The sequence below is a fragment of the Phyllostomus discolor genome, chromosome 3 (assembly GCF_004126475.2).
Source record: "Phyllostomus discolor isolate MPI-MPIP mPhyDis1 chromosome 3, mPhyDis1.pri.v3, whole genome shotgun sequence".
NCBI lineage: Eukaryota > Metazoa > Chordata > Mammalia > Chiroptera > Phyllostomidae > Phyllostomus > Phyllostomus discolor.
In genome coordinates, this window is record NC_040905.2 from 178,916,670 (window position 1) to 178,982,808 (window position 66,139).

Here is a 66,139-nt window from a genome sequence, read left to right on the forward strand (position 1 = left end):
AAAGAAAGAAGGAAAGGAATAAAAATGGGAGCAGAAATCAATGCAATTGAAAACAAGAAATCAACAGGAAAAATTAACAAAATCAAAAGCTGGTTCTCTGAAAATATTAATAAAATTGATAACCTTTAGTCCAGATAATTATGGAAAAAAGGGTGAGGACACAGATTACTAATATCAGAAGTGAAAAAGGGGACATCACTATGAGTTCCATAGACATAAAAAAAGATAATAAAGAATGCTATAAACAACCTTATGCCCACAAATTCAATAATGCAGATGAAGTGGATCAATTTCTTGAAAGACACAATCTGCCAAAACATACAAGAAGAAATAGAAAATAAGAATAGGTCTATATCTATTTAAAAAATTGCATCAGTGACTAATAACTTTTTCAAAACAGAAAGCACCAGGCCCAAATGGATTTGTTGGTGAATTCCATCATATACTTAAGGAGGAAATGATACCAATTCTCTACAATCTTGTCCAGAAGATAGAAGCCAAAGGAATACTTCCCAACTCATTCTATGAGGCCAGCCTTACCCTACTACCAGAGCCAGGCAAAGACATTACAAGAAAAAAAAACAAACAAACAAACTACTGACCAATAATTCTCATGAAGTTAGATGCAAATGTCCTCTGTAAAATATTAGCAAGTTGAATTAAACGATGTATAAAAAGAATTACATATACATTATGACTAAATAAGATTTATCCCAAGTATGCAATGCTAGTTCAATATTCAAAAAATTTTAAATCAATCAACAGGCTGAAAAAGAAAAATTACATGATCATATCAATAGATACTGAAAAAACTTTTGACAAAATCCAATGCCTACTCATGATAAAAACTCTAAGAAAACTAAGAATAGGGAGGAACTTAGTCAACTTCCTCAAGTTGATAAAAAAAAAAAAAAGCCCTACAGCTAACATATTTAATGGGGGGAAACTCAAAGCTTTTTAACTAAGATTAGAAACAAGGCAAGCATGTCCCTCGCTCACCACTCCTTTTCAAGGTCATACTGGAAGTTCTAGATAATGCAATAAAACACAAAAGGAAATAGGAAATATACATATGGGGAAAGGAGATATATAATGTTTGTTTGCAGATAACATGATTGTCTGTGTAGACATCTGAGAGTCAGCAAAATACCTCCTGGAGGTAATAAGCGATTATTTTGTAGGCAAGGTTGTAGGACACAAAGTCAATATAAACAGGTCAATCACTTTCTTACATGCTAACTATGAACAAGTGGAATTTGAAATTGTAAACATGATACCACTTGCATGAGCACCCCAAAGATGAAATACTTAGGTATAAATATAACAAAATAGTTATAAGATCTATATAAAGAAAACTACCAGACTCTGTAAAGGAAATGAAAGAAAAACTGAATAAATGGAATGATATCCATATATATAGATAAGAAGACTCAATATTGTACCACATGTCAGTTCTTCCCAACTTTATCTGTAGATTCAATGTAATCTTGATTAAAATCCCAGCAAATTATTTTGTGCATATAGACAAACCAATTCTAAAATTTGTATGGAGGAAGCAAAAGACCCAGAATAACCAAGTCAATATTGAGGGACAAGAACAAAGTCAAGGTCTGACACCACCCAACTTCAAGGATTCCTGTAAAGCTACAGTAATCAAGACAGTATAGTGTTGACAAACAGATCAATGGGACAGGATGGGGAGCCCAGAAATAGACCCACATAAGTATAGTCAACTGGACTTTTATTTTTTGACCCTTACCTGAGGACAGTTTTTCATTGCTTTTTTAGAGTGAGAGGAAGAGAGTAAGGGGGGGGGGGGGGAGAGAGAAACATCTATTGGTTGCCTTCTTTCTTGTGCTCCAACTGGGGGTCAAACCCACAACCTGGGTAAACGCCCTGACTGGGAATTGAGCCTGCTACCTTTTGGTGTACTGGATGGTGCTCCAACTAGCTGAGCCACTCTGGCCAGGGCTCAGTTGATCTTTCACATGGAAGTGAAGGCAATACTGTGGAGTGAATTTTTTTAATAAATGATACTGAAATAACTAGATATCCAATAGACACAAACATGACACCCCTCATAAAAATTAACTCAAAATTGATCATAAATCTAAATGCAAAATGCAAGACTATAAAACTCCTAGAAGATGACACCAGGAAAAAATCTAGATGACCTATGATGACGACTTTTTAAATACAAAATCAGAAACAAGATCCATGAAAGAAATAATCAATAAATTAGATTTCATTAAAATTAAAAACTTCTGTGAAAGACACTGTGAGAAGAATGAGAAGACAAGTACAGAATGGGAGAAAATATTTGCAAAGACATATTTGATAGACTATTATCCAAAATATACAAATAACTTAGAATTCAAAAATAAGAAAAAGAACAACCCAATTAAAAAATAAGCAAACAACCTGAGCAGAAACCCACCACAGAAGTAGTACAGATGGAAAATAAACATATGAAAAGATGCTCAACTTGATATGTCATTAGGCAACTGAGAAGTAAAACAACAACGGATACAATGCCCCCCTCATTTTTAACCTCCATAGTGCAATTTTCCTTTTCCAAGGGATGAAGTCTTAAATGTACCTTCCAAGTGGTCTGTCTCAACAGTTTGGAAGAACCACCACAATAGGTCTTTAGTCAGGAAGCAAGAAACCCTGCTTTGTCCTTGTGGAAGATAGGAATACTAGGAATTGGCTGGAAGGCTGGGGTTCTGAAGCTGAGTGGCCTGGTGGGCAATGGTCATGGCATGGGTGTTTTAACATGCTGCTCTGCAGATATGCTTGCTTTTGAGGGTGCTGGTGTCAGGAAGCATTGCTTTCCTTTGTAAAAATTTCAACAACTCTATACTTCTTTCCTGTTTGGGGGCGGTACATGTATGAACACTGAAGCTGCAGCTTCAGAGAGTTGGGAGCTGAGAAAGTTGGAAGGGGGTTCACTCTGGAGGAGATGCTGAGAAGAGGAACCGCACTGGGTTTGGTCACCCCAAACCTGGACCTCACAACCATATTTTAGAAAACTGAATAGAATTCTCTGGAAATATATTGTCTTGTTGAAGGCCAGAGGGAGTAGGGTGCAGGGCAGGGTTTCCTCCCTGTGAGACTGGACATGGCAATTGTCAACCACCCTTGTAAGGAAGCAGGACTTGGGGGCAGTAAAGGGGCTCAGGAGGCAAGTCTTAGGCTGGAATGAGGCGAGGAGAGGAGTTCTCCCCTTTTGGGCGCTGTGGACGTTGATGCATTTGACTCTAAAAGAAAGGGTATTTGAGGGTGCTTCTCATGGGGCAAGGTAAGCTAGTACTATCTACTTGATGTATGTGAAGAGTCAGGCACACCAGAGACCCCGTGGAAGACTATCAGGGGACTATGGAGAACCATATCTACTGCCCAGCTTTGGGTTCCTTTTTTGTTATAGTCCCTCTCTGTTAACTCCAAGCCCCCATGAAACCTCCCACCCAACCGCCCTTAAACACTGTGGCTTGATTTCTGCCTTCACTGAGAGAAACTCAGAATGGGACAGCAGAGAACAACAGTAGCTGGAAGGAAGCAGGTCCAGGGACTACGGGGTAGCCTCCAGCTGCAGCAAGAGGCTAGGCTGCAATCGGCCATGAAAACAGCATCATGGTGAATGAAATGATTCCACAGGAATCCCAGAAGTGCTGGTGAGCAGGAAGCTGGTAGAGGAACTGACCTCCCTAGGGCCAGGTGGATAGGACCCTGAGGTGCCATCATTTTTACATAGTAGATGTAATGTTATTGTGTTATTTAAAACTAGTGAAGCCTGCAAATTTGGGCTACCTAATGGAAGGAGCTGAGACTTGGTGACTGTGGTTTATTCTTGCTCACTATCTTATCTAAGGAATGGGAACAAGGCTGCACTCTGCTTGAAAACTGGGAGTAAACCCTGACGGAGAGGAACATTCTGCATTCCTTCTCTAAAATTAGAAGACACAATGTAACACCCTCCTTCTAATTAGCTACAAAACACTGACATCAGTGTTCACGCTCTGAATCTCAATACAGGTCGCTCCATTTGTGCATGCACACCCTCTTCTTGATTACCAAATACCTTCGCAAATAGGACAGCAGATGTTCCCTCTCACAGCCTCAGCGAGGCATCTGCTCAAATCGTTTGTCTCCTCTAACCCATTCAATCGCTAAGCCCCAATATTTGTCCTGGCATCCGGGGGCTGGCTCGAGCCCATCCAACAAAATTGAGTAACATCGAGTAATTTCCTGGGCTAAGTTGGTATTCAAAGGGTGAAGGAGGGGAGAGCTGAAAATTGTCAGAATTCTTCCTAACGAGATAAATATTCAATATTAATTTTGCCCATAATCGAAGTAGGAGTGATTTTTCCCCTCTGGGTGACAGGAGTGATTCATTTTTATTTACCCATTTTGATTCACTAATTTGAAAAACAGATATTATTCCTAGAACAAGAGTTGAAAAATTTTCAATGATCCATTTAGGAAACTCTAGTCTAACCCAACTTTCTCAGTCCTTCATTCCGTCTGAACAATGTTGAAAGTGGTGGGTGGGCAATATGGTGGCTTATCTCAAGATTGCTGTCTTCCTCCCTACATATACAAACCATTCTCCATTGAGAGGTAGCCCCTGTTTCTCCACCTTGTTGAATGAAAGCTGGCTTGTGATTTGCTCTTGACCAACAGAATGTGGTGCAAGTGACACTGTTTAACATTCAAATGAAAAGATTTGCAGCTTCTGCTGGGTCTCCTTGAACACTCCCTCTCGGGACTTCAGCCACCATGCCAACAGTCTGTCTTGACACCACCATGCAGTAATGAAGCCCAGTCCAGCCATGTGGAGAGGACACTGCTCAAGCAGTGTCCAGCTTTTCCAGCCCACCTCCTACACACAGGAAGGAAGAAGCCTTCCAATGACACTGCGGTCCAACTACCACCAAATGAAGGATCTCAAACAGGAACCACTCCGCTGAGTCTGTCAACCACAGGAAGCAATAAACAATACCTGGTTGTTTTGCTTCACTAGGTTTTGCAGGGGTGGTTTGTTTTGTGGCAATAGCAAACTGGAACAGTGTCACTAAGAAACAAACTTAAGGACTTATAGTTGTATTTTTAGTTAAAATTCTCAGTCTTCTGTTAGTTTTTATGCTAGATGAGGATGGCTTGAAGAAATGCCAAGATTTATGTTTTGGAATGGCATTTTACTGGAGAGCACTAAACTTACTGATTTTATGCTTGAAGAAAATTCAGATTTGGGCAAGTGTGTGTGTGTGTATAATAAATTGAAGAAACTAGGATCGGTCTCATGTTCATGAGCTGCTGTTGGTGCAATGTCATTTGAAGGATGTAAAAAGCTGCCCTAAAGTTTCTCCTTCCACAAGCCTGAAATACTCCCTTGCCCATTAATCCACCTTCATTTCCTCTTATTTAGGAGGGACAGGGAGTAATTTCCTGGGGACCCCACAACACCTGGGTTAGTCAGTCAGTGAAATCAGCTGAGCTCTGGAGGGGACTCCTAAAAGGGTGAATCAAGGAGCTGTTGTGTTTTCAGGAAAGTTTAAAGAGTCTGCAAACACGTTAGAAGTTAGTGCGAAGGAGTCTGGGTGAGCTTCAGGCATTGGGTTGAGGCTGAGGGTTGGGAAAACTCTGAAACAAACCTTTTTCACTTCCAAATTTCATGAAGAGCTAGTCTTGCTTAAAGCTTTTGGCATCTTTTGGAGTGGGGAGGGCGTCACTCTTTATATTCTAGGCCCGGTGGTTAGCACTTTGCATGGATTATAATCTCCTTAACCCTACCATGGCCCTATAAATAGGACAATTTTGAGAGTGAAGGGTACACTGTTAGTAATTATACTTAAATCATTCTAATCGTTACGAAAATACCCTATAGTTTGGGACTGACTCAGGCCAATCTGGACATCTGGTTACCCTGCTTATGAGACAAGCACAGTTTTTACCCTGATTATACAGATGAGGAAACTGAGGCTTCGGTGGGTTAAGACGCTTGCCCAAGGACACAAAACTAGGAGCAGGATTTGAATCCAAATAGTTCGGCTCCTGAGTCTATAGTCTTTGCCACTACAGATGTGGCACTTTATTGACGTAACTATTCTCTAAAGCATCATTCAGAAACTGGCAGTCCGTAGGCAAATTGGCTCGTAGATCTGTTTTGTTTGGCATTCATTTACTTTTTTAAAATTGAAGTTGAATCAATGGCTTTGGGTGAGGCCTGCCTGTACCAGGGCACCTTATAGTTTCCCTGCCCAACGCTTGTTCCATTGGACTCTTTCACAAGTGCCATCTCTGGCCAGGTCCCGAAGTAATGCATTTCCCAGCATTCTCTATGTTCCACTTCCTCTCCTACTGCTTTCTGCCCATGGGCCAACTCTCTCTCACCCACTTACCTTTTTAGTCTCTCTTGTACAGCATCATCAATCCCTTATCTTTCTTTTATTTACTCCTTTTTTACTTTTGTGGGAGAGCCTGCACATAGCTGGACTCCCCAATTCTGTTCCAGTGAACCCACATAATATAAAAAAGTCCCCAAATGTTAGCTGGGCATGACCTCCATTTCTAATGACCACTCCAACAAATGCACATACAAGTAAGAGACAGTAGCAATTATTTACAGTAGGGTGTCCAACTCATTTTCACCGGGGGCCACACCAGCCTCACGGTTGCCTTCAAAGGGCCGAATGTAATTTCAACTCCTTAATAGTTAAGGACTAGTTACATTTATACAGTCCTGAAATTATTTTGGCCCTTTGAAGGCAACCTTGAGGCTGATGTGGCCCCCAGGCATTCCTGACTTAAAATAACTTTAAGACTTGCTGAGTGTATCCTTAATAGTTTAAAAGATTAGGAATCCTTAAGCAATATCACATATTTTTAAGTGTTTATAAAAATTACATGGGTTTTTAAAGATTTATTCTCTAAGGAATTTTATTCATTTGGGGATGTTCATTTCTACAACTAATCAAAGGTTTAGAAGTTTTAGGCAGGAAAAATGGCTGAATAATGTACAAGAATTCTATAAAACCAAGAAGAAATTTGAATGTAATATTAGAGGCGAGAGCCTTAGATTTCAAGATCAAACTTTTGTTTTTCAATTGTGCAAACAGATAGAGAACATCTTGACGAAGGAGAAGAGTGACAGGACATGAGCAGAGGGGAAAGACACATCGAACAGACGTACCGGATGCCAATGACCACCAAGCTCTGGTCAACACGGGAGAGTGCTACTTGGGAAATTCATGCCACAGCTCAAAGCTCTGCAAAGAACTTGGGAACATCCTTCACATCCTCCAGTAAAAGCACCGTACTTTTTGGACCATAAGACTCACCTAGGTTTTAGAGGGGGAAAATAAAAAAAAAATTTTGAAGCAAAAAATGCGGTAAAATATTTAATAACAAATAACATAATATTTCACCAATGTAATGTAAATAGAACTCAACAGCAGTATTAACAACCATTATTCCTCCCAAATTTGGGAGTGGGGAGGAGGAAAAAAGTGCATCTTATAGTCTGAAAAATACGGTACACCTTTCCTACCTAAAAGAGGACAGCTTGTTTTACATCGAGTCTTCTTAATGCCCAGCAATGTGTCACAGGAACAAACATTTAACAGAATCTGTGAGAACTTCCAGAAATCTATTTAATTACAGGCTTGCTCAAGAATTTGATCGTTGAGTAAATTAAGGGTGTGTGAGAGAAGAATGAAATTTTTAATTTACTTGTGCTGATAGTCTCTTTGAATATAGTGTATAAATAGGTAAGCAAAATGTGTGGATTTTTATTAGTAACTAATGAGGTCTGTTAGAATGAGCAGTGTGACCCCAAGTCTAGCCGATTAATGTCTATTATGTGCACATGTCAGCAACTGAAATTCTATTTTGGGGTTTTACAGGTAAATAGAAGAGGGCTCTGCACTGAGTAACTTAGGTTACAATGCGGCCATGAGGAAGGATGGTGGTGGAGAGAAAGCTGCTTTACAGATTTTCAGCTGAGGAAGCAGAGAGAGTCACACTGATGCTGTGCGTGCACCACTCAGCAGTAGGTAAAACCTCTGGGTTAAATTAGGTGGCCTCTGGGCTGCCTTCTGACTTGGGAGTTCTGCGTTTAAGTAGCTGCTCAGCTATTTTCTCTGCCTGCTCTTGCATCGGGCCATTTTCACCTAGGAACTTAGGGCAGCCAAGGGGAATTTCATGATACATTTATGGTTGAGGTCAAACTTGTTGGATTAGCTTAGTTCTGGCTAACTTACTCCACATTACTAGGAAGTATTTTATAAATACAATCTGGAGGGAGAATTTCTCAAAAATTTTATCCAGTTCTCTCCATGGAACCCATATAGAATATGATTTCCTTTGGACCCTTAGCCTACATTAAAGGGGGCAGTTCTGAATTTTGACTTCTCTTTCCATCCCTAATTTCCAACAATTAGTTTTTGCTTTTCCAAACCCAACCCTCTCCATTTGTAGAGGCATCTGTTGTTTGCTGCACTAGGTTAGTGCATGACTACCACCTTCCTCTGAAAAGTTGTCTCTCAGGATTTAAACAGTGAGCTCCCATCTTTTAAAAGAGCTCACACTCTCGAGCTGTTTATTGGTCCAAGGGTGGGTGCTGGGCCATGCATGACTGGCCAATTCGAATCCTTCTCCACACCTTGCACAGGGACCAGAAACTGCTTCAGGTTTTCTTTGATGGCAAAGCTGGAAGATGTGTCTGAGACTTGTGACAGCAATGTTTCCTGCCATGATTCAGCCATTTTTTTTTTAAAGATTTTATTTATTTATTTTTAGAGAGGGAAGGGAGGGAGGGAGAGAGAGAGAGAGAGAAACATCAATGTGCGGCCGCTGGGGGTCATGGCCCGCAACCCAGGCAGGCGCCCCGACTGGGAATCGAACCTGCGACACCCTGGCTCGCAGCCCGCGCTCAATCCACTGAGCTACACCAGCCAGGGCGATTCAGCCATTTTTAAACCTGCCTAACACTGTTAAACTTTTGGAGAGAGCCATCTGACAGAAGGAAAATAATGCTTGAAGAGAAAAATGTAACACGCACACACACTCTCTCTCACAGGTCTAACACCTGAGGTCAGTTTCAGGGTTTGCTCCTCTGACTGTCTTGCTGTCATAAAAAAACTTTCTACTAATATCAAATAAGGTAGTTCAAGGTGAACTTCTGGTGCTTACATCTAAAGGTGATGATGAATACTATTAAATCTTCCAAGTAAAGAGCATAGATTCTTCAGTCATTTTGCTTAAGATCCGATCCCGTCTTTCCTGACTAACTCTGACTTTGGACAAGTTACTAGCTTGATTTCTCTAAGCCTTTGTATATTTATTTGTGAATGGGAATGACGCTGGTCCATACCTCATAGGATAGTGACGAGCATTAAGTGATATGACGTGGTTTCAGTTATTCATTGCCACATAACAAACCATCCCAAAACGTGGTGGGTTAAAGCAGTATCAAACATTTATTTGCTCATAGCTCTGCAGTTTGGGCGTGGGCACAGCTAATCTCTGCTCCATGGGACTGAATGATTCAAGAACGCTTCAGTCACATGTCGGGCGCCTCAGAAGGGTGGCTACTGGCAGGGTCTCTTTTTCTCTCCCTTCATTGTCTTTCAGGCTTCAGACCCTCTGTCTTTCTCTGTGACCTTTCTGACCTTTATTTGATAGCCAGCTCCAAAAAGTATAAAAGCAGAAGCTACAAGGTCTCTGTATTAGTTTCCTACTACCGCTGTAACAAATCATCATAAACAAATTTATTACCTTTTAGTTCTGGAGGTCAGAAGTCTGAAATAGGTCTTATGGGTCTAAAGTCAATTTCTTGGGCACATGTAATCTCAGCAACTGTGTGCCGTAAGTACTATCATCACTCATCCATCTTCCAGATGAGGAAACTGAGTCTCACAGTGAAGTTGTGGAAATGCAGTTTGCACTCTGGCTTGTTATAATTTAAAGCCCTTACTTTTAATCAATGAGCTATCCTGGGTTAAAATGCCAGGTCTGATACCTTAGTCAAGAAAAACTAACACTTACTGAGAGCTTAGTAAGAACCAGGACTTTTCTAAGCACTTTACTTATATTACTTTATTTAATCCTTACACCATCCCTATGATGTAGGTGCTGTCTTATTCCTGAAGAAGCTGAGGCACAAGAAGCTTAGGTAACCTCTCCAAGGTCACATAGCCAGCAAGTAGCTAACTAGAATGATGACTCCCTACTTAACGGTCTAGCCTTAGGGAGGGTTTATGGGTAAAAAGAGGATAATACCTGCATTCTCTGGTGTCTGCTCCGACTGAGTTATTGTGAGCATCAAATAGAACGTGTTGAAAACAACAGAGAAGAGGCACTGTTGCTCCCCTTCTCAAAGATTGGAGTCCACAGAGGTTAAATGGACACTATAGCAACCACCTTCAGGGGCAGAATTAAATCCTTCTGAGCCCTGGTCACACACACTGAACGTGAAACCCTCACTCCACTCGCATCTCCAACACATACTTGTTTCCGGTTCTGCCCCCTCCTGCCTTTTTTTCCAGGCTTGTCTCAAAGGTGAAGACGAGGCTGAAATTTTCACAAGTTTAAACCACATTTTCTCCCTGGAAGTTCTGTGTATTCTTATAAATATGTAAAGCAGAATCCAATCCGTATGGGAATAGATCCCAAGAGCTACTGATAGCCCTCCATCCTCAGGGTCACACAGTGGTTACCCCGTTAGCCCCACCCCTGCCTCACACTGGCATCTTTCACTACACAGTCCTTCCCGTGGGTTCTTGGGACAAAATACATTTGCCACCCCCTGCCTCCAAGGGCTCGCCCCTTTACTGAAGTCACAAGGGCTGCCCACTGAGTTGTCCTCTGCAGAGCCGTCTCCCATCTGCCGTTTCGAGCTCAGGAAGACATGGCATGGGTTTGTGTGACATCCTTATCATAGATGCCACCAGATATTCAAGTGCACGTGCCCCCGATCTTGTGGTTATGGAACTTATTAGGCGTTACTAACCTTAAAAAGTCAGTTCCTTTCTTTCAGAAATAAGCATTCCAAAAGGTCAGCTTGGTTTTTAATTAAGAGTGAACCTTTTTTTGCAGGTTAAATTGTGAGCCCAGGTGCCTTCGTTGAAGGGACCCAGCAGCAGTCAGTCCTGCAGTAATTAGCCTGCAGGAAGAAGGCTCAGTAGGGTTGGAAGTTTCTTTTGCTTTAATGAGAGGAAAATTCCTGCCTGCGAATGACACTGCAGCTTCCGACTCGGAGGGGGCGGTGGAGAGTGCTGTGTGCTTTCTGTCTTACTCACTCCGTCCCTCTCTTTTTTCTCTTCCCTTTTGCTTTCATTTCTTGGGTGGTTCTCTCCTCCTCTCCTTACTGGGGGAAGGAGATGGGAAACCTTCCTCTGTGTCCTGTGGAGAGCGTCAGAGCCCATGTTCCTGGGGAAGGGTGGGGGGGCTTCACTGCTAATTCCAGCTCTAGGTGTGGATCTACTTCTCCTGCCAGTTTCTAGGCACCTGTTTCAGTCCTCCCGACTAATCAAAGATCAAACGCTCTTTTTTTTTTTTTTTTTTTTTTTTTTTTTTTTTTTTTAGGAGAGAGAGAGAAAAGGGAGAAAAGGAAAGAGAGGGAGAGAGATTGGGAGAGGGAAAGAGCAAGCAGCCCTCAGGACCCCTACTGTGGTGGTCAAGGAGAAATTTGGGAACATTATTTTGTGTTCATTGTTGCTGTGATATTGCATTTTCATTTACACTAATAAGGTCAAATTTCCTTTGTTAATAAACATATATGTGTAAAAAGAGTAACTCAGTTTGGAGAAAGGTTTTGAATTATCAGTTGTTCAGGCGGCAGTGCTGATAGTAGCAGATAGTCTGCGGACGTGACAGGAACTGAGCGGTGGTCACATGGTCAAGGAAGGTCATGTGGGCAACATGGAGGGGGGCGATGGCTGGTCTCATGCCCGCAAAGATGAAATCTGCATTTTCTGGGGGCTGAGAGCGTTTCACAGGCAGAGGACGGTGAGTACTCCATGGACCCTCCTCTCACAGACTTGTGTTTTAAAGGCCACAGGTGGTCCATGTTTGTCCTTTGCTCCATGATAATCATTGTCTTGGGCATTTGCCTGCTCTCTTTGTGCTTGGAAGAAAGTGAGGGATGTTCCAGGCAACTTCACTGCAAACATCTCACCAATTCCGGCACAATCACACCTGGCCTCAGGCATCCACTCCAGTGTCTCAGGGGCTAGCTAGTTCTCTGACTGAAGGGTAATCAGCAACTGTGCCTGATTCAGACACAAGGTAAAGGCACTGGGGAACTGGGCCTGGGTCCAGCTTCTCCAGAGCCTCTTCTGCCACAGCTGGATGTGCTTTTCGAGAGGGTGGATGGCTAGCCAGAGACAGCTCTACCTTCTATTGCTTATGTGGCAAGTATCCTCCCAGAAAATTTGTGTGTGTGTGTGTGTAAACACATATATACACATATATATTTATACACACTTTGTCCAGAAAAATCCAGCTATTGTTAATATAACAAGAACAGTTCGTGCGACATTCTTTCATGGAAACTATTTGGATGATTCAGAAGGCCACAGCTATGGGCAACTGGTGATTGGCAACTTCATCATGACGACATGCCCACTCATGTATCACGTTTCATGCAGTTTTTTTGTGAAACATCAAATCACCCAGGTGACAACCTCCCTATAGCCCAGATTTGATGCCCCGAGGCTTCTGGTTTTTCCCAAAACTAAAATCACCTTTGAAAGGGAAGAGATTTCAGACTGTCAATGAGATTCAGGAAAATACGATGGGGCAGCTGATGGTGATTGGGAGAACTGTGTGAGGTCCTGAGGTGCCTGAAGGGGACTGAGGCATCATTGTCCTGTGTACAATGTCCCATGTATCTTGTATCTTCTTCAATAAATGTCTCTATTTTTCATAGTACATGGATGGATATTTCTGGATAAACCTCGTATGTATTCTTTACAATTTTGAGGCCTGGGTTTTTAGCCATACCATTAGATGATTATTTCTTGTAACCTTCTCTTCTAGGGAGAGGGGATCAATGTCCTTTGCTAGCAGCAGAGGCCCTTCGGCCTAAAGCAGCGTCCTCACCACTGCAGTGGGTGCTGGCTCATGTCCTCCTGCCAGTGTCTCTGTCGCTTTGCCTGGAGAGAAGCAGGGCTGGGGAGCTGACCCTCCTCTCTCCTGGAGCCCTCCCACCCCACCAGCAGTCTTCAACCAAAGACTGACAGGAGCTGGTATACGAGTACTCCAGACCCTCCACTCCTAGGAGAGAGAACTTTGCGGTATGGACACACACTGACCCTGTTTTCTCAGCTGGGTTAAACCATTCACATTTGGACCCTTGTCTCAGCCTTTGCTTCTGGAGGCAACCCAGTACCAGACATTCACAAATTACTGGAATAAATTAAGCCCTCCATTTTAATTTTCAAGATGCTTTTTTTATACTCTCAGGTTGGGGACAATATCCTAAGTGTGGATATTGTCTTCAAGAGTTGACATCAGTTAAGCTCCAAGATGTTTTATTGCAACAAATGTTTAGAGTAGAACTCGTAACAAAGGACACAGTCATCAGTCAATGGCATGCACACGCCCAGTGGGGAGAGAAAGAAGCAGGGCTCCTGAAGGTGCAAACTGCCACGGGCTTTGTCAGCTCCTGCTGAATCTGGGTGTTGATCTCCAGCAAGCCTGATTCCCAGAGGCCATGGCAGTCAGAAATGTTTGAGGCAGGATGAATTTTTGTTGTGTGCTTTTCTCAGCTCATGGGTGGCCAGTTTGACAAAGTGGGAAAAGAAAGTCATGTTGCAGCTTCTAAAAGAAGAAGAGATATAAAAGAGGACTTATCTAAAAATACATTTACTTCCCAACAGAGAGCTTACTAGAGAGACTGAAACTTGGAGTCGGAAGGCCTAGCCAGCCCATGCAGTGTCATGCATACTTCTGCTTCTTGACTCTGCATGTCATTCTCCTACCAGGAGGCCCTTCATCTTTAGCACTTCCTTTGAGACATGGCTCAAACATTGCCTCCTCTAGAAGGTGTTCTGGGAACCAGAAGGTTCCCCGTGGAGATACAGGTTGTTAAGACCATGAAGGGTCTGAGATTTTACACTATTTTCAAGTTAACAGTTAGACTAGACAAGTTTTATGCCTGTGGCAGAAAACAGGAGATGCATAGATTAGAGACGAGGGATGTCATTACTCATAGCAGTAGCAGCAGCCATAATGCCAGCGTTTGTTCCCTGAGCCCCAATTCTACATAGAGAGTTGAAGAAGGTCAGGTGCCACCTAATGATTGTATTGTAGGAGAGGAACCCTGAGCTCAGGAAGCCTGAATCTTTTACAATGACCAGTAAGCATGTCTGCTCTTAGCTCCAGAGGGAGACAATGGCTCTGTCTTCCAAAGGCTGTCCACTAGGCAAACATCCTTGAAATGATAGTTAGGAACAGAGAAAGCTGTGTCTCTGCTCAAAGACGTGCAGAAGCATGAGAGACCCACGGCAAAATGTCTCCATCATAGATACACCTGACAGGACTGTTATAATTAAGTCAATACGCAGAGTAATGGTTAAGATCACAGACTGCATGACTTAGAATCCTATTAGCCAGGATTTGAATTGTATTAACTGTATGACCTTGGGTAAGTTATATAATCGATCAGTGCTTCAGTTCCACCACTTGTAAAATGGGGACAATAGTACCTCTTGGGTGCTTATGAGAATTCAAGGAATGAATATTTACAAAGTGCTTAGAACAGTACCTGGAACACAGAAAATACGAGGTGTTTGTACAATGAAATAAGAAATAGAGACTAGTCAATGCACTCCCTGGTGGCCTTGGCCACGACCCATGTTCTTTGTGACGTTCTCATCAGACTGACTGAAGTGCCTCAGGACATGAAGTGTGTGATTTCCATAAGCTTGGAAATTTGGGTGTGTTTCCCCAGGATGGCAGGTATAATGGGCATAATCAACATAAGAGATTGAAGTTTAAAAATGTTAAATATGATTACGTGTCATGAATGTTATTTTCTGTTTATACAGAGTTCACAAAGAGATCAGTCAATCTTATAGATGAAGCCTCTCTTCAATTGAATGTAACTTTTTGCCTCTAACCTCTCTGGAACTTTGTACTTTTCTTAAAAAAAGATTTTATTTATTTAGAGAGGGGAAGGGAGAGAAAAAGAGAGGGAGAGAAGCATTGTGGAGAGGAGGGTGGTTGCCTCCTGAGCACACCCTGCAGGAACCTGATTGTGACCCAGGCATGTGCCTTGACTGGGAATCGAAGTGGCAACCCTTTGGTTTGTAGGCCAGTGCTCAATCCACTGAACCATGACAGCCACGGCTGTACTTTTCTTATATCCCCTGGGTTAGTGTGTGTGTGTGTTTGTGTGTGTGTATGTATGATCACTCCCAATAGACTTTAGAAACTTCTGAAAGGTGGAGGCTGTGTCCTGCTCCATTGGTTTGGTAGAGCTAACAGGACAGAGGCTAATGCTGTGCCGGGTACTGAACGAGGGCTCAGCCACCACTGACTCCAACAGGAGAAGAGTCACTCAGCCCTCATATGGTCTCCTACCTGGCCTGGGGGCTGCAGAAACCAAAGCTGTGCTGCTTGGCTGGTGGAAGCCCTCAGTAGTGATGTACTCAAGGCAGGGAAGGGCTTCTCAAAGACAAATCTGAGAAGGCTGACAGAGTCTGGTCAGGTTATTTGCACCTCTTGCCCTGAAAGTGTGGCATGTGTGGTGAGTCAGGTAACTGTGGGAGACAGGGTCAGTCTGTCTTTGTGGCCTCATACTTCAATTCAGGAACAGAAAAAGTGGCTCTAGCAGTGCTCTCTGGTTGGCAAAGCTCCGCTCCTGAGAAAGTCAAGTTTATGCTCAGCACCAAGTTTGATTTTCAGGATGTTTGCAGGAAGCAGCCACTAGCTCTGAAGACACAGTTTCCACAGAGGTCTGTTTGTCTTTGTGGTGTCATAAGGAGGGTCATGGTCAGGATAAAAAATATGAAGGATGTTCCTCCAGCCTGCTGCTCTGTGGCTGTCCATGCATAATGTGCATTTAAGGCGGGGCTGAACAATGGTATTTCCTGTTAAACAGAGGAGTGCAATTGCTTTGGGTTCCTTGTGCAGTTTCGAGTGCATGTGCTAGTGGGGGTTTAAGAGGCCCAGACACGGATGTGCCTCGAATCAGCCAGGAAGTTGATGAGTAAAGCAGGGGTCCCGGGGGTGGCTACTCTAATCCCAAGCCTCCGAAAATGGCCCGTGAATTAAAAAGTGTTGGTGTGAAAGCCAGGTGGCAGCTGAACTGTTTTTCAGGTCTCCATTTGGAAGTGGAGTAAATATCACTGGAATGTCATAAACCACAATGGCAGCTGGCTTTAGAAGGGCTGGAGGAGGCTTCTGAAGAAGACAAGGGCAGGGGTGAGGACAGAGGAGGCTGATGGCATGGAGGGGCTTGGACCTGCAGCGAAAGGAAGCCACAGCTATGGTGACAGAGAGCTGCAGGGCATGCCAGAGATGTTCCAGGCAAGGGCCATTCTTGAATGTTAGAGCTTCTGTGTGACGAGACTCTGCAGGGGAAAGAAGGGAGGTGCAGCAAAGGACTGGGATTAGGAAAAGGAAGCTGAGGAGGTTTCCCTGAGGCTAAAGCTTCTTCTAATGCTGAGTCTTAACTCTTTTAAGACTACGGAGTGATAAAAAGAGGAGGAAGAAATGGCAGGACCCATTTCATACACTGAACATGAAGTCTCTCATTTAAGAAAAGGTTAGTGAGAAAATAAAGTCCTCTGATAGAAACCTGGTTTTCACACACCTTTTATAAATCTGATCTGTGATGAAAATGATCAGCTGTGTGAATGTTAAGAGTAGTGCACTGGGCATAAATAGTTTTGACATCCATCCAGATAAGTAATTCTCTTATTGGTAAACCCTCTGCGCACTGTCACCCATGAAAGCTAAGTCAGGGGTTAGAAGATGAAAAGAAGATGAGGTGTAAGGTAGGTACCTCCCAATAATGGAGGGAATAACCTCTATCGTGAGTAGAAAGAAGCAAGGAAAGGAAGGACAGGCCTGAGTCATAAGGGCCAGGGCTCCAACCAGGTTTAGGGTGGGGGGAGTAGGATGAGGGGAAGGAGATGGGGAGAAGATAGAAGCTCCTGAAAAATGTGTGGATGTCTACTTGTGCCCTGCTGGGGGGGTGGGAGTGGTACAAAAAGAGGGCAGGAGGCAGGGACAACATTCTGGTTGTAAAAGGAAGATATAGGAAGACAAGTTACTTCCAGGAGCTCTGAGCATTGACAAGGTGGACTAAGGTGGTATCAGTGATCACTAGGAAGAAGTCAGTAGCTTATGCCTGTGCAGGCATCTCTAGAGATGGGAAGGTAGAGACAGGGAAGATTTGCAGATGGATTGTGTGGGGGGTGTTGAGAGAAAGAGAGGAGTCAGGGATGATAGCACAGCTTATGGTCTGTGTGTTTCGATCCATAATCGTTATTTGAGGAAGAATCTGGAGTCTGGTTTAAAAGTAGGTATCCTGGTGGAAACATCATGTAGATAGTTGGATAAAGGAATCTGGCATTCAGAGGAGAAGTCGGGATTGGAAATGTAAGCTTGAGAGTCACTAGCATGTAAATGACATATGGAATCCAGGAACTGGGCGGTACCATTTGGGCTTGGGTGTAGGGAGAAAAGAAAAGAGTTTGAGGACTGAGTCCAAGGGCCTTCCACCAGTCAGAGATCAAGAAGAGAACACAGTCCAGCCACAGAGAGCAGTTCCCTACATCTCCTTACATAGAAGTACAGTAGAAGCCCCTTTTTACTGCTGGTATTTGTAATCAGGGTTAACGCCCATGGCATAGATGAACCCAACTTTATCCTTTTAGAGTTCGAGAATTTGAAGACACTAATCCTCACGTGGTCCTGTGTTTCCCACGATGTGGGTCACGGATGGTCAGAAGTGAACTGGAGTAGAAGACTCAAGTGCACCAAGGTGGACCAACTCTAATCCTTGGTTTGTGGCACCACATATTGGCATTGGTACATGAAAGCACTCTTTTATTTTATCTATCATTTAATATTTTCATTAGAAAAATAGCATAAAGGTCACTCACAACTAAGAACTAGTAAGAACATTTCCAGTAATCTTGACTGCTCCCAGGAGACCAGGCCCTTAATTTTATGTTTGTCTTTCCCCTTGTCCCCGGTCTTCTTATCTTTCTTTCGTGTATAAACAATGTATTGTTTAGATCTGCTTTTTAAATATTTTATTATGGGAAGTTTCACATATTGTAAATAAAAAAGCAGAGAAGACAGTATGATAAACCCCATGTATACATCTTTCTGTTTCAACAATGATCAACTCATAACCAATCTTGTTTCATCTCCACCCACATCTCCCCATTTTTAAGCAAGTTCCAGATGACATATCATTTTATCCCTAAATATTTAAGCATGAGATTTAAAACACACATAATTATTATCACATCTAAACATTTTTAGTAATAGTTTAAAAATATAACTAAATATTTCATTGCTTCTAGAGTCCCAGTTGTCTCAAGAATGATCACATTTAAAGCCCTGGCAGGCGTGGTGGTTGGAATGTCATCCTGTAACTGAAAGGTTGTGGGTTTGATTCCCAGTCAGGGCACTTCCTTAGCCTGCAGGTTCAATACCCAGTCTGGTGTTGGATGTCTGCCTCCCCTGGTCCAGGTGCTTACTATCCCTGATCCCTGGTCCAGGTATATACGGGAGGCAACCAATTGATGCTTCTCTCACGTGTTATTTATCTCTCTCCCTTCCTCTCTCTCTAAAAGCAATGGAAAAAAATGTTCTTGAATGAGGATAAAAAAATAATGAATGATCACATTTATGAAAAAAATTAAAAATCTGAACTCTGATGCAATAATTTAAAGATATTAAGAAATGACTGTTATTGTGTCTTAGATGTAATATTATGACTGGGTTTGTTTTTGATTCTTTTTAAGAGTTTTTATTTTTGAGGTATATATTGTATTTGTATATCTACATCTATTCAGCGTGTGTGACACACCTGTACTGACATATTTATGGATGAGATGATATCATGCCTGGGAAATGCTCTGAAATAACATAGGAGTGGTGGTAAACCACATGGGTGGGAGGTAGTGGAGATGAGATTGGCCATGAATTTATTATTGAAGCTGAGTGACAAGTATGTGGGGTTTATTAAACCTTTGTATGTGTTTGAAATTTTCCATAGGAAACAAATGAGTGCAAAGAATGCAACACTAAAAAGAACATTCAGGTGCACAGCTCCTTGCGCACATAGGGGAGTTTCTTCAGGGTATAAACTTAGAAGTGCAGGTTCAGCTCTGCTGGCCAGCGCAGAGTTGCTCCCCAGAGTGGCCGGCAGCCTCTGACGGAGACCAGCGCAGAACTCAGATTGCCTCAGTCTGAGGACAGTGAGTCCCCCTCTCAGTTGGCCTTTTTTGCACCTTTGTGGTGTGACTCTCTCTGGGGTGAGAAGGAATGTGTTGATTGGTGCCCCTACTCCTGAGGGTGACAGCAGTGTGATAGGACACAGCTGGGTCAGATTGGCAATGTCTGGAACATGAATACCTGCCCAAATCTACCCACTGTTTCTTTTCCTATGTTTGAGCCCTTGTTTTGGGTATAAGATTCACCTAGTTTACAAAAACCTACATACATCTGCTGTTTTTGTTTTGTTACAAAATAAATACATGTTTATTGAAGACATTACAAATAAATAAGAGACAGAAAATAAAAATCAGCTCAACCTACCATAACTGTCAATATTTGCTGTTTATTCTCTGGCTTTTTGCTTTGCATTCTATATTCTCTTGCAACATGCTTTCTTCATTTAAGATGGTTTTTAAAGTTACTATACTACATTTACATATATTTTTTGATGGTAGCATAATATTTTATTGTCTGAAAATGACATCATTCATTTAGGTAATTCCCAATTTTTAACACTTAGACCGTTCCCAATGTTTCCGTACTTTTTTTTTCTATTTTTGCTTATTTTGAAGGACTCAGCGGTTTGACTTGTCTCCAGAGAGAACCAGCCCCACCGTGAATGATCAGACACGACTGCTTCACGGGGAAACACACAGCACACACCACGCAGTGGAAAGTCAGGGTCCTTAGCCAGTTGATATTTGTGTTTTCTACCCTTCATTCCTCTTCCCAGAAGGGGCCTCTTCTCTATTCTTTTTCTTCCTTGGACAGTTTACAAATGTCTCCCATGAAGTCTGAAGTTCAGAGTTATTCATCTCTGCACACTTCCTCAGCAGAGGAGAGTTCTGTAGTCAGCAGAACTTTCTTGAGACAGCAATTCATGGAGCATCTATTTCACTGAGAGATGTCCCTTGAAAGTTTCACCAAGTGATTTATCAAAATATTATACAGTCCATAACTATTTCCTTGAGGTAAATTCTTAGGGGTGCCATGGCTACACCAGAGAGCATAAAAAATGTGAAGAGTGTTGATGATTGCTAGGAATAAGGTGCATTGATTTGCTCTCGGCCTGTGCTCCTGTGTGAGTGCTGGTCTGACTGCAGTGATTAACACGCTGAGACCTGCAGTCGCATTTCTCAGGATCGTTTGTCCCTCTGTTCCCCATCAGCTTTCTCAGGAGCACGGCAGTCAGAGTACAGTCAGGAGAATAAAACCAGTGTGAGTGGTGTGGATAAGGGGATTTGTTATAGGGATTAGACTTCACACAGTTGCAGAAGAGCTAAAGAAATCAAATTCTGGAAAGAGATTGGTTAGAGGTTGTGAGATAAATTTCCAACCAGGGACCAAGGAGGGGAGCCGTCTGGAGACTGGCCTGAACTTGTTGTAGGTCCAAAGGCAGACAGTTGGGATGAAAAGCTTATGAAGCAGAGGAAAATAGACAAGTGGAACGTATAAGGGCTAACTGTGTCTGCCTTTCACTGCATCCAACCCCAGTGAGGCTGGTGACCTGAAGAAGCTGGCACCTTTCACTATGGAGCTGTTCACATGCCTGGCCCAGGACGAGAAGACGAAGGAGGCGGTCTGGCGGGAGCTGAAGGAACTGCATGCCCTGCTGCTGCCCCAGGCCAGCAAGATGACCCAGCGGATCAGAAGTGTGTGTGACCAGTGCTGAACTTTGAAGCCTAATGGCAGCTGTTTAACTTGGGATTTCCAAATCTCATGCAAATTTCTCTTGTGCACAATCCTAGCTCAGAATCCTGTGGGGAAAGGACTTTTGGGAGCACAGTTCCAGCTTAGCTAAATTGACATGAAGTAAAGCCACCACATGTCGTGCCTGTAGGATTTGGTTGGCACCAGCACAGAAAAGTGGATTCCAGCGAACCTGGCAAGCATTCACTGTTGCCTGGAAAGTTTAGAGATGGGCTGGGGTGAGAGGGAGCAAAGACAAAACATTTTGCAGATGGATAAAAAATTTTGTAGAAGTGAAAAGAATATCTGCACTGAAGACAAAAGTCCATCAAAGGGATTACTGAACCAAATATTCCCAGGTCCGTTGCCAGAAATATTGCAGAGTCAAGCATAGGAAGACCACGCGTTGGTATCATTTTCCTGAAACAGACTTAGTAAGTACCCTGAGCTTACCCATGCAGGGAAGTCTGTACAATGGCTATGGAAATATGCCCTATCAGTAAGTAGAAGCCATTGACCATGGAGCTGCAGCTAATCTGTTGTATCATGAAGAATTTATATAGTTACAGAAGTTGAATATCTATAATAGTGATTACTCTGCAGAGAACCTGTTGTATAGTATTGTGTATATTTGTCATATGTTCCAAACATAGGCAACAAAAAAGTCTGCTTTATAATATTAATTCAAAAGTGTAAGCAAGTACTAAATATTCCTGCTTTGGAAGAGACTTTCAATGTTAGATACAAGTTTTTTTTAGACTATCCTGTTCTATGGCATAATTTCTTTCCGTTTTTTTGACCATGGTGGGAGTGTGAGAGGCAGAGCAGTAGAGAGAGTGAGAAGGCAGAACCAGAATAGTGTAGATGGTGGAACTTAAAGGACTCATCTTTGTGTTCTTGTTTTTATTACAAAAGTTAGTTCCCACTAACTAACTGATACTTGTAGTAACAGTAAAGAGATATTCCTGCCTATGTCACTGCCTAATTATTTGATGTTTTTCTAAGCATCATTTTGTTCAATGTGTGCTGAGTTTTAACATGGGTCGTCCTTGAGAAAATGCTCCAAAGGGGTCAGACATTATTGGTACATCTCTGGTAAGATCTTTTTCATTCTCATGGCGAGAGATGAGAGTGGCAGATTATCACCGCTGTTCTTCAGTGAGGTGCACTGGCCTGGTTTGCAGAAAATTATCCTAGGTGGAGATTTGAGGATGTTTTCCAGAACCACACCACCAGACTGGGCCGCAAAGGGAGCTGCTGCCTCCACACATGGAAATCCCACGTTCTGGAAGCTGCCCTACAGCTGTAGCCTGGTTCGGCTCTTCCAAGCAGGATGTGCTTGCTACATCCTGAACAATCCCTTTGAGTTTAAATTAATTATGGTGGATGCTGCTGTCTGGAATAAGGACCATGACGAATACAGCAATTGGCACTACAGTGTGTGTAGAGGAGCAGTTGGCTCACTCACTCATTCATTCAATAAATGGTCACTATTTAGCAGTTGGCTTTTTGAATGAGGAGGTTCAACTCTGTCAATGTAGATTAAGAGCCAAAGCTAGCAGAAAGCACCTGGCTTGGCGTAGCTCCATTTCCCTCCCTCCCTGCATTCAAACTGGTTAGCCTTCGTCTGAATTCACTGTTTGTTGTTGATCCTTTCTGAAAGGTACAAAAGCAGCCAAACAACTGAACTGCTGTAAGGAAACTGCCAAAAAAACCCCCAAAACAAAACAGCTAACATACTCTTTTTTTTTTTTTTTGACACAGCTACAACCCTTGTTGACACCTTTCACCAAACTCCCAAAAGCAGGAAGAAAGTGAGATTCTGGGGCCATCTTGGATCTGTCTCTTCTCCAGCCCAGAACTTTTTAGACAATTGAACCATCTGTCTTTTGGGCAGAAAATGGCATTGGAATATTGTTTGGCACTAACAATAAAATTGCATGAGCTATCTCCGGAGCCAGATCTGCTGTTAGTGGGGCTTGAGGCTCATATAATTCAGGAACTTTCTTGAAGACAAACAGTGCAACATTACAAATACAACATTAGTTATCAAAGGGAACCAATCCTCAGGATTAGAAAAGAACTCAGAGCACACTGCAAAATTTAAAAAGGAGACATAGCAGAAACTTCACAAAGGGCAGTAAACAATGTGATAGACTACTAACTGTGTGCCTGATGAATCTCTAGAATACATGTACAGTTTCCTCCTATGTTTTTGGCTAGATAAAAAAGGACACATAAAGGACACGTAGCAAAGTCAAGGACAGGAGGCAAAGTCACCCAGTTCATTAAAACGAAGCAGCTGTGGGTCTCAAGCTTGCTCCATGCTCTGTACAAACTGCATCTCCCTTTATTAATACCACCCACCTCCCCGCCTTTTGTTTCCTGTGTTAAAGTGACTCGATTTTCCTAGCCACCGCTATCTTTTCTATAATAATTTTCATCCACATTTTATTGGCTATTGTATTCTTTAATCCCCCATCTTTATGATTTTGACCATCATTGGTTTTAGTTTCCATTATCTTCTTACAGCAGGAGAGTTTTTGACACTTTCAAGCTCTGCTAATTTTCATTTCTTGATTTACATTGTTGGCCTCACCAGGATATTTCCTTCCTATCTTATTTATCTTGATGTGATCAGTGATTCTGAACACAATATATAAAATTAACCTGAAAATAAGCTCTACAAGGAGCAATTCAGATGCATTTTAAAATTGCCACCAAGTCAAATTGTGTTATATAGTCAGGTAATCAAATTACACTGAAGCTGCATCCATTAATCTATCGATGAGTATGTGTAAGAGTTTTGTCACTGGAGCACTGTTTTGTTTTTTATTCCAGGCCATTCCTAAACACTGGGGACACTTTTGTGTGCCTTCTCCTTAGACACTGTGAGACCTTCTAGGATAGGGTGCATTCCGTGTGCCAAGATGTAATCCAACACCTTAGGGTGCATAAAATAATGGAACTTCACACAACAACTATCTGTTCTACTGTTCGTAGCCTATACACACAGGAACTCTGATAACCCCATTTTGCATAGTTTCTAACATGAAAAAATTATATAGTTGGTTTATTATTATATCAGCTGCATTGAGTATTCCTAATAACAGGAATTTTGATCAGGGGTCCTTTGCTTACCATTTTACATATCTAATCACTGGAAAAAGTTCCCAAATAGTGGCTTCTGGCTGCATGCATTTCTGTTCTTGTTTTTCCTCCATTATTCTTTTTTTTTTTTAAATATTTTATTTATTTATTTTTTAGAGAGAGGGGAGGGAGTAAGAGAGGGAGAGAAGCATCAATGCATGGTTGCCTCTTGTGCACCCCTTACTGGGGACCTGGCCTGCAATCCTGGCATGTGCCCTGACTGGGAATTGAACCGGCAACCCTTTGGCTCGCAGGCTGGTGTTCAATCCACTGAGCCACACCATCGAGGGCAGCGTCTTATTCTTATCCTTGGAATGGTAAGTGCCATGGGGCCCTTTCATTTCCTGATAGAGCCTCTGGCTTGGGGTCTTCATGCTATGACATTCGTGCTGGCAGAGTGGGCAGCAGGAGCACTCCTGGAAGCCGTCCCTGCAGAGGGGTGGCTGAACTACACCCAGAGGTGAGTGTGAAATGTGCAACTGGGTCTCAAGTTGATTCAAGCTACATGTATCACCAACTCTCTTTCAGTGGTATCCCAAATACCTGTGGCAACGCCTAAACAACCCTACAAAGATGGAAGTATAATAGAGGAAAAGTCAGAGTGGAAAGAGATGGTGGAATTGAGCAATTGGGGTTAAAAAGCTGATCTCTGTAAACTTTACAAAACATATGACCTACCAGGGCCTTGCAAGGGCCTGGGGAGTGAGGGCCCTAGAGCTTAAGCTTCATTGGCATTTTGGTAAACCTCCTCTGCCAGTTTCTGTCTCAGTGTTCTGAGATTTCAGTCTGTTGGGTTTAAAAGAATTAAGGTTCAGATATAGCTTATCCTGGGGAAGGACAGCACTTGCACGTTTGCCATACCCTAAAACTGAGGTTAACATTTTCTGAGGCTCATTATTCTCATCAGTGAATGTAACCAATCTTTTCAACTGTTGATGTGGCCTTATTTGCAACTCATAAGGAAAGAGTATCAAGACTGAAGGGTCTGAGACTTTATCCTACTTACAAACTAACAAGTTAACCTGCAACTGTTTCACGAATAGTAGAGAAGACACAAGACTCCTGGACCAGAGACAAAAGACATCATTACTCACAGCACAGAGAGCAACGTGAGCAGCCTATGTGCATCAGTGTCCCTTGCTCACCAGCCGCATCAGGTCACACAGATAAGCCCAGAGGGAGCTCTGCACATGCAGTGTTTGCATTGCAGGAGAGAAGCCCTGAGTTTAGTTTCATAATGGGCAATAAGATAAGCATGCCTGCCCTTTGCTCCAGAGGAAAGCACTATCTTTGTTTCCCAAAGCTGTTCACTAAACAACCATCCCTGAAGAGATATTCCAGAACAAAAATGGGACTAGTGCCCTGATCACAGGATGTGCAGAGTCATTAGAGGCCTATGGAAAACCACCTCCCAATACAGTTAAAAGGCCTTTGTTAGAGAGAGAAGTAAAGCCCAAGATGGTTCATTATGAAACAATTGTTTTCCTGTTGGTTGAATCAGTCAACTCACAGCCTAAGAAAATGTACAATGGAGGCATGAAAGATGCTGCTCCTTAATAACATGTATCGTAGATACTGAAAATACGATTCCCAGATATTTTAGTGTCCCTTTGATTCTATATGATCCTGCTGTCTTCAAAGCGATCAGTGTTTTAATTTTCTTAAAAACTTGTGCATTATCTTTGGATTGGTTGCATCTATAAGTTGATTACATGTTTCATGATATGGAACTAATTTTTACTCACTTTTTTTTACCTTGTGTTTTTCAAATAGAGTGCTGGGTTCAAATCTTAATTCTGCCATTAACTTGTGATGTAACTCTAAGTAAATCACTTAATTTTCATCATCCGAGGGAAACTGTCCTAAACGATTGCTAGGGCTCCTTCCAGATCTCAAATTTTGTGAACATTTTGCTCTTGAATTTTTGATTTATAACTGTTTGCCTTAGATTTTGATTTTATCATCATCATCAACAATGAGTATTGAGTACTTTCATATCTGAAGTCCCTCACCTGCTGTTTAAACTGTAATGATGAATGAGACGTATTTTCTATCCCTAGAGGATAGCTGAGTGTTCCAGTTATCTATTGCTGCATTATAGACCACCCTGGAACTTAGCGGCTTAGAACAATTGTTTATTTGGTTCAGACACCTGCAGTCTGAGCAGGGCTCAGCAGGGGCAGCTCACCACTCTTCCTCATGGCACCAGCTGGGCGAGTTCAACTGAGCCCAAAGGGTTCGGTTCCAAGGTGGCTCACTCATCTGATTGGAAGACTGAGGTTGGCTATCACTTGAGAGTTCAGTTCCTTTCCACCGGAGTCTCTCTGCAGACACTTCAGGCATCTTCACAGTGTGGTGGAGTCCAAGAACGAGCATCCACAGAGAACCTGGTGGGAGCCGTGTGGCCCTTTGTAATGCTGCCTAGGAAATCACAGAATGTCATTTCTGCTCTAGTCACAGCCCATCCAGTTTCACCCTGAGAAGGGGAAACAGGCCCTACCTGTCAATGGGGAAAGTATTACAATTGCATTATACTGGGAAATGGGAAACTACAGAGACAGTAAAGAGATCAGAAGTTGCCATCGTTTCATGGGGACGTGGGGAGGGATGAGTAGGTGGAGCACAGGGGACTTCCCGGGCAGTGAAACTATTGTGTAGGATACCGTAGGGGTGGGTACACGACATTGCACATTTGTCAAAACCCATAGAAGTATACAACACTAAGAGTGAATCCTCATGTAAACCATTGACCTCAATGAACAAAGTAATTGATTCATCAATTACAAAAAAAATGTATTGCACTAATGCAAGGTGTTAATAATAGGGGAAGTTGTGTGTCAGAGGAGAGGGGAGGGAAGGGAAAGAGGAAGAATATGGGAACCCTCTACAGTTTCTGTGCAATGTTTCTGTCGACCTAAAATTGCTATAAAAGAACCACATCATAAACACGATGTTTGGAAAACATGATCTGCCTCCATCTTCAAGTTCATACATTTTCTGCACAAAAGACGTCTTGGAATTTGTCCTTGTGCCGCAGGCCTTCCCCTGTCACTGGGCTGAAGAAAGAAGGGTGGCACTCCATGGGATTGAGGTCCTGCCACTCCCAAACTCCCAAGCCCTTGGCAGTGGTAAGTGCGCACTCAGAGCTCTCTTTCTAGGATAGTCTACATAGGAATTAAGGAAACGGGGCGTCTATCCAAGGATTTCCGTGTGTCAGGGTCTCTGTGCAAAGGGGCAGGTTTGGCTGGAGAAAGAGGACCACCTCTGCAGGCAGAGAGTCTCGAATTGGGACTCCAGCTCCATTGCTGCTAGTTGGGTGACCTTGAGAAAGTTACTTGGCCTCTTCGGATCCCACTTTCTCCAACTGTAGAGTGTATATGATTATAATAATGTTAGCAAATCTGATGTAGTACTTGCTATATGCTAGACACGTGTATCACTCATAGTTGTTGGGTAGATCAGCCCTAAGCTGAGTACCTTATTGCTCCTGGTTTATTGTATGTTAAGAGAGGAATTTCCACTTCCAGCAGCTGTTGCACAGGAGAGATCAAAATGGGATGCCGTGGGTCATCGGAGCTCGTTCTGACCAGCTGAAGCTGGTAATGACTGGGCGTCTTCAGTGGCCCTCTCCAGACCCAACTGAAGATTTTTCTGATCAATCAACAGTGGGGCCGTCATACCCACCAGTATATAGACCTATGGACTCATTCAGTTATCTGGAGAGTTTTCAATCCTTAATAACCACCACGAAACCACCTTCATTACACTTAAAAATCCCTGTGAATTCCTCAGTTCGAGAAAACTCACTAGTGGGTGTTTTCTTGCCTGGCAATTCCGACCCCCTCCCCGCCACCACCACTGGAAGTCTTTGTTGCATTCTTTGGCAGGTAGGAAGTCAATTAATAGGTGTTTTATGAGTTTTAAGTGCTGTTTATATGTGGGCTTCCCTCCTGGGTGAGTGAGTGGAGGGATGACATCTGCGGGGGCTGACAGTTGCCTTCTGTGGGTCTGAGTACGCTGTGACCTCCCCCAACTTGCCGAACAAATATAGAGCTGTGGGGCCAACCACCAGATGGGCAGCCAGTTTGTTTGGAGCTTGTACCATTTGGGGGTGCCTATTTAAGGAAAAGAATTTTAAAATTTTAGAAATTTATTTAAAGTGACAAAATAGAGCCCAAGAAATTATAAATTTAAAACAAGTGAGAAATTACAGTCTCCTAATTGGAAGACATATGAATGGTTTACCTTTTTATATTATGAGCCTCCAAAGGAGCTGGGGCAAGTGCCGAGCCTCAAAGCTCCAGCTTGTAAATCTCATTCTGATGACGACACCCTGACCTTCGAACCCCCTCCCCAGTGCTCAGTGCCGCTCAGTGCTTCCACTTCCTTCCAGCTTCCAGTAAGGAAGATAAAGTTTTGTGAGCTGGGGTTGGGCAGGTGCTTAGGCATGTAGATGAGCCATTGGTTAGACACCCAGGTCTTTCTCCAGAACTGGCCCCCTGCCTTGGAAACTACTTCTTTGAGCTTTGCTTTCTTTCTTTATAAAATGTAATCAGAGGACTGACAGGCTTAACACCTGTAATTCTGTAAGAAGGGTCACGTGATGTGAGCGAAGGTGTTTTATTCTCCTCTCACAGCTCCAAGTCCATGAAAACTCTGTGATTGTTGGTGTCGAGTGGGCTCTACCCTAAAGAAATCTGATCTACAATCCTCTCCATAAAAAGTAAAGTAACTAACAGGTAATTTAAAACATGGAAACTTAAACTGTGTGCTATGGACACATTGTTTAAAGTGATAATAAACAGTATTTCATCATGGTGGACGGAGGAACCTCTCTGATAGCTATTCTCCAGGTGCTACTTAGAGGGCTGGTTTTGCCTCTCTGGTCTGCATTCCCATTGTCTAATGGGCCCATAGCAGGCTGCATAAATGTTTGATGAGTAAACAGATGCATTACAGGAGAACCCCATTTTATAGAAGTGTTACAGTGAGTGCATCTTCACTGACTTCATTTTGTTTTCCCTCCTCCCTTCCTTCAATATAAACAACTTTTACCTATTTTAGGGCCCGCCTTGGGACCATCAAATGCTATCTCACTGGCAATTAAGCCCCTTTATTTAAAAAAAGCAAGGGGATAAAGGCTTTGTATTTCCAGGATTAGAAAAGCAGGCAGGGCCCAGGGTGGGGCTGGATTTCAGGTCCTGAAGAGGAAGGAGCTCAGGCCTGCATATGAGGCCTGAAGAGCGCTGAGCCTGGCTCCCAAGGTAGCAGGACCTGGGGCCCTGGAAGTGTTCTGGAGTGGGTTGGGCCTGCGTCTGTGGGAAGAAGCTTGCTCAGGAAGCCCATTCCTGGCAGAACAATGAGGGTGGCCAAGTGGAAGACCACTTGCTTTCTGCAAGGAGCAAGGAAAACCCAGAAACCAGGTGCCAAGTTTCCCTACCACCTCTGGGTTCTGTAAGCCCCTGATGATTAGAAGGAAGGGAAGTGCGATTTGAAAAGGGGCAGGCAGCCTTGGCTGGTGTGGCTAGGGGACTAAGTAAGTGCTGGCCTGAGAACCAAAGGGTTGCCAGTTTGATTCCCAGTCAGGGCACATGCCTGGGTTGCAGGCCAGGTCCCCAGTAGGGGATGCATGAGAGTCAACCACACACTAGTGTTTCTCTCCCTCTCTTTCTCCCTCCCTTCCCCTCTGCCCAAAAATAAATAAATAAGATCTTTAAAAGAAAGAAAAGGGACATGCACTGTATTTCCCACCAGGTCAGGACAGTGAGTGCCGGAAAGGGACTGCATTTGAGTTATGCCATAAAAGACATGTGAGACACCATTCACACTCTGCCTGCACAGAGCGTGGGGACAGAGTGGACAGGTGAGCACTTTCCAGTAAGGAAAGAGTGAAGGTAGGGAACATAAAATGAATTCATTTTTACCAAGCTGCTAAAATTATTAACATCATGAAGGTTGAAGAATGAAGAAAGAGTCCATTCTTATTCTAACTAGCCTGAGAACTTAATCTTTTTTGAACTTCCCACTCCTGCATCAATGCCTGGTCATATATCTGGACCTCCAGGTAACCCTCTCATGATCACCTGAAGGACTCACGTATCCAGGCGACCTGATTAAGCACTGAAGGACTCACATATATGTCCGCCTGGCATCCATTACCCAGGCCCTGGGAACTGACCCGAACTCCTGCCGCCCATCTCAACCACCTGGCATCCATCAGCCTGACGGCCTGACAGCTGACTGATGCAGTCCTGGACCAATCCTAGGGCTAAGGGTGCAGGACTGATAATTCTGAAGAATTCACTTTTGCTACAAGAACTTTTAACTTCTCTTCCTTTGGGACACTTCTCAGTTTTTGCCTAGCTGTACTCTCAGTCTGCAGACTCCAAGACCCTTGAATAAATATCTATTATTTATTTCTAGAAAAAGCCTCCAGGCCCTTTTGGAGTGTGTATGACTGACTGCATTTAACCAGGGAGACTAGATAGAACCTGTTTTGTAGTTTGTCAAACCATGACCTAGAAAGGGGCCTTGGGGGTGGTGGGGGAGGCTGGTTTGTGGAGAGCTGGGCCACCAGGCTCCTCAGAGGCATAATGGGCAGCAGGGATGGAGGCAGAGTGTGAGGGGAGAGAGAACATTTCTCCCTCCTGGGGGAAAACATTTGCTTATCCAGGACATAGGCAGGACTCAGGAGAAGGAACTGATCAATGCCTGTCAGAAAATAGTCCCCATGGAAGACAAGGTCAAAGCTGAATATGACCTCTGAGAAGCACCAGGTTATTTCTAGGGTCTGTTATAACATATGCCATAAATAAACCATCTCGCATGGTTTTATGCCATGAGGGCTAGTCCTGCTTTACTCTGGTGCTTCCAGTGCCTTTGGGGGCTCCTCAGAGGCTGCGCTCACCCTGGGACCCTGCAGGTTGTCACTTGGGAACATTTTTGCCTGAGGGTACTAGAGGATCTTCCTCAGGGGCCGTTCAGCCATTTTTCCAGAACTTTATCCCAAGGTGTTCTAGACTCAGTGCTCCTGAGCGCTGGGCCAGACTTCCTAGGTGCGTTTGAAGCCCATGCCTCTAGTGCAGGCGGCCTCATGGCTTTGGGAGACACGCAGACCCCCGGGCTGTGCCCAAAGTTTCCCCTGCACTAGACCGAGGGGCTGTGTGGTGGTCTGGGGGGACGTAGCAGGAGGACCCAGAAACCTGCATTCTGTTTTGAACAGGAATTTCTTTGTATCCTTTTGAGGCTTCTCCTTGATGCTGGAGATTCTGTGACAGGCAGACGTGCCTTCTCTTTGTTTTGAGAGCAGCTTTCTTGCCTTTGTGTGTGCCACGGGGTGTCAGGGATCGGGCTCGCTTTGTCCCAGCGCTCTGCAGCTGTGGTTCAAGTAACGTTTGACTTCAAGAAATGGCATTTCTTTCGGACCCTGCCGTAAGTAAATAGAGATGAGACGATAATGCGTTTTTAAAGCACTTAGAGAGATTCAATTGAGGTCACACGTGTTAAATGTTACCTGTTGCTGTCGACGGACTGCGTTAAGATTTTTGGCATTTAAGTAAATTACAAGTGAGGGAAGAGGGTCCCGCCATGTCACCTTCTGACATGAAACTCCCTGCAGTCCTCCGAGTGACAGCCACGCCTCGGGAGCAGCGAAGGAAAAGGAGCGTTTGTGGGGCTTCCCTGCTGCTTTGCTTCGATTCCTGCGCAGGGAACAGAGGGAAGGGCAGGGAGTTTTGCCATCTCTTCGCTCTCTCCTCCTTCCCCTCCTCCTTCCTCTCCTCCTTGGAATTTTTTGCGGGGTAGGATGCAGCCTAGTTCTTCTTCCCATCTGACACTACCCCGTTTACTTCGCACGGAGCAGCCTCTGTCTGCGGAAAGGAGGGTTTCCATTCCGCAGCCCGCGGCCTGTCATTCTGCGCAACACTGTGGAGGGTCCCGAACAGGAAAACCAGCGAGAGAGTCCTTTGCAGTGGATTATATTGGGTTTGAGTCACTTAGGAAAACTGACTATTCTTGAGTGATGTGGGAACATTTTCCTTCCTGTGCTTCGATTTTTAAAAGAAGTTAATTTTCTCCTTTTTAATTCTTTCCTTTCTAATTATTGTTTCTATCAAAGTAGTATCTGAATTTAGTTTTTAAACAATTATTAGTATATTTTTAAATTTTAATTTTTTTAATGTATCGGGGTGACATTGGTTAATAAAATTACGTCGATTTTCAACTGTGCAACTCTACAACACGTCATCCGTACACTGCATTGCGTTTGCCACCCCAAGTCAAGTCTCCTCCCATCACCATATATTTCCCGTTACCCTCTCCTCTGCCCCCATCCCCCCTTCCCTCTGACCTAGTTTTAAAACTTCTCTCTTTCCCTTAAACTTTTTTTTTTAATTAGAAGTGCACTGTATTTTAATTAAAGCAAATTTGGAAAAATTCAAAAAAGGTCTAAATGGAGGAGTTGAAACCTGACATGCTCTCATAACACCCAAATGGTAACTTCACCTCTTATTTTAAATGCAGAAAACATCAAAGCCATAAGCTACATGTATAGGTTTGAATAACTGATTTGCGTGATACATTTTTAGGAAATAAATAAGCCTTAATGACTGTATATATTCTAAACTTATTACATAGCTTACATTTAATATTTCATATTCCATATTATGACATTCACACAAAAAATTATTAATGTAGCTGAATTCTGGAAATGCAGAACAGCTCAGACCCATATACTTGGGTTAGTGGTCTTTTCCAATACTTCTTTTTTTTAAAAAAGATTTTATTTATTTATTTTTAGAGAGGGAAGGGAGGGAAGTAGAGAGAGAGAGAGAAACATCAATGTGTGGTTGCTGGGGGTCATAGCCTGCAACCCAGGCATGTACCCTGACTGGGAATTGAACCTGCGACACTTTGGTTCGCAGCCTGCGCTCAATCCACTGAGCTATGCCAGCCAGGGCTCCAATACTTCCTAATGATCATCTTTTTCTTTGTATATTTCAAAATTAACAATAAAATTTGATTGTGGATGTGTATTTTTAAAGATTAAAATTAATGTATAAATTTAAAAATTAGGTGGTAATAAAAGTTTTCATCCCATTTCATCCTTGAATCCTACTTCCCAAAGGCAAATACTTAATGTTTTTAACAGTTTATTCTAATATTTGCTGCCATTTAAAGAATATACTTACACTGCCATTTCTTGATATATTGGTTTTAGACATTGTCTCTGTCACCCTGTTTGGCTAATGAGGATGTAGATTTCTTTCACTGTGCCTGCCACTCCCCTGCCCCTTCACACAGACACTTTATCTCTTCTTCCTATTTTATTTTGTATCAAAACATTTTTTATAAAATCAATAATCAGTGTTTACATTACTGTCTTAGCTATAGAGTTGAATAGTGTGCTATTACTACATCCCATTGATCAATTTCACTTCCCAGACAGTCAAGAATTGTCAGACAGCTGATCCATCAGTTCCTCTCTCTTGCAGACTTCCCTACCAGAGTCCTCCATCTCTCAACTTCAAACTGGTCTGCTTGTGCTCAACACCAGCTGGTCAGTGGGCATCTTAGGGCTACCCTTCGCATCATCCTGACTGTTCTGTGCCATTTTCTTGGTAGAATCCCTTTTTTTCTGGGTTCCTTATATTCTTTCTTAGTTTAGCCACTTCTTTCTCTACAGCTTACAAGTTGTGAGATTTTTGAGCAAAACATCTATTTTTCTGAACCCAGTTTCCTCTTTGGGAAAACAGAAATAATGGTGCCCACGTCACAGGAGTGTGGTGAGGAGTAACCCAATTAATACACTTCCATTGTGCCTGGTGCAGAAAGTGCCACATACATATAAGCAATTTATTTTTTTGGTTATGATTCACTCTCCGTTAGGGTCCTTAAAAAGAATGCATGGGAAGTTTTTGAGAACTTATCTAAAAATATCACTTCCTCCACTTCCCTTAGTTGATCATGTGACTGGAGAGAGTTCTAGGTTGAGGATAATTTTCATTCAGAGTTTTGAAAGCATTGTTCCGTCCCTCATTGTCAAGCTGGTGTTATTCTGATGGCCAATTCCTTCCAATTACAGGACTAATTTTTTCTCTTAAAGTTTAATTTTACAGTTTCGTTTTCATGATTCCTTTTTCATTCATTGTGTGGGGACTTTTCAGCCTGACGTGTATTACCATTATTGCCACAGTCATTCACAATTTCATCCCCTCTACTTTTCCCATTCTCTTTTTAGAAGTTCTGTTTGTTGGATGTTGGACTTCCTGAGTTGATGATCTCGACCTCTTTCCCCTCTTATAATCCATACTTTTGTCTTTCTTTTTGATTCTCTCTGGGTTATTTTCCTGGCTTCATCTTCCAACATTTCTGGTGAATTTGATTCTGCGTTTTGGTCTTGCCAGCAGGTGAGTGTTGCAAAGGGCAGCCACTGGGCAGTGTGGGGACATCCCTGCCCCTTAGCCTACTTGAGGCTTGCTTGTTTGTGATGGAGATCATCTGTGCAAGGCTGGCCTAGTTACATTTCTTCTCTTACAATTCTTTTGTTTTGTTTTGGGTTTTGTCTTTAAATTGCAATTATATAAATAGTGAGAATCGTATGTGTGTTTTACATAACAGTTAAAGTAATTGTGTAGAATTAATTTAAATGCTAAAACCTGGGAGAATTTGTCCCAAAAGGCACCATTTGTAGAAGCAAAATATGTTCGGATGTGTGCAGGAGGCTGTAAATACTGGCGGCAAAACTTTCTTCTTCCTTCCAGGTTTACCTGTTGCGGGGGAGTCAGCCCCAGCTGACAATGGGGAGTGTTTGGCATCAGCAGCTACACAGGCTTTCTGAGGTAGGTTTCAGGAAAACTTACATTACCACCCCTTCTATTTACAAAGGTGCCTGGAGCAGAGGCAAAGAAGGGGCAGCAGAATTCCTGGGATAGTAATATCTCTCTTCCAGTCCTCCAGGGGAGGGGAGGGAGCATTTGACATGTTTCCCCTCAGAGGAGGAGGTATACAGTTGTTCCTGAGGTTTGAGGGTGAACCTGGAATCTGGGCAAAAAGCCCATATTGCTCGTGGAGTTGCTGATGGCTCAAGAAACAAAGCACCTTAAAGAATTGTGGGGTTGGAGGTGCTGGGTGGAGTCCTCAGCTCACCCATTTAGTACCCAGGGGAGCACAGCAGAGAAGGTAGGAGATTCCACTGCAGAGTGGGAAGTTGGGGGAGGGGTGGCACTCTGTCAAGTGGGAAGGCTGCATGCACCCCTAAAGGGACACAGCCCCTGCTGCTAGGGGCCTGTGGAAAGGAGAGGAGCAGGGTGGCTGCCTTGCCCTGCATCCCATGAGGGAGCTCTGCCTGGAGGCCCTTCTTGCCTAAACAAGAACTGTGGGACCTGCATAGAAGGTGTCACTGTGAGACCATATGTCCAATATACAGCACCAGTGATCCACGACCACTTTGGCATGGAGTGGTAGCGATAGCCAGCAGCAAGGGGACTGTACCCTCCACATGTGCATGCAACCATTAGAAGCTGTGCTGGAACAGAGGGTAGAAGGTGTTAGAAAGTGGGTCTAGAATTTCCTTCTCCACCTGAAGCATCTTCAAACAAACCCCTGGACTGAGACTTTGAATTGACCAGTAATAATTCTACTTCCTGAATTTCATTGAATGTTAACTAGAGAGAGAGATTAAATTTAAGCTGGAGGTCATTTCAACATTATTGGTACAGGGGTGTCCAACCCATGGGCCACATACAGCCCAGGATGGCTATTAAATGAGGCCCAACACAAAATCATAAATTTACTTAAAACATTATGACATTTTTTTTGTGATTATATGTCCCAATGTATTTAATGTATGGCCCAACAGAACTCTGCTTCCAGTGTGGCCCAGAGACACCAAAAGGTTGGGCACTCCTTCTAGGAGGTTACTGAACATGCAAAATAGTTACATATATAGGAAAGTATATGTCAAATAATGTAAAAAAAATAAACATTATTGGATGATTAAGTTTAACAGACTGACTCATGTTCAGTCTTCCTGATGTGGAGCAGACATGGAGAGCCCTTCTGAAGCAGCAAAGCCAGCTGCACACTTGTTCTCCCTAAACGGAGGCTGTTCGACCAAACCCGTGTGGGCAGAGAAGAGAACACCCAAAGGAAAGCTCAGCAGGCTGTTAGCAGTGGTCGTCCATGGGTGTGTGTGTATGTGTGCAGAATTAGAGGAGACAGAAGTTTTCTACCAGATGGATTATTGCGATGATTTATTTTTATAATTAGTGTGCTATTTTTGTAATTATAAAATGACAACAATAAAGTATAATTAAAAAACCCAGAAGTCGATTGGCTTCTGGCCGATAGTGTGATGGGGCTGGTGGAGGTGGATGTGTGGGTCAGCTGATGGAGCCATTGCTCATGTGGAGGACGGGGTAAGGCCAGGGAGGTGGGATGTGCAGATCAATGCAAACCCATTACCAGCTCCAGCAAATTGATTGGAGACTCTCCTTGACTGATGGTGAGTGAGCGGCTTAATCGTCCATGTAACATATGAGTAGGACAAACATTTGATGTATTGTCCAAGTCAGTAGTACATTGTGAGTGAATGGGAACATTAGTAATTCCACTAGGACTTCAGTGTGAACAAGGACTGCCCTGGGTACATGCCACTGGCTGTGTTCTAGGAGTGGGGGTCTCCTCAGGGCGGTGCCCCGTGCTCTGGAGAGGGTTCAGGTACCCTAGAATGGTCCATCTAGTGAATTTTGGTGACTAGAAAGGCCCTAGATTAGTGAGTGCTGTCCAACAGAAATGCAATGCAAACTACATATGTAATTTAACATTTTTATAGTAGACACATTAAAAAGTGAAAAAGAAACTGGTGGAGTTTACCTTAATACTATATTGTATTTACTCCAACATACCCGTGTGGTAGGCAGAATAATGACTTCCAAAGATGTCCACATCCTAATTTTCACAATTTGTGACACCTTACCCCACATGCTGAAAGGGACTTTTTAGATGTCATCAAATTAAGGACCTTGAGATGTGGAGACCATTTTGGGTTATCTGGGCTCAATCTAATCACATTGATGCTTAAAAGCCAAAGAAAGCCTTTCCCGGCTGTGGTCAGAGGACGATGTGACCAGAGAAGGATGGTCAGACAGGTGAAGCACTGCTGGCCTGGAGGGTTCAGGCAGGGGCCACAAGTCAGGAAGCGCAGGTGGCCGCTAGAAGCTGGAAAAGGCGTGGGCACGGCTCTTCTCTAGCCCTCCGGAAGGAGCACCGCCCTGTCAGCACCTTGATCTGGGTTCAGACAGGCCCATTTTGGATTTCTGAGCTCCATGACTGTAATATAAAAATTAACAGTGTTTTGAGCCTCTACATTTAGTAGCATTTGTTACACTAGCAATAAGAAACCAATACAACCCAACGTATTCGCATGTCAACATTTGAGCACATAGAAATTATGAATGAGATATTTTACACTCTTTATTTTATGCTAAGTCTCAGATCTCAAGTCAGGCTAGCCCCATTTTTTTTAATCCTCACCTGAGGATATGCTTATTGATTTTTACAGAGAGAGAGAGAGAGAGAGAGAGAGAGAGAAAGAGAGAGAGTAAGAGAGAGAGAAACATCAATGTGAGAGAGAAACATTGATCAGTTGCCTCCCAAATGCACCCTGACTGGGGATCAAACCCCACAACCTAGGTATATACCCTGACTGGGAATTGAACTGGCAGCCTTTTGGTATATGGGATGATGCTCCAGCCAACCGAGCCACTCAGCCAGGGCTGGGCTAACCCCATTTTAAGAGCTCAGAAGCCACACGTAACTGGTGGCCAGCATACTGAAAGACATCATTCTAGACCCTTTGCCTCAGGATTCTGAAAACTAAGTTCGCCAGCATTGGTTAATCCCAGCTCAAAGCATCTGCAGAGTGCCCTCTGAGGTAGCCATTTCCCAAACTCTCTCCTGCCAGTGGCAGTTTGCATCTGGGTGAGTATGTGTGTGTACTTGGGTGGGTTGCCTCTGTGAACATTTATGCTGTGTCTGTGGGCGGTGGGGCAGGGCCGGCAGCCTTGGCAGGCATGCCATGTGCCCAGGGAAAAAGGGACGGTTTATGCTGATCCTAGTGGTCATCCCAGTAGGAACCTGCTTGCAAACTGATCTCCTGCTAAAGATCCCTCCTCACTGCCCCTGGTCCTGCCAGCCGTGGCAGGCGGCTGCTTCTGGATCTTCACAGAGGCCGTTGCTGACTTGTGGAGGGTCCACATTCCACTTTTTAATACAATTTTTAAAAGAATTCTAGCTTTATGGAGATATAATTGACACAGAACATCGGGCAAATTTAAGGTGGACAGTGATCTGACAGACATCTGTATTGGGCAACGTGTACCACAAGAAGGGCAGTTGCTGCATCCTTCACCTCACAGAGTTGCTACTTTGTTGTTGTTGTTGTCTTGGTGAGGACATTAGAGCCCTGTGTCGCAGTGACCTTGCAGTACTACATGGTACCATTAACTGTCATCCCACATTCCGTTTTGATCTGTTTTCGCTGGCACCTGCATGGGAGCGTCCTGGGACCGCACACCACTGTGGTAACAGTTCCCGAATGGGACCGAGAGAGGAATGACAACACGATTATGTTGCACCAGGGCAGGCTGGGCAGCATCTTTACTGTATCTCCATCAGATCTGATTTTCACTGAGAAGTTGCTTTTTCTGCCAGTTCATCATCAGGTCGTGGGGGCACACCATGGCATAGTTGAAGCCCTGGCAGGCAGAGATGGTCGGGGATATATGTGCCGGTGCACATTTATACAAAGGGGGGCAGGAGTCTCCAAACTGTCCTTCCTGGGCTCTCCCAAAGCCTGATCCACAATGATCAGGTCACACAAGGAATGGGCCAGCGGGGCTGCAGGACCCAGACAGCTGATACATTTAATTTCTTGGCAAAACCAGCAGGCACTGTATGCCTAACTCTTATCAGAACGGCTCTTTTTAATATCCGATGTGCAGAAGAGTCACAAGGGGTCTGGTACACTTGCTAAAGTTTGTGCTGCTGTTCACAAAACCAGTAGAAAAAAAATGCTCCCCCCTCTCCCTTCCCTGAAAAAGTACATTATCCTCGCCTCTGATCAGATTTCCTAATGAAATGACCCATCTCCTGGGCAAGTCATCCTAATGCCTCTCTGGTTCTTCTGAGTCTCCGCTTCAGATTGTAATTCATTTCTCTCTGGCACATGTGTTTCTTATCAGAAATGCAAAAATACATGTTTCGTATTTCTGATAAGACTAAGGTGAAAAATAGGGTGGTGGCTATACTATTGGTACAATTTACTCTTGTAATCTATGTTCTTGATGATTCTGAAGTGCATTCAGAGGCATTAGCTTTCTAATTATGGATTTTTACAGGATTCTTTGATATGCCGGTGAATGGTCAGCCCCTGAATGGCGGCACTTCTGTCTGAGGGTGGAGGCATCATGGAGGTGAACCTATTATGACTACTGGAAGAATGATATGTTCGATAGATACAGGCCACCTTTTTCCTGGGTGGATCTATCAGGGAAGCTGCAAAGCCTTGCAAGTTCACAAAGTCCTCTGCACGTAAATAAAACCTATTCATTAAGCTGAGTGTGGGACAATTTGCCAACAAAAGTCTGGTCTTAACACCATTGTGCTCTCATTCTTCAGCCTGCTAGCAGAGCATATTGCAGGCTCCCCTTGATTTTGCCTGTGTGTGTGCACGCGAGCGTGTGTGTGCGTGCATGTGTTGGAGCATGACTGGAGAGGCAGCAGTGTTCTCAAGAGGATAAGGCATGAGAACGTGGAGCACTCCACCTTTTTTCTCATCCTTCCATCTCAAGGAGCATCCACAGGCTCTGTGGTGGTAAAACCCACTGGTAAAAGCTCTAGCCCCTTTCTAGCATTAATGGGTTTCTGCGAGGTGAGGTGCGGGCTTGGGCTGGATGTCTTAGTCTGAGGAATGATGTCTGGGGCTCTTGGATGGACTGCAGGGTGGAGGGAGCCTTACAGAGAAGAGCTCAGTAGACTATCTTCCCACCTCCCGGGGCCACCATGTTGTTCGGGGCTACTTGTAACTCTCCTGCCCATCCTCCCTTTGCCTGGCACCCCGAGCTCTTTCTGGGAGCCATGGCATTATGCTTTGCATTCAAAGTCCTCAGGATTGGCTGCAAATCTCTTCTATGAGCTTGTTTGCTTTTATGCCCCTTCCTGTACTCTGCTCCAAGCCAGTGCAACGACTCCCTCTCCCCCATATAGCTCTGTGCCATCGCTCACATCTGCTGCGTTTCAGGATGCCTTCTCTTTTCTACTTCCATGTGCCTGAATACTGTGCACTTTTTCAGGTTTAATGTGTACGTCACCTCTTCACAAAGTTGTGCCCACCTCCCTCCAGTTCCATGTTACCTCTTCCTCTTCAGAACTCGTTTCCTCTCTCATGACAGATCTCTTACTCCCTTTGAGTGGTTATTTATGTTTGTGTTTCATTTCCCCTGCTAGATGGAAAGTTTCTTGTGGGTCAGTGTCCATGTGAAATTTACCTGCCCTTTGAGTAACATCCTACACATGGCAGATCACTGTTGATTAAATGAATGAACACGGTGTTGATCAGAAGCCACTGTGATGCATACTCTTGGAGGTCACTGGTTTGTCAAAGTGAGTTCTCGGGACCTTTTACCTGGTTGGGGTGGAGGTAGAAGTTTGTTTAAAATGCAGATTCATGTATTCTACTAAGGCCTACTGAGTTGTAGTCTGTGGGAGGTGAGGCCTGGGAATCTAAATAAGATTCCTTGAGAAGTCAGTCAGACCTTTGAGAGCCTCTAGGGATTTACAAGATGTTCAGGCCAGTTGGGATTAGGCTCTCTTAGGATAAGGATCTAGAGAGTGATTGTAGGGGCTGGGATGGAGAGGGTGTTGATGTCCGTTTTAAAGCCAGGTGAGGTAAGCTGTGGTGGGTTTCAGTTGTGATTTGCAGGGACCCTGTCCTCTAATGCAGAGCATCCTGCTAAGTCAGGGAGAAACATACGTCCTGGGCACAGAGTGTGTGTGTATCCATCACCCAAAGTGCTGTTGAAGATTGGCTCCAGTTTAGGAGGCAAACCATGTTAGGAAATTCAAAGGTCACTGGTTTAATGAACAGGATTAGTTCTTTACTTATTAGTAAAAAAAAAAAAAATTATTCTAAATGAATAAAGCGACGGAGGAAAATCAGCCAGGCTCTAGGCCAAAGGGTGGGAAAGAAACTCAGCTGGGATAGAAAAGAAAACACACAGCATCCAAGTGAATATTTTAAATGCTTATAAAATTTTAATAAGAAATGGGAACTGGATTTCTATAAACTTTAGTTACTGTGGCTAATGGGTAACTAAAGAAATAATCCATTCTTCCCTACTGGTTTTTCCAGGTGATTTTAAACCAAGTATAAAAGCCATCAAGGAAAAGAAGTGGCATCCCTAGCTACACTGGGAGAAAAGAAAATAAAAAGAAAGGCACTTTAAACTTAAAAAGCTTTTTTTTCTAAAGAAAAGTAGTGTGGTAGTCAGGGGTGTTAAAAAAGCAAAGGGTGACAAGTACTTTTTAAAAAATGATGGTGTTACTGGGATGCTGCTAATATTTAGAAAGACAGGGAATTCTAAAAGTTGAGCTGCAGAGAAAATGGCCCCAGGTTCTATTTTCAGCTTTTCAATGGGTCAGAGGCAGCTAATGAGGGCTGCTGGCTGGGCAGCAGGTACACTGCCCACTGAACTGGTTGTGTAAGCTTCTTGCACTAAAAGCAGAGACTAGGGGAGCCTTCCCAGAGATGAAGCAGCAGGTAGAACTTGCCTCTAGGACCCATTTTTCTAAATACCATGCTGTTTCAGCTTTAAAGTTTCAACTTGATGTCCATTAGGGGGAAATTTACCTGGTTGGATTATTCGGAGTTATTGAGTTTCTGTCCGGCCAAGGGCTGTGTGTCTACCAGCCATGCAAAGAACTCCCTGTTGGCTCGGAGCACTCAGAAGGCTCCTGCAGTCTGACGCTCACCAAGTAAGTGGTCCCAGGAGCCCTTTCAAATCTTCTTTCTATATGGTAAGAAAGATGGAATGACTTATCGGAGCTGCCCTAAAAGTTTCACTTGAACTGGACTGTCTGAATCTGTATGTGTGCTTGAGGCCAAGTTCTGGCTCTGTACGTGCGTGTTTGTGTGTGGCCTCTGGGTGTGTGATCTTTATTTTCTTTCTCTTCCGTGTCCTGGGCCACTTGGCTGTATCCAGATTAATTGCACATCTTTGTTGTTGTTCTGGAAATCAGGCCATCCTGGCAGTCTCCAACAGAGACACCTTGGCTTTGAGTTCTCCCACAAATGTTTTGCTCAGGGGCACAGAGGCAAACGTCTTCCCCAGCAACTTCCTTCTGAGGCTTTCCAGTTGTACTTGCTCATAGGGTTGACAAATTCTGTTTTTTTTCCTGCAATCTTAAATATTGTGTCACTCTCTTCTTGAAAGAGCAAGCTGTACAATGCGTACCAGGCGTGGCTCTCAAGACCACCAGATCGCCCGTGGGTCTCTGACCCTTGTTCCCGCCGGTGGTTCCTGATGGTGCCTGTGACTGAGAAAGCCCCATTCCATATTCCCTAGGTAACAGTGAACTCAGCAACCATAGCTCCACAAACAACCTGACTGCTTGGAGAACTGTCACAGAGTCATTGTCTGCAGCATGGAGAGTAAGACTACGGTGGGTAGGGGGGTGGGTGGGTCAGCCCCTGCTGTTGCCCACTTGCTGTGACAATGCCCAGCGCATGGGATTGCAGCTGAAGCAGGAACTCAGATCAGGCTCCTCTGGGGAGGATTACGTTCATGTCTTTTTTCTGAAGAACCTGAGCTTGTGAGCCGGCATTGTCACTTTGACTAATGAGTGTTAAAAGAGAAATCAGAATCCTGGATAATCTCCCATGAACAAGCTCCTCAGGGGGAAAAAAAATTTGCAGAAGACCCGTGCTGACTCTACCAGCTGTTTAGTCTCAGCCAAGTCCCCAGGGCTGACGAGTTTATGCCAGGCTTCCTTAATGCCTATTAGTTACTTTGGAAAACAGAGGGTGCCAAGACTGCAAGAATCCTTTGGATCTAATTTCTAGCTTGCAGGGAATGTGGAGATGGGAGAACAAGCTGAATGACAGACAGTCTGAGGAAGCAACAAGGCAGATCAGTCCAGAAGATCCAGAGGACAGGACCTAAGCCCAGCAACTGACCTGTTCTCTGCCTAACAGATGAATGTAAAAGAACTCTAAGGAACATAACTCAATATAATGCATGGTTCTGGATTGGATACTGATTTAACTAAACTAACAATAATATACATTTTGGGAACAATGAGGGGATATAAAAAGTGTTAGATCAGAAGAAAATTTATTGACATGGAGAGATGAATAATCATATACTGAGATATATATATATCAATATATACACACGTATACATGATAAATACATGTGCTTAGAGGGAAGTGTGGAAAGATAGCCCGGGATAACCTGGGATAAGTGTGGAGGGCAACTGTAGTAACTTTGGGGGATAAGAATATGATGTTTTAATTTTCCTTTTTTCTTATTGATGATTTTCTGTTTTCTCCCCTCAGCTTTATTAAGATATAACTGGTATATAATATTGTGTAAGTTTAAGGTATACAATGTGATGAATTGGCACACATACATATTTCACAATGATTTAATTTTTTAATATTAAAAATATTGCTTTGTAATCACAAAGGGTTATTTTTTTTTTTTTGAAGACATACATTTCTGAGCAGCAATAATGCAAAGGGCCCAAGAAGCTGGGTCAGTCCAGCTCCTCGTGGGCTAACGCACACACACATGCACACACACGCACACACACACAGAACGTGTGAACACCTCCCTTGAGTGCCTGGGATTTCTCAGGCAGACCCCAGCAGAGTCCCTAATCTCACAACCATGTAACCCCACTTTTTCACATGGAGGCTCACTCTGGTGAACAGTTTAAAATTGGTCACAGTGTAAACTGAATGTGCAGAGTGACTTCCAACTGATGATGATCAGGAGGAGTGGACTGTGGAGATGGAGGGGCAGGGCAGGCTCACGGGAAGAGGGAGGCTGCAGTGGGGGGTGGGGGGGGTGAGGGGTGGGGAGAGCCTGTTTCTGCTCCGGCTGTGCTTTGTTCTAGATGAGAAGCACTTCTTCAAGCATCTTGATGGCTTTGTGTATTCCTCAGGGCCAGGGTTTATCAGTGACATTTTCCCTTAGTCGATACTTCCCTGACAAGCGTATTCTGTACGATAGGTGGCAGATAGATGGCACACATTTTTCCCTCCCAACATTAAATGCATTTCACACTGAAATCAGAGCCAGAAAGCTCTGTGCTCTAACCATGGGTCCTTTCTCCTGCAGGTTAGAGATGCTGGGTGGCACCTCCTGAAGGTCCAAAGGAATAGGTGGTAGAGCAGCTTCTTCGATCACATTTTGAGGGTAAATTTAGGATAAGGAAAACCAGAATCAAACAGGAAGTGAAGAAGAGCCAGAAGGAAAAGACAGCTTACTGTCCAACGACTTCAGGCCCGATGTGCAGGGTCGCATCTGCCCTGGGGGAGAGGGGGAAAGACCGAGAGTCACTCCGCTCCTTAGTGACATCGGTTCAAGGGAAAATCAGATCATCCTCCTGCTTGGCTGAGTCCCAGGGCCTAGAAGGACCAGGCCAGCAAACATGTTTCCAGATATGTGGATCATGGCCATGACCTGTAGATTATTATTACTTAGACTGAGACTGCTGCTTCTCACAAAGCAGCCCTGTTTGTGAAAGCCTTCTTGTTGGTGTGCTTGGCAGACCTTTTAAACAGACCTTTAAACAGACCCTTAGAGGTGCTGTTTAAATTGGGGGGAAAAAACTCACAAAAAAAACACAAAAAAATACCCCCAAACGAAAAACACCCTCAACCCTCCCCCCCCTAAAAAAAAAACCCAAAACAAAACTTAAATGCATAAAAAGTAGAACTACCAAGGAGGGAGGCGGATGTTTGCCCTGGCTGTGGAGCATCATACCTGGTACATTCTCTGAAGTTCACTGCTGACATTCAGAACTGTCTGTCTCAGCACAGCGATGGTAATGACCGCTCTCGGGCTCCTCCTTTTCACCATTGTGCCAGAACACTCTGATGTCAAATGCAAAATATTAAGATGTCAAATTAACTGTATGATTTTTGTAGGTCAGCGATGGTGAAATGGGAGCAATTTCATAGATTTCACCATCTGGTAAGTGGTCTTTCTCTTATAACAGTTTAGATGTGAATTGGGAAACAGAAGATTAATTTATCAGTAGATGCAAAATGATTAAGGCCTGGAATTAAGAAGCTTTTATTTAGAAGTCAGTGATGCAGGTAGTGTTAGCAATAGCCTAAGGTTTTTCCTGACTGTCTCCATGAAGGTGAATCTATTCCACTAGATGAGCCATATAGTGCAATTTATAAGCCAGAGGGGAAACCAACCCAACAACTATATGCAGTTCAGTTTCCTCAAACTTTATTTTTATGGTTTACACTCTTATAGATGTCCCTATTTGTTCCCCCTTTGCCTGCCTCCACCCATCCCCCCTCTTCCATCAGGCCAGCACCACACCGTTGTCCCTGTCTATGGGTCACGTGTGTCTGTTCTTTGGCTCATCCCCTCACCTTCTCTCACCCAGTCCCCCCTCCCCTCCGACAGCTGTCAGTGTGTTCCATATGCCCATGCCTCTGTTCCTATTTTGTTCGTCATTTTATTTTTTTGTTCATTATATTCCACATATAAGTGAGATCATATGATATTTGTTTCATGCAATTAAGTTTTATTCAAAAGTGTTACCTGCCTTGACCACCCACATTTTCCTCAAGAGTTGACTCTGCAAGTTTTCCAGAAACAATTGCACCCTCGCACGACCAAGGTTTATATTGGGATACAGAACTGGCAGAACACGCTTAAAGCTCTGAAGGCAAATCCTGGGGAAGAGTTAATACTTGAGCTGCTGCAGCATCGCTGGCACAAATACGCAGCTTCCCAAGGTGACTGCTGTGGAGGACACAGGGCTCACTTAGAAAGCGCTGGTCGTGTTTCTTTTAACATCCGACACATTACTTTGTCATCACACCTTGTTGAGACAGGGCTCAGGGTCTCTGGAGTGCAGGGAAAGGCATTTTGCTCCTTCTGTCTGAATTTTATTCAATCTCATATTCTAGTCAAGAGGCTGTGATCCGGCAAGTTCTTTTTCAGGTTCTAGAAAGATTAGCCCTGGATTTTTTTATTGTTATTTATTTATTTATTTATTTGCTTTATGATTGGAGAATCATGATGCTCCTCAGATAGTTATTGACCCATGGTTTACTTTCTAACTAACGCAGAGCCAGTTAAACCACTGTAATCACATACCATGCTGCTGGGCTGATATTCTCTGTCCTCACTAGTGCTTCTCTAAGCTATCGGGCATCGATTTTCACCCTTTTTCACCTCATGGCACACACAAACTACTAAAATTTTGCGGCATACTGCAAAATACATTTTTTGTTGATCTGACAAAAAAAGGTATAATTTAGATTCACTCACATCAGACAGTTATTGTGTTGGATGTTGTCATTTTTTAAACTGACGATCTAAGGGAAAAGAGGTCAGTGCCCTGAATAAAATAGTATGGTATTATGTATTTTAAAGTTCTTGTGGCACACTCGGTGAAAATTGCTACAGTAGGGTAAAGGAAAATCATGAATTTCCTAACATAGTTAAATAAAAGATAAAAAATTAGTCCAAACTAACCTGAAAGTCAGGTAACAAAAGTTTGGGTCTCTGTTCTGAACTGGCTTTCTGCATTATCTTAGGCAAGTTAATGGACTTCCGGCGCGATGCTCATTTCTTCCTGGGGAAGACATGGCCATTAAAGGAGGTGATCTCAACTTGCAGTCCGACTCTAAAGAAATAAGAGTCTATGTGAAACCTTGTATATCGTTATTCTAAAATCCATAAACACTCATTTTTGTAAGGCGTAATAGAGAGAAGATAGCTTAGAAAGAAGGTTGGTAGGAAAACCCAGGTTTTAAAATGTTTTTAGTAATCGAGTTATATGGAAAGTTTAAATTTGACTATTTTTAAAAGATATTTTCATCTTTATAAGAAAATATGATAATAAGGAAGTTCTGGAGATTCTGGAGGGTTGATCCTGATACCTAGAGTTTCTCAATTCCTTTATACATTGCAAAATTGGAATTCATGCAAATAGAAGTAGTCATTTGTGTTGGTTTAAGTTCACGGTCACCTTAAAGTTCCTTTTTGTTTGTGTGGAATGATGAGGTGTCCATTGTACTCTCTTAAATAAGAGCTGAGCATTTAGGCAGAAGAGTGGCATTTGCAGAATTTGGCACTCATTTAGGTTTAGGGTTGATGTTAATTGGAATATTTCAGTTTGTCATCTTGGGTGTCAGACACCAATCAGTGCCTTGGCCTGATTTGCTCCAGCTGTGAAGCTGGGGCTTGAGCGTCCTTGCTGGTGATATCCTGCCACCTTGTGGCCAGCTGTGGACATAAGCATTGTGCATCGTCCCCTAAGCCAGCAGGCCGCCCTGGGAATAGCAGGAGTGTGAAGAAGCAGTCTGTGATGGGCATTTCCAGGCTTCAAGGTTCCAAGCCCAATTTTGTGGATTCTATTCATCACAGACTCTTCCACTGATCATCAAATATTTGCATTGCACCCTAGCCCCAAAGGAGAGTCAGTGATCCTTTCATTGTTTAACAGTGGTTCCATAGCTGATGGGATGACTGAAATAGTGAAAGGTTAAGTGTTGGAAATGTCTGATCTGGGTTTGGTTCCTAAATCAATTCTTGCTTCAGGTAGGCCTCAGATCTGGAGTTGAGAGGCAAGGTTCTTCCTGGTTCTGCACATTAAACAGTTCGTTCTTGGGAAGACCAACCCACCCCTCTGTTCTCAGCTAACAGTTACAGCATATTATCAAGGTTATTACATGCCTGTTACTGCATATCACAGCATCTGTCTGTGGTAAGTGCTATTTTTGTCCTCATTGTATAGAATTATTGAGATTCAGCCCTCAGTTGAAGGCTGAGTTGAAGTTGCTCAGTTGCTCAGTTGCCCAAGTTGCTCATATTGGTATCATCCCAATATGCCAAGGTTGCGAGTTTGATCCCTGTTCAGGAACATACAAGAAGCAACCAATGAATGCATAAATAAGTGGAGCAATAAATTGATGTCTCTCTCTCTTTCTTTCTCCCCCTTCCTTTCTTTATCTAAAATCAATTAAAATTATTGAGGTTTGGAGATATTATGTCACTTGTCCAAGATTACTGAGGTGATACGTGGTAGAACTAAGACCCAAACCTAAGAAAGTGGTCCCCACTATGCACCTCTCTGCACTGTGTCTGCGAAATAAAGCGAAAACACCTACTTACTGCACACAAAGAAGATAAAGTGAAATCAAAGGAGGTGATAGTACAATGAAAGCATTTTGTATTGAAAAAATCTACACAGATGTTGATTGACATTTAAAAAATTATTATTATTACTATTATTATGCATGCCATTGAGATTATTGCTAATGGCAGGCAAAATTCTTCTATTTCCTAAATGGAAGAGAAGAACGACTCTGGAGAGAAATATCCAGACTGATTCAAAAGTTATTTGCAGTTGCTATTACTGATGTTCTCTAATCTTCTCATTTCCTCATTTGCTGTACAATTTCAAACAAAGCTGATCCTAATGAGGGATTCCATGTGTGGGAAATGAATTTGTTTGTGAATTCAATATATAAATGAAAAGGTGGCTTTGGACCACTGGGAGTAACAACTAGACCAGTGTGATAAAGTTTTGAGATTTTGGCTGGTAGCTACGTGAGTTGCATAGTTAATTTAAATTAGAGGAGGTGGTGTGTGTGTGTGGGGTGGGGGGAGATGTTCAGCCATTCTAAAGGACAGAGAGGACCTCACTTTGTGCTCTGTGTTGGAGGGACTTGAGGTACCTGGAATGACTGGGTCTCAGGCAGCTCTGCCAATGTCAGTGCAACATCAGCACCAAGAAATTAAGTAATGCTGGGGTAAAACCCAACCAAACAAAAAGCAATGTGCCATTCTTTACTCCAAGCCAATGCTGAGTTATAGGGAAACATACCTTAACATACCCTAGCCATGAAGTATGAAGGGACCACATTGGAGGCAAAGTATATAATCGTCTGGTTTAGGTAGTGCATGTTCACCAGTTTCCCACACACTGCTCTCACAAGCCATTCCTTTAACAGGATAAATCCAGAAAGGGACCCACGTTCGACTAGCAAGTCTTTGGAGAGCAAGATCCTGCTTGAGTGCTGTAGAATCAGCGCTGTAGAGCAGGCCTGAGGACCATCAGTAAGCCTCTCACTGGAGATTTGGAAAATGTATCCCAAGGCTTCATGGATGCCTGGCTTGCTGCACGTAGCAAGGCAATGGTGCATTGGAAATCATTTTGGTTTCCTTTATGAGATATAAATTGCTGATCTTCACCACTTTGTATTCACAATTGGGACACATGACCCATAAGTTAAATATTTACATTTTTGGTCTCTGTGTTTTATGGGTAACTGTGTGCCTTATATAGCTGAATTTTACAGAAACTAGAAGTAGAAAAAAAATGCACATTGATTTCCTCCCCCAGTATACGCACACGCACACACACACACAGTTTCTGGAGAAGAAAATAAGTCATAAAATTAAGGATTGAATGGGGTATGAGGAAGGGAGAACAACAGATCAGTTCTGCCCATTTCTCATTGAGGGTGGTCATGCTGGTGCTGGTGGTAGACAACTTGGAAGTGAATTGAGTTGGTTTTTTAAAGCAAATTATCCTCCCACCAGTTGCCTCTCTATGTACTGCCTAAGCTAGTGTTTGTGGGGAACAGGACAGGGAGCATTCAGTCTAGCATGCTACATAAACCAGCACACAGAGCAATTTCAAATGATCTACACTTTGATTCTCCCAACCTAGGTTGAAGACCATGATGAAACACATCATTTCTACTGTAAGGAGGTTGTTGCAATTGTTGTTTAATTACGTGATGGATGTTCTCTTTCTGAAGATTCAGGATAAATCAATTTGTTCATACCATCAGGAACAGTCATTTTTCTCCTTGGGAATTAAAAAAAAATTAAAAAAAATAAACACAGAGAATTGTGTCCTTAGAAGTTTTACTGTCACATTAACCACTAGAAAGCTTGGAGCTAAATTTGCAAGTTATTCATGGCAAATATAAAGACTTTGTGGTATATATTTTTGTGTTAAGTTTATTTCTGATTCATTATGTCCCCCTTTCCCCCTCTACCTCACTGCCGTGCCAGGATAGATCTGGCTCTGAGGAATGGGAAACCCAAAATACCAGTGGCTTAAATAAGATGGAAGCTTCACTTTCTCTTAGGTAAAATCCTGGGTAGGTAGTCCAAATTTGGAACAGCAGCTCCATGATCATCAGGAACCCAGACTTCTAATGTGTTCCTCTCACATCCTCAGCACCCACCTTTCAACTCATGGTACAAGAGGGCTGCTCTGGCTCCTGCCATCATGTCTGCATCCATCAGCAGGAAGGAGACTGGGAAAGAAAAGGGACACAACTAATCCTCCCTTTTAAGGATACTTCTTAGAAGTTGAACATGCAACTTCCATTTACATCCATTCAACCATATCTTACTCTCATGGCTTTGCCTAGCTCTAAGCACAGCTGGTAAATGTGGGTAGCCATGTATTTTAGCTGCAAATGAGGAGTCTCAGTACAGAGGAGGAAGGTGAAATAGGCTATTAGAAAACAAGTAGTGGGGTTGTGGTACGTTTATTTGTAATTTAGATTATTTAATGGATCTTTGTGAACTTTAAAGCCCATCCTGAGGCAGGAACAGTTATAAGTAAATGAAGGAATAAAAAAGTAAACATTCACTAGAAGGAGGAAGATATCTTATCATTGTTTCTGTTTGATACAAGTCAGGTTCTCAGAATGAACTCTTTGATGCCATGGAGTTCTTTCACATTTTCTGGAGATCCCAATTTGGGATGCCCCGGATTGCTAAGTGTCTGCGAAGGTAGTAGCACAGGTGAGCGGTGGACTATTCTCTTTTCTCCAAAGGCCTAATGAGCAATACGCATGCACCTGAGCTGAGGCTATGTGGACAGATAAGCTCTCCTTGATCTGAATGGAACTTTTACCAATGTAATATCTTAACACTGCTCTCTGCCAATCAGATTTGGTTTATATAGGCCTTAGATAAAAAGGGGGAAGCATTATTATTCAACCCATGCAGTTTGTTTGGTAGACAAATATCCTTCAAAGAGCATGGCTCTTGGGGTGCCATGGGGTGGGAGAACATGATGCAAAGGATCCAGAATAGTGAACACTTTGGGTGCTCCTGGCTAGAGCTGTTGTTTTGTCAGGAGACTTTCAGGTTAAACAGCTGCAAGAGAGCAGTATTTTTCAAACTTTAGGACCTTGGGGATGTTGTTAAAACTAAGTTACAGAGATTCTAATTTGATAGTTTGGGGACAGCATTTTGACAAATACTGGACTAGAGGATGCTGATTGCCCAAAGTTTAACATTTCTAACTAGATTTAATTAAACTGTCCTTCAAAAAAGAACAGGAACAAGTCTTTCAAAAATACAGAATTTGTTCACTTAGTAAGTTATATAAATATCTAACCACTATGCTGTATACCTACCACTAACATAATACTGAATATTAACTGTAATTGAAAAAAAAATTAAAAAAGAAAACTAAATGCAGGTATGGAATTGGTGAAAAATACAGAATTTGCTTGAAATACGACATTTTGTAGGTTTCTGAAAGGCCCCGCTCTCCTCTCTCTCCCAATCTCCTTCGAGAAGCATGCCCCACCGCCCCCCGCCCCACGACCAGTGTGCACACGTGAATCCGGCCTACATGGTAATAAATGATTCCATGAGGGGGTTTTAGCGCCCTCTTGCAGCTCTGGGCACCTGACAGGCCAGGCACCAGTGGACACGCAGAAATCCTCATTAGGTCCCTCCTCACCATGGCAACCAGTGCACACTGATCCCTGTCTGTCAGTTTCCGGGCTGGTGACTTTACGGGGTCACCCGTGTCATAGCAACAGGAGAAAGCTGCAGTTGAGTTTGGCGGTCCAAATGTCCTGAAAACAGGGCTTTCAATCCCAGGCTCTGACTTCGCAGTTTCTGAAGCTGTTTGGCCTCTGGGAGTTGGGGGCTTGAGAGAAACAGAGTGGGAAGGGGGTTCTGGGACATGAGTGAAATTGGTGGCAGGTATGTGTAAATTGGAGCTGTCAGCTGGACCAGCAGGAAATAACAAGTATGAATCTCAGGGGAAGGGACTGAATCACATTCACAAAGACAGCTTGAAATTTAGGCCAGGAGGTGAATTTTAAGCTTTCCCTTCTAGGTGAAATATCAAGACACAAGGACAATCAAGCGTCCTTTGCCATTGAGTGTTTGGGGGGAGGTATGATAAAATTAGGACTAGAAGGAAGGGAGGGATGGTAGCCTTGAGTTTTTGCCAGCATTTTACTGTGAATGTTCTTCAAACATATAATGAGCTTGAGAGAATTTTATAGTGAAACACATTACTTAGATTCTACCACTAACATTTTATTTTAAGCACTTTATCACATGTTACCCATCTGCATATCCCTTTGTTCCTCTATCAATGCATCTTATTATTAAGTTTTGATAGGGGGATAGTTTTGATTTTAATATTCTGATTATTCTCTTCTTCCTTTCCTTCCAATTCTGGCATCTAGTGCTCTTCTTTGATTTGCCCTCATTAGCCTATAGCCATCATCTTTAATTATTATGACAAAGAACATGATGATAATAACAAATAACTAGCATTTATTGAACATGTGCTATATGATAAGCATAGCACTGGCCACTTTTCTTATATTACTATCTCATTATTTGTCAGAATGAGAAGGAGCTAAAATTATCTCTCTTTTAATGATAAGGAAATGGAATCTTCCTGAGGAGTGGATACACTGCAATTCAAATTTGGTTTTATCTGTCACTTTGCCTTGAGAGGTCAGTTTCAAGGGGAACAACAGCCTTAGAGATTCCCTTTCAAACTGAATTTGTGAAAAAATGGACTATAATTGTCTCAAACCTACAATCAAAATCATTGATAATATACTTTCCATGTGTAAAGGAATCTTTAGTCCAGCTATAAGGGAGAGGTTAATCTTTTAACGATCATTATCTGTGAACTCTCTTGGTATCTGCATTTCTTTGCCTAAGAGTGAAGTAGGCAGTATTTCACTCTCTTTATCACCATTGCTGAAGTTACCGAATTCTTCTATGGGCCGAACACTCCACATTTATTTAATTACTACGGCTAATTCTCTGGGGCGGATGTGAGACTCTCCATTATAGAGATCATAGGGAAGGGAAAGGATCTTTATCTCTACCCTCTTAGGTTCTGTGACTGGGGCCCCCAGGCTAACAAAAGAGAGATTAACAAAAGAAACAGTTCATATGATACACATATGGGGACTTCACAAGAAAGAAGAGAAAACCCAAAGAAATGGTTAGATGTGGGGGGCTCATATCCTATTTTAACAAAGAGTGATAGATTGTGAAATAACTAGACAAAGGAAGCAGTGTAAATTGTGGGAAGGTAAATATATAGGGGAAACTAACAAAAGAATTTTTTAGTAAAATTTGTTACATCGCCCTGGCTGTTGTGGCTCAGTGGATTGAGTGCTGTCCGCAGACCAAAATACTGCTGATTCGATTCCCAGTCAGGGCACACGCTTGGGTTGCAGGCCAGGTCCCCAGCTGGGGGCATGTGAGAGGCAACCAATCAATATTCCTCATGCACATAAATGTTTCTCTCCTACTCTTTCTCCCTCCTTCCCCCTTTCTCTAAAATAAATAAAATATTTAAAAAATAATTTGTTATATAGACTCAAGTTGGTGCCTTCTTCATTTTTCAATGAAGCCATATATTTTTTGGCTATGCTATTACAGTTGTCCCATTTCCTCCCCTTTATTCCCTTCTGTCCTGTATACACCCTGCCACCTGCATTCTCCCCTTTTAGTTCATCTCCATGGGTCATATGTACAAGTTCTTTGGCTTCTACATTTCCTATACTGTTCTCAACCTCCCCCCTATCTATTTGCTACCTACCATTTATGCTACTTATCCCTTGTAACTTCTCCCTCTTCCCTTCCATGGAAGGCTGATAGCCCTCCATGTGATCTCTATTTCTGTGATTCTGTTCCTGTTCTAGTTGTTTGCTTAGCCTTTTTTTTTTTTTTAGGTTTGGTTGTTAATAACTGTGAGTTTGTTGTCATTTTACTGTTCATATTTTTTATCTTCTTTTTCTTAGATAAATCCCTTTAACATTTCATATAATAAGGGCTTGGTGATGGAAGCACTCTATCTTCCCTTCCATTCTAAATGAGAGCTTTGCTGGATAGAGAAGCTTGGATGTAGGTCCTTGCCTTTCATGACTTGGAGTACTTCTTTCCAGATCCCTCTTGAAATGAAATGAAACCTGTAAGGTTTCATTTGAGAAATCAGCTGATAGTCTTATGGGAACTCCTTTAGAGGTAACTGTCTCCTTTTCTGTTGCTGCTTTTAAGATTCTCTCCTTATCTTTCATCTTGGGTAATGTAATTATGATGTGCCTCAGTGTATACTTCCTTAAGTCCAACTTCTTTGGGACTCTCTGAGCTTTCTGGACTTCCTTTGCCAGATTGGGGAAGTCTGTCTATTTCCTTTGCCAGATTGGGGAAGTTCTCCTTCATTATTTTTTCCAGTAAGTTTTCAATTTCTTGCCCTTCTTCTTCTCCTTCTGGCTCCCCTATGATTCAGATGTTGGGACCTTTAAAGATGTCCTGGAGGTTCATAAGCCTCTCCTCTTTTTTTTTTTTTTAAAAATTCTTGTTTCTTCATTCTGTTCTGGTTGAATGTTTCTTTCTTCATTCTACTCCAAACCATTGATTTGAGTCCCAGTTTCCTTCCCATCACTGTTGGTTCCCTGTACATTTTCCTTTACTTTACTTTTCATAGCCTTCACTTTTTCCTCTATTTTGTGACCATACTCAATCAATTCTGTGAGCATCCTGATTACCAGTGTTTTGAACTGTGCATCTGATAGGTTGGCTATCTCTATGTCACTTAGTTGTATTTTTTTTTTTTGAGCTTTGATCTGTTCTTTCATTTGGACCATTTTTTTTTTTTTTGTCTCTGCACACCTGTTACATTGTAAGGGGTGGAGACTTAGGTATTCACCTGAGCGGGGCAACCCACATTACTGTGTTGTGGTGCTATATGTTGTGGAGGAGTTCAAGAGGGAATGCCTCTTGTTCAGCTCTCTGCCTGCTTTCACTCACTTCCTCCCCTACCCACAAGCAAATTGGGCCCTTCTGGTGCTGATTCCCAGGTGGGTGGGTTTGTGTGCTTTCTAGGATCCTATGGGTCTCTCCAGCAAACTCTCCTGTGAGGCTGGGAATTTCTCCTGCTGCCTCAACCCTCACAGGTTTTTTCAGTCAGAGGTTTGAGGCTTTATTTCCCTGCACTGGAACCCTGGGTTGTGCAGTCTGTCTCACTTCCCAGTCGTTCCTTCTGGTTTATCTGCATGCAAATGTGGGACCACCTGCTCCACCAGCTGCCACCTCACCTGTTCTGCTAGCCACTGCCTCACCTAGTTGGCCAGCACCTGCCTTGCCGTGAGTCCTCTTTACCTGGCTGCCCCTCTCTGTCCCTCCTACTGGTCTGGCTGAATGTTTCTTTTTTAACTGTTTGGTTGTCGGACTTCTATACAGTTCAATTTTCTGTCAGTTCTGGTTGTTTTTGTTTTTAAGTTTGTTGTTGTCCTTGTGGTTGTACGAAGAGGCACAGTGTGTCTACCTCTGCCTCCATCTTGGCCAGAAGTCTGGTGCCTTCATCATTGATGAACTGTCTCTGGTGGATTGAGTTGTCCTCCTGTTCCTGGTACAGGAGAGAGGGACACACGTTTACAAATGGAAATTAATGTCTTGTTTTTAGAGAGAAAGGGGGAGGACAGAGGAGGTAATTGCTTTCCATTCAGGGCAATCCTTACACCGAAGTGACATATTTTGGGGTAGCATACTTTGACCCCCTTCGTGTTCAAAGAATTGGTCCTCCCAGGAGGAGATAGACAGATGAGTGGAACTGGACAGATAGTCCATGTATACCCCAATACATGGAGCTTTGTTATGTGATAAAAGTGGCATCTCAGGTAAATGGGGAAAACTGAAAGTACATTGTTCAATAAATGACATTGGGACAACTTCTGCATGGCAAAAAAGCACCACAGAAAAGTAAAAATACAAATGGTGATATGGGGGAAATGTTTGTAATTTATATTACAGATAAAATATTATGCTCTCTAATGGATAAATAGCACCTACAAATGTCTGAGGAAAAGACAACTTATACAACAGAGAAATGGATTAAAGATAGGAATAGACTATCCCTGGAAGAAGAAATGTAAATGGCTCTTAAATGTTAAAAGAGATACTCAGCCTCATTAAACAAGATAAATGTAAATTAAAACAACACTTAGATGTCATTTTACATCCAAAAGTTTAATAAAATACTGCTCTGTATTTGGCTAGTGAGAATATCAATGTCTAATCTCCATGGAAGGCAATTTGTCAATCTTTCAAAATTATAAATATATATATATATATATATATGCCCCGAGTTTTAGAAATTCCATTTCTAGAAATTTCTCCTACAAGTTCACTCACACATGTGTGAAGTGATACATGTAGAGGCTATTTATTGCAGCATTTGTTTTTGCAACATATGGGATATAACATAAGTAGAAGACTGCTAAATAAATTATAGTAAATCCATATGATACATACAAAAGAATGATGACTTTAGGTAGTAGTTTAGAAAGAGCCTTAGAGTATATTATTAAGAGAAAAAGAGCTAGTTACAGAACAGTGTGTACAGTGTGCAGCCACATGTGAATCATGAGTCCAGGGAGGTGACCCCATCTCCCCACAAAAGGGAACCCATGCAGCGCTCCTGGGCAACCTGAGGCGATAGGGCAGGATCCAATTCTGGATCCTACTTTTGCTGGTGAAATTGCTGGCCCTCCCCTAACTGGGTGAACAGACCTAGATCCGCAGGGACCCATGCAGTGCTCACCCCTCTCCTGCTGTCAGCATGCCCTGTATCCAGCTACGCTGGTGGGAGCCATGCTTTTGGATTCTTTGTGTACAAGAACTCTTTCCTAGGGGATTGAGTCTAAGGGTGGTCAGGGCTTAGCATACAAACTTACTCTTGTTTTTTTTTATACTTGTTGAACCTATGTTGGCAGCATAAAGTACCACTGAAGAGACAGAAAAACCACTTTCAGTTTCAATTTTGGAACTGGAAAATTCATGGTTAATCAGATGAAGATAACCTGGTTTTTACAAAGTGAATGTCAGTGGGTAGAGTATGGAATTCCACACAAGCCTAGGCTTGCTCACATGTTTTAACTACCTTCTTAATTGCCAGCAAAAGCTAGAATTTTGATAACAGGTAGACTGACTTTGTTACTGGAAATAAATCATCCACTCAAAGACTGATCATTTGGCTTTGCTCTGAGGCTTAGCATAAGATGGGAAACATTCTCTTGGGAGATAAATCTCTATGTCTGTAGAATTTTCATGACCTGCAAGAAACTAATCATGAACTTATGAAAAGATTTGATGACAAGAATTTTTACTGTACATGTGTTAATAATTACGAAGAAGAGGAAACATCCATAATGGCCAGCCATAGGAGGTAGGTTAAATTATACTAGAGTCACATGATGGAATGCTTCACAGCCTTTAAAAAATAATATAAGAGAAATAATGTAGAAGCTCTGACCACGTAGCTCAGTTGGTTGGAGTGTCATCCTGGTACACCAAGAGTTCAATCCCTGCTCAGGGCACATACAAGATTCAACCCATGAAGTCATAAATAAGTGGGACAACAAATCTCTCTCTATAAAATCAATAATTTAAAAAAAATGTATAAGATGCCGTGGTCAGTGTGGCTCAGTGGATTGAATGCCGGACTGTGATCCAAAGGGTCACCAGGTCCATTCTTGGTCAAGGTGTATGCCTGGGTTGCGGGCCAGGTCCCCAGTTGGGGGCATGCAAGAGGCAACCTATTGATGTTTCTCTCCCTCTCTTCCTCTGTTTCTGAAAAACAAATAAATAAAATCTAAAAAGAAAAAATGTAGAAGAATTAAACAACATGCAAAAGTGTTTGTGATATATTAAAGTGGGGGGAAGGCTGGCTTCAAAATATATCACAACGGTGTTACACGCACACACCCATTGAATGGCTATATGTTACAGGTTATTAGTACTAGTTACATTTTTGTGATAGGGTACAGGTAAAGTTCTTAGTTTCTACAGCAAATGATTGATTACTTTTGCAACGATGCATCTTATAAAAGCTATCATGAGAAGGGGTAGAGACAGAAACGCCTCTGAGCTCCTTGGCAGTCTGGTCACAGCGGACTAACTCAGGGAGCCACCTCTAGAAACCGGGTCTCTGCCGTGTCCTCCCAGGGCCGTGCGGTCCCTTGCCAGTGGCTGGGGGACCTACCTGGATCCCTGCCCTGTTCCTCACTGCCGATGTCTGGACACCAGTTGGCTGTGCTACCTACCTGAGCAGAGGCACTTGTGAATACCTCTGATCTGAATACAATCCCCCTCAAGCATATTCCTGGTATTGCTGGTAAGGTGGAGGACAGAGCATTCAAGAAGCTCACGTTACCTTCAGGTTATCTAGAAGACCATTCCCCTGCCAATTTTAGATGAGATTTTGATTGGCTCTTTCCAAATACTTTAGCAACTTTTGAGAAAGAATTTTCTTCAGTGTCCAGCTGTATCCTCCTGTGAGCAGCAACACACGGCATCTGTTTGAGAATTCCAGTCTGTTGCTATGGAAATAGTAGTCAAGTCACACTGACAGAAGGAGCTCTCCTGAGCCTCCAAGAACATATTGTTTCATTCTGTTTGGTTTAATTTGGTTTAAAGAGATGCAGAAACCCGTATTTTCTGGATAACCTGTTCTCCATGGGCAGACATAGATGAATAGATGGTCAAAGAGAGTGAATAATTCTCAATTGTTCGAGCTGTCCCTCTTAGAACAGGCAGGTTGAATTTGGATAGGTGAATTCTAATGTGAATTAGTCTTTGTTTCACACAGAGCTTTTAAGAACTGGCCAATCTTTCCCATAAATGAGATTATAGTTTTTATAGCTCCTAAGTAATAAAATTTTCAGCCGATGGATGCTTCTGTGTTTTGCAGGCTGCTGGAGGTAAAATCTGTTGTGGTAGGATCAGAGCTCACCTCGTGTGCCCGCCAGGCTTTCCTACAATACTCTTAAGCTACAAAGTGTTTTCTTGCCTTTCTTGTATTTTTTAAAATTCATGTTTCTGCACTGTAGCCCTATGACATTCAATGCTGATGTAAAGTAGATTTATTAGAGACTTGGAAAAGGCAACTGTATTTTCTCAAAACACACCACAGTGAAAGTGCCATTATGCAGTGTGTAGGACAGATTAACCAACATTATTTCCATCCAGAGTGACCTCATGGTACTCTAACTTCCCTGTTATTCCCTTCTGAGACTCAGTTATCACTGATCTGTGACCTGAAGCCAACAATCTTGAAAATACCTGTGGAAAACAACATGTACGTAAAGAGCTTAGCACGATCATGAGGGAGAGAAAGGGCATGAAGGAGCAAACTCTCATGCGGGCAAACCACACCTTCTTCACCTTCCAATTCACATTTCCTAAACGTAAAATACTCTGAAACACCTAAGCAATGTGTGGTAAATGGAAGTTTCTTTAAAAAAATATATTCAACAAAAATTGAAAACAACAATCTAAATGTTCATTAAGAGTAGAATGGATACATAAATGGTGGTAAATTCATACAATGGAGTAATATTTAGCAATAAAAACAGAAAGACCCACTGGATAAAACTTAAACACACTATGCTGAATGAGAAAAGCAAGGGCCAGAAGAGCATGTGCTGTATGACTTTATTGACATGAAGTTCTATGAAAACATGGAACTAATCTCTGGGGAAAGAAAACCAGTCAGGCTAAGCTGGGAGGGCAGGCAGGGAGACTGAGTGGGAAGGGGCACCAGGGAGCTTTCTGCAATGCAGGACATGTGCTCCACCTCGACTGGGGTGACAGACACATATATGGGTGTACACATGTGTCAAAACCCATCAAACAGCACCCTTAAAATCTATGCAGTTACTGTATATAAATTATACCTCAATGAAGAAAAAGTGTATTATATAGCCTTTCTCTGTGAGGCATTCTTCTAAGTGCTCTACATGATTTAACTTATTTATTTCTAACAAAAATATGGGAGAGGAGATATGTTTATTTGCACTTCACAGATGGGGAAACTGAGGCAGCGAGTGTACATAAATATTGAAGGCAATGCAGCTAGTGTCTGGGACCAGGATTTGAACACTGGTAGTGAAACTCCAGAGCTCAAGTCTCAGGTGCTGAAGTAGCAGTTGGCTTGTTGTTTTCCATTTCCCCAAAGAGCTTTTCCAAATGTGATAGCAGAACAATGGCTCATTTAACCAGAGAGAATTTGGTTATTTTAAACACACTTACTTATTTTAGGTATTGGGATGCTTTTAACAACTCCATTTAGCATCGAAGCAGACAGCACTACCAAATTGTAGACTGGCCCTGCACATTAACAGGAAGGCCAGTCTCCTGAACTTTGTTTGCTAAATGTAATGCTTACATTAACAACACAGTTAATGTAAAACAAGAAAAATTATGTGCCTTGCGTTGCCAAGAGATGGAAGGCAAAAGTGATTCAGGCGTTAGATTTGAAAGAAGGCTCACTGTAGGGAGACTCACTTAGAGATGCAACATGGCTCTAGCAGTAAAGGCCTCTGGAAAATGCTGGACTCTTTGTTTAACCCTCTGTGACTGTTTAACTTTCTGTAGCTTCAGGCTTGGCTGACTACCCAGAAAACCTGGAATGCACCCAAAGATAAACATCACGCCCCCAGGAAGAAGGTATAGAGTGTGATAACTGCCTGATGTTATGTTAATTTAGAAATGCATTGTTCTTTCTGGTGGGCTATATGACTGCCTATCATATGGTTTTACTATTAACTCCCTATAAAAAAGACACCTGTTCTGGGGGGGTCTTCCTGGCCACCACCACTGGGATCCCCAGCTGCTTTGCCTGTGTATGTGAGTTTCTCTTATTAAAGCTCTTAGGAATTTGAATAGGCCACATGTCAGTTTTTTGAAATCGATCCTGAATATAGACTTTTGGGGCTTTTCCTTAACACTCACCCACTCCAGCTTGATAGTTATCCCTCATTGTATTGTTTATTATACATAGACACCAAAGTGTTGACTGGGCCAGCTTAGGAGGGAACGAGGTAGAGGTGGGAGGGAATTTCCAATTTTCAATTATACACTTGCATATCATTTGTAATTTTTATGAGTATGCATTCTTGATGAGATTTGGAAAAGTTTCTAAGTGATCCAATTAACTATTTTCTGATTATGTGAAGGTTAGCCATTTTTCAATATTCATCCGTCCAACCATTAATTCATTTCATTCATTGAATAAACATTTACCAAATGTCTTCTAGATTCCAGATACTAGGTACTAGAGATATGTAGGAATTAGTAGCCTAGTGGTCAAACATGTGAGCAAACAACTAAAGAATGAGGTAGGCACCCTGCAGTTAAAAGGATTTAGATTAGACCAGGGAATACTGCCCCGCTGGGTCCCCTGCCTCTCTGTGACTGAGGGTGGGGAACTGGGGGTGAGAGGAGTTGAAACATTTCTGAATGACCTTGGGTTCTACAATCCTCTTATTTTATGAATATTACCAGAAGCATGCCAGTACATGAAAGGTATAGGGATAATTTCTACCTGTTAACGTGGCTTGCAAGGCCTAAATTTTATTCTAATCCTGGTTTCTCACAGTAAAGTGGTTGGTTGTCAGTTACCAGAGGACTAGATTGAGGTTGCCATTTGAATGCTTTTCTCTGTTGTGCAGCTACAGGACACGTCCTCCTCAATATCAGTCACTGCCATCTTATTTTGCAAAAGGTACAATGGGGATGACTTGGTGCAGATTCATTATTTCTTTTTCACAGTCTTTTAGAATGCAAATGCCAAGTAGCCCCTCTGATGACCCCACTGATGCAGAGTGAGTTGGAAGTACTCACTCTACACCCAGGGGCAGTCACGTTGCTTTGTAATATAAAGTAAAACAATTGTTATCATAAGCTTGTGTTGTCTTTAGACCCAGAAAAAGAATTGGTAAGTGTATACTTTTCTTCCTGCTTGAGCTGAAAACCAAAGGTTTTTTTGTTTTTCTTGTTTTGTTTTGCTTTTTGTAAATTAGGAAATGAGTTGTAAAAACTAGTTATTCTTAGGACCCTGTGGTTCATTAGCATGTGGGTCGCCAGTACCAGCCATCTCTTCCTCAAATCCTGTGCTCCTGCCTGTTTAAACAGTGAATGATTGCCTCCCTGTCCCCTGGCTTCAGATCACTCAGGATAGTAACCCTTCCTGACACATGGTGTCCTTCAATACCTTCTTTAAAATAAAAGCATGTTTGAATGCCAGCTCTTCCCTTTCCCCCACTACCCACCGGGGGCTGGACAGGCTGGGCTGCTGCTTAAGACAATCTTAGGATGAAGGTGAGATGAAAGTGCCACTCGTGAAGACACTAGTTTCCCCACTCTGCCAGTATAATTATTGGCATTTACAGATTCTATACGTTAAATAACAGTGCATATGCCATCAGTGAGTGACTTTTGACACATGGAAGAGTGCTTCATCTATAATAAGCTGCTACTCATACATAATATATAATTTCATAAGAAAAATAAAAGCATGCCTGATTTTGGGATTGATCTGTAATTAGAAGTCAGCTTCACTGGGCAAATGCCCATCTTAAGCCCTTCGCAGTGGCTGACCTGTCTGATTAAACTACAGAAATATAAAAGCAATAAGTTGGGAGCATTTGCAAAATGAGTGTTAGTAATCTGTGTAGTTAGAGACCTTGCCACTCAGCTCTAACTGCTTGGATGGGTTGATTTTATCAATGGTGGTGGGGGCAGGATCAGAGACAATTTTCTGTAGTCCACAACTCCAATTTATTCTTGGCTAAGACTTCTGTAGGGTCAGAGAATTTGTTTATAACCATACTTTCTGCATTGGGAAAAGAAATGCCATTTCTACACTCTCCCCTTTTGCAAACCAATGGAAAAACAACAAGGAGATTAATAAGCAGTAAAGTAAACTTCCATCTTCATTGAAATTAGGAGGCATTCATACCTGGACTCATAACTATTTGGGAAAAGGCTTTCAGATTAGCAAAAACTGTACCCATGTGAACACAGACTGAGAGACAAGGCTGGGGGCTTCAAATTTCATGGGCAGACTAGACACAGTGCAGAATTCTTCAAAATAGATGTCACAGCTTTGGCTTAAAACAAGGTCAGGGTGCCTCAACTGACAGCAACATGCTGTCAGCACTTAGTGACCTCAAACAACAACTGAGAAAACACACGGGAAACACATAGACATGCCATCTTAGAAGACTATGGGTGGGTGTGTGGAGGATAAACTAGGGGTAGCGGGGGGTTGGGGAGGGCAGTCCTTCAGCTTCTATGTTTGCTAAAGAAGAGTGAAGACTCCATCATGCACCAGTGGTTTCACTGTGAGCTTGCAGCATATTATCTCATTTATGTAGAATTGTACACACACACTAGCAGGAAGGAAAGGATAGAACCGGAGCTATATACGTAATGACTTATAGGAATTTCCAAGGTATATTGCCAAGTGAAAAGGAATTAAAGGTGATATGTAAATAGACTCAATTTACTTATATAGAAACAACTAATTTTCCACATTCTTATATGTTTGCAGCAAGGTGCATATGCTAGTCATTTAACAATATTAATCTCAGGGGTGTGGTATTAGAAAGAGGTGGGGTCAACAGGGTAAGGAGGAAGGGGTGTGTGTGTCTGTACAGATGGTCCCAAATCTACAATTTTTTAACTTTACAATGGTGTGAAAGTGATATATACTGAGTATATATCACTTTCACAGTACAGAAACTGTACTTCAAATTTTGAATTTTGATCTTTTCCTGGGCTAGTGGTATGTGGTAAGATACTCTCTCTTGATACTGGACAGTGGCAGTGAGTGGTAGCTCGTGGTCAGCCATGCGATCTCAAGGGTAAAAAACTGATATCTACTATGGCACTGTGTTGCCAGCATTTTTAGATACTGTGTTTTTTTGTTTTTGCATCCATAATATCTACAAAATGCCCATCTGAGTCTCCTGCTATGATGAGAAGAAGGGGAAGGTAATTACTCTTGAGTTTCAGCTGTAGGTTAATGTATGTGTTCTGAGCACATTTAAGGTAGACTAAGCTACGCTGTTTGGTAGGTTATGTGTATTAAATGCATTTTGACTTGATATTTTCAACTTACAATGAGTTTCCTGGAATGTAATTCCATCATAAGTTGAGGAGCATCTGTAACATAATAATTTTTAAATGACAAACTGGTATTACTTTTTGTAATTTGAAAGAGAAAAATGAGTAACAAAAAACAGGGCAGTGCTAAGTAAAATAAAGCAAAATATACAGGAAACCAACAGTGACGGGAAGGAAACTGGGACTCAAATTAATGGTTTGGACCAGGAGGAAATAAACATTCAACCAGAACAGAATGAAGAAACAAGAATTCAAAAAAAATGAGGAGAGGCTTAGGAACCTCCAGGACATCTTTAAACATTCCAACATCTGAATCATAGGGGTGCCAGAAGGAGAAGAGGAAGAGCAAGAAATTAAAAACTTATTGGAAAACATGATGGAGAATTTCCCCAATCTGGCAAAGGAAATAGACTTCCAGGAAGTCCAGGAAGCTCAGAGAGTCTGGACCCAAGGAGGAATATACCAAGGCACATCATAATTACATTAGCCAAGGTAAAAATGAAGGAGAGAATCCTAGAAGCAGCAAGAGATAAGGGGACAGTAACCTATAAAGGAGTTCCCATCAGACTGTCAGCTGATTTCTCAAAAGAGACCTTGCAGGCAAGAAGGGGCTGGAAAGAAGTATTCCAAGTCATGAAAGGCAAGGACCTACATCCAAGCTTGCTCTATCCAGCAAAGCTTTCATTTAGAATGGAAGGGCAGATAGAGTGCTTCCTCCAGATAAGGTCAAGTTAAAGGAGTTCATCATTACCAAGCCCTGATTATATGAAATGTTAAAGGGACTTATCTAAGAAAAAGAAGATAAAACATATGAACAGTAAAACGACAACAAACTCACAGTTACTAACAACCAAACCTAAAACAAAAACAAAAACAAAAATGAACTAAGCAAACAACTAGAACAGGAACAGAATCACAGAAATGGAGATCACATGGAGGGTTGTCAGCAGGGGAGTGGGAGGGGAGGGAAGGGGAAAAGGTACAGGGAATAAGAAGCATAAATGGTAGGTAGCAAATAGACAGGGGGAGGTTAAGAACAGTACAGGAAATGTGAAAGCCAAAGAACTTATATGTATGACCCATGGACATGAAGTAAAGGATGGGGAATGTGGGTAGGAGTGGGTATGCAGGATGAAGGGGAATAAAGGGGGGGGGAATGGGGCAACTATAATAGCATAATCAATAAAATATATTTAAAAACAGGGCAGTAATTATTTTTCTTGAAATAATAATTTTAAAAAAGAGCTCAGAGAAGGGCTAAGATCTACAAGCATCCAAGGAATAGTAATGGTAACAGA

General features: G+C 42.6%; 1 long non-coding RNA gene across 1 annotated transcript; it reads left to right on the plus strand.

Annotated features, from left to right (window-relative positions):
- The first annotated feature begins 7,525 nt into the window (after positions 1-7,525).
- On the plus strand, positions 7,526-34,229 carry LOC118499715. Its single transcript, XR_004902234.1, has 3 exons — positions 7,526-8,050; positions 20,962-21,519; positions 34,218-34,229. It is a non-coding gene; the product is annotated as an uncharacterized LOC118499715 (long non-coding RNA).
- Positions 34,230-66,139: the final 31,910 nt, after the last annotated feature.